Source organism: Sus scrofa, chromosome 17 (assembly GCF_000003025.6).
Source record: "Sus scrofa isolate TJ Tabasco breed Duroc chromosome 17, Sscrofa11.1, whole genome shotgun sequence".
Taxonomy (NCBI): Eukaryota; Metazoa; Chordata; class Mammalia; order Artiodactyla; family Suidae; genus Sus; species Sus scrofa.
The window spans coordinates 44,410,288-44,467,741 of record NC_010459.5 but is presented as its reverse complement, the minus strand read 5'-3'; the positions used below and the strand labels follow the sequence as shown (position 1 = coordinate 44,467,741).

Here is a 57,454-nt window from a genome sequence, read left to right as displayed (position 1 = left end):
GTGGGTTAAGGATCCAGCGTTGTCGTGAGCTGTGCTGTAGGTCGCAGATGCGGCTCAGATCTGGCGTTGCTGTGGCTCTGGCATAGGCCAGCAGCTGTAGCTCTGGTTAGACCCCTAGCTTGGGAACCTCCATATGCCTCGGGTGCGGCCCTAAAAAGACCAAAGGCAATAAAAAATTTTTTAAAATTTAAAAATAAATAAAAAATTTAAAGACATTCTATTGTGTTCCATTACTGGAGTCCAGCTTACACTAATCTAGTAGGTAACTATTTCTTTTCTAATAGGAATTAGATGGTATCATTAACATAATATTTATGGAGAGCCCTCTGTGTGCCAGGCACTGTCCCCCAGGGGTATAAGGACTAAAGAAGACAGGCATGATCCCTGCCCTCACGGAGCTTCCAGTGATATATGGTAAATATTAAATTATGTAATTTTTTTCACACTTATGGTAAGTGTTGGGGGAAGGCTTTACCACAGGAAGGTTTAATCTCATCTGAGAATGTCAGGGAAGTTTTCTCCAAAGAAACAGCATTTAACAGTTAAAGGAAGTTAACCGAGGTAAAAGGCATAAATTGCCATTGAAATGGGAGTACTTATATATTCAATATCCTATCACAATATTTGCAAGGTCCTGGACCTCCCCTAATGTCACGGTTATTCTCTAATGAAAATGTTGAGAAAATGTCAGTGTGTATTCTGAGTCCACCCAAAGATTGCCATTGATATTTGAATAATTTTAAATTCCCTGATTTTATCCTGGCCACGTTATAACATATTATTTATACTGCAACCAGAAGATTCTTTTGAAAACACTATATCTTCCTCAGGTTCAAACCCTCCAATGATTTTCCATCTGTATCTGTTAACTATTGCCTCAATAATACTGAACAGCAAACCCCCACCAAATGCCAGTAGAGTATAATCATGCCTATGAGGGGTTCTGCTGATTGGGCTGGGCTCAGCTGATCTTGGTTGGGTTCACTCAATAGATCACAGGGTCAGCTGCACATCATTTGATCCCTCAACTGGGATAACTGCATTGCCTCAGCCACTGCTCCCCGGTTCCATCCTCCAGCAGGCTGGTCAGGGCAGAGGAACAAAAATGAGTAAGCCAATCATGCAAGTGCTTCTTAAGCCTCCACCTGAATCTTGTTTGCTAACATATCGTTGGTGAAAGCAAGCGACATGGCCAAGACCAGAATCATATAGAAAGGCAGCGCTAAGTTACATGACAACAGGCAGGCATACAAGGAGGAGTGAAGAATTGGGGTCATAGCGTCTCACATAGAATAAAATCCAAGTGCCTCACCATGGCCTGCGTGATCTGGCCCTCTTGACTTCAGAGGTCATCTTCCTTTATTGATTGCTAATTTTCAGGGCTTAGTGGAGAGCCTGGCACATAATAACTGCTCAACCAATGTTTCTTCACTGAACAAACGAATGAATGAACGTCTTCTTCCCTTGGTGTGTGCTGATCAACCTGGCATTAATTTGTCTCTGAAAAATTCAACACGGTTTTCTTTACTTCTTTCTACTTTCAGTGTATATCATAAATATTATGAATTGGGCTTTATTTTCAGGTACTAATTTGATACCTACTCTGTAAAGTTCCTGGGAGGGTAATAACATGGTGGTGCCTCCTGCAGTAAACACTTTAGGATTAGAGAAGGAAGAGGACTCAGGCTGCAGACAAATCAGGAAAAGGAGAGATTAGATGTCCCCAAACCATGGTTATTGCAATACCCCTGACAGAGTGGCTGATTTAGGAGCTGGTTATCTCCTGGGATGTTCTGAGCCTGTGGTATGAATTTCAGGAGCCTTGCACAGTTGGGTGGTTTTGGTAAATCCTATACTCCAACCTGTTTGTTCTGGGAGCATGTTCAAGAGTTACTATGAATTCTAAAAGCCAAACTTTCACTTCTCACCTCTGTATGTGTTCACTCTGTGTCCCCAGCGCGTAGCTCAGGGGAGGCAGGAAATAAGTCTCTGTGGAGTGAATAAATAATCCCGGTAAAATAAATTAAGATAACAGGAATGGAAAGAATATTTTTTAAAAATGGCAGATGAGTAGTGGCAGAATTTGGGAACTGATTTGATTTGGGATAGAGAGGTGGCCAAGGAAATCAGTGAGGACCTCTGGGTCTTTGGAACCTGGGGGCCCATGAGCCAAATTTGCAGAGTTCTTCAGGAGTTGAGAACGAGATAGCCAACATCTTTAACATTCTGGCCATAATCCCAAGTCCCCTTACCATTTCTGTGCACACTAGCCTCCCTTCCAGTGGTGACATCTTTGCCAGGGGCGGGCCTTCAGGCTTTTTGACCCTGTGCATCTTCCTGGAGTCTGAGAGCTAATATTCCTTATGGCTTTGGAGGTACTTACCCCAGCTCCCTCATCCTTTGAGATAAATCTGATGCGTGTATTTTTCCAGGTCTCTCAATGTTTTCCCCCATGGAATTAATCTGCAGCTGCCCAGCATGGTAGCTGGATTAATAACTCATTTTTTATTTACTGTCTTTTCTTCCTCAGATTAACTCCCCATCTACTTGTAACCCTTGCATCTCTCAATAAAATGCTTGCACTTGAATCCTTGGCTCAGTCTACTCCAGGGGAAACCCACACTAAAACAGGCTGGGAGCAAAGCAATCCTAGTCTAAGAACTGAGCTCCAGCAAAACACCTCTTGCAACCCACACAAGAGAAATGGAGCAGCAACCCCCCCCACACACACACCTACCTCACCTAGTGTTTTCTTTTCCCACTCATCATGCATCGCATCTCTGAGGATCCCAGAGTGCCCTGAATGTGCAGCTTCACTATTTATTTCACAGGATGCAGAATCCGTGTTTGTTTTATCTCTTTCCAGACAGTTGGTTTGTTTTAATGGACTGCTCTTCCGCCTGTGCATAATTCTTCTCTAAATTAAATTCTCCTCTCAGCCCCACATAATACACACTGGGCTGTCAGCTCATTACTTTTACATCCTCCCTTGTTCTGTTTATACAAAGGTTTAATTAACTATGAACTGCTGTGTAGGCAACAGGAAAAAAAGCCCACCCCCCAGGTGGCTGTGAGACTCAAATCCGAGAGGAAAGGGAGGCCGACAGAGTGCTGTGGGAAAGGGCTGGAAGGGAGGAGAGGGCATGAAGATTTTAATCTTCTCACTACCACTTGCCGTGATCCATTAGTCACTAACTGTGTATTAAGTTTCTGCTGTGTGCTTGACATCATCTCAGGTGTGAGAGCAGTGAAGCAGAGAGATATGGGCCCTGCCCTCATGAAGTTTACAGTCTGCCAGGGGAAACAGAAGAGTGTCTTCGGTATCTATTGCTGCATCATAAATTGCTTCAAACCACGATAAACATTTATTAGGTCTCATATTTTCAATGCCAACATCTCAAATGGGATCCCATGTGGGCCAGGCACTCAGGAGAAGTGTGACTGGGCAGTTCTGGCTAAAGGTCTCTGGTGAAATTGCAGTTAGAGTCATCCGGGCTGCAGTCATCTGAAGGCTTCACTGGGTTGATGGGTCCACATCCAAGGTGGGCCATTCGCCAAGCTGGCAAGTTCCTGCTGGTTGTTTGTAGGAGGCCCCAGTTACTCTTCAGGTGGGCCTCTCCCTGGGGTGCTTAAGTACCCCTCTGGCAAGGCTGCTGGATTCCCTAAGGCGGGGCAGAGTTGTGTCCTTTATGATGTAACCTTGAGAGTCATTTGTCATTGTTTCTTCCACGTGCTATTAGTCACAGGGACCAGCATGGGTCTCCAGTGGGAGGAGACTGCACAACGCATGAGAACTAGATGAGGACCGGATTGGAGTCTGGTCTCACAATCAGGAAAGAAAGATGGCAGTAATTACACCTTGTGATCAGTGGTGTTAAGAAAATAGACTAATGTTGATGGTGACTTTCGGGGGACAGCAGGTTATATATAACGAAGGTAGTCAGGGAAGGTCTCTTTCTAGCTGTGTAAACCAACAAAATTTCCCTCCCCTTTTTTAACCCTCAGTGCATTCGTTTACAAAAGAGCAATAATCATTCTTAGCTCACAAGGCGGTGTGTGGCTCAAATGGGACCAGAAGTATGAACATTCAATTGTTATTTTAGTTTCTGTACCTAAGTGGTTACATTGCTGCTTCCAAAGGACCAATAACCTTGACTGAGAGAGGTGGGTGGTCCCTGTGCTGCCAGCTTCTGAAGGGAAGTCCTAAAAACATTTGGGCAGAGACCAGAGCTACTAGGATCCAGCTGAGCTACACAGCCAGTAAAAGAGACACTTGATTGTTCACCGGCTTCCTGCTAAGAAAACACATTTGCCGAAAAAAATATTTGTCAAGCTCTTGTGTCCTGGATGAGGCATAGTTATTGGCAGGTTTGATTCATCCCTCAGGAGAAGGAGATCTCTTTCACAAGATTCAGCCCAGTTGGTGCTGGACAGAATAAATGAATTCTACAATTCACAATTCTGGATGTGAAAGAGAGGCACAGCTGGATTTTTGTCATTTTTTCCACCCCCTGTCCTGGGCAGGAAATGAGAGTCAGAATCCATCCTGGAGCTCCCTCTGCTTTATTTTTGCCAACTGCTGTATGTTTTAAAGCTTCTTTCTCATCAGCAAAAGGAGGTACTTTGGCTATCAGCAAAGAAAAAATTATGATGATACACAATAATCAAGATGGTATGAAAAATGGACAACATTCTGCAGGACTGAAGGAAGTAAAAATTGGTTTGACCCCTCTTGGGGGCAAACTGCCAATCGTGGCAATAATTTAGAAAAAGCCTTTTTAAAGAGCATTCCCTTTGAAGGAGCAATCCCAGGCACAAACTTTATAATGATTAAATAATTAAGGATGTGTACCAACTCACAGGTATTTAATATGGAAATATTTCCATAATACAGTATTACATTTTAAAAGAATTTTCCAAGATAATATATACAATGTAATCCTACTTTTTTGGAGAAAAAAGATATAGATATGGACTTTTGATCAACACAGTGGTAAGAGCTCATATTTTGATCTCACATCAGACAATAGAGACTTTTTTGAGCTCCCATCAAAACTTTACCAAAATTGATCATGTAGTATGTCTCAAAGTCAATAAATTTCAGAGAATTGATCTCCTAAGTTCATATTCCATGATAGCAAGAGATTTCAATTTTAAATCAACAAAATGCCTACTAAAAATGAAATTATCATTTTGTGAATTAAGAAAAAAAATTTTAAGTGACCCATGGTTATAGAGGAAATTACAAGGGAAATTACAAAATATTTAGAACTGAGAAGCAATAGAAATACTGCATACCAATCTCGTAGTATCCTACAAACTAAAACAGGACATCAACCACAAGGTGCAGGCTTAATAAAGTATCAAAGAACAAAATGTGGCTTAGGCTGGGAATTGTACCTCACTATCTATTCTTCTTTTTCCTGTAAAAATAAAACCCATGGAACATGGGTGCTCAGAATGAAGAGTACCTTTCCCAACCTCTCATGTTTAGAATGGCCATTGTCGAAGTGCTGGCCAATGAACTGTAAACAGAAGTAACATGTACAGTTTTCTGATCATACCCTCAAACTGACTTCTTGACACTTTTCACCTTCCTGCTGATGGAAATATAGACATGGTGGATGTAAGTCGGCTGTGGTATAGTAAATAATTTGTCTGGTCTTTTTCCCAGGTTCCTGGCATGGAGCTTCAAAAACCCTGGGGCTTTCTTAAATGATAGGAGCATCTCTAGTATGCTAATGAAATAACTCATGGTGGGACCCTAGGAAGCTTCAGCACAGAGGCTGGTCACAGAAGGACCAAGTACATGACGGAAGAGCTGGGACTTTCAACCACCCAACTTCTGGGGAGGGGCAGAGGGCTAGATATTGAGTTTAATCATGAAGTCAATGATTTAATCAATCATACACATGTGATGAAACTCCAATAAAATCTCTGGCCACCAAAGCTAGGAGGAGCTTCCTGATTGGTGCACACCTTGACATGTTGGAAGGATGATGCACCCTGACTCCACAGGCATTGGGCATGGAAGGTCTGCATCAAGACCCTCCTAGACCTCTTCCTAGGAATATCTTTTTGAAACTATAATCATAAATATCATCTTTCAATGAGTTCTATGGATCATTCTAGCAAATTATCACCCCTGTGTGGAGTGGTGGGAACCTCCTAGACTGGTAGCCAATTTGTCAGCCAATTGGTTCACGTGGCCTGGGGACCCCTTTGCAGCTGCTATCTAAAGAGGGGAAAGTCTTGTGAAAGAATGAGCCCTTAACTTCTGGGATCTGATGTTAACTCTAGATGCTTGGCATCAGAACTATATTGTAGTACATCGAACTGGGGTGGATACAGAGTAGTGAACAACTGTACCCGTTTTCCCAGCACTGAGGGTTTTCCCAGGATATGGGACTTTCAATGCTAAAACCAAGAAAGTCCCAGGCAAACCAGAACAAATCACTCTGTGTTGTGGTGCTTCTAAAGCATAAGGATAAGGGCAACACCTTAAAGACCGGTAGAGCAGGAGTTCCCATCGTGGCTCAGTGGTTAAGGAATCCGACTAGGAGCTATGAGGTTGCAAGTTCGATCCCTGGCCTTGCTCAGTGGGTTAAGGATCTGGCGTTGCCATGAGCTGTGGTGTAGGTCACAGACATGGCTTGGATCCCGAGTTGCCGTGGCTGTGGTGTAGGCTGGCAGTACAGCTCTGATTCAACCCCTAGCCTGGGGTGCGACCCTAAAAAGCAAAAAATAAAATAAAAAAGACTGGTAAAGCAAAAAGAAAGACCCTGAGTCCTTAAGGATTTCATGGAGCAGAACCTCCTTCTTGCAGACCTGGACTGGGTACTTCTAGCGTTTTATATGAGAAATAACTGTTTGTCTGTTAAAGCCACTATTTCTGCTAGGCACATACTCACCTAATTTTGGTACCTTAAAGTGGAATGCTGAACATAACAGAGACAAACATCCATGTGACTTCAGAATACTGTCTGGGTGATGGGCAGTGTTGACTCAAAATATTGCAAGTTGGAAATTTAGTAATCCTTGTTATCCAGAGACTAAACATTTGGCAATATAGCGAGGCACTGCTTTGGGAGATAGAACACACATTCAATGAGGCTATAGTGCTAGAGGAATACATATATAATATATATAGTATGTTGGTCTGAGTTACCACTTCTTGTGGCTTTCAGCAAAATCCTAAAGAAGAGATATAAATCCAAAATAAAGATGGCCAGTGTGTTAATAGAAATGAAAGAAAATATAGCATTGCAACACACTCTGCCTGTGGTTAACAATCTAAATTGACCAGGAGCTTATTTGTTTGGGGTTTTTCAAAGTTGAAAATTGCTTCTATACCCCAAAAATACAGCTATTAGTAGTGAGAGCGCTGCAGTGCCAGACTTAGCAGGAGATAAAAACCAGGCCTCCAAATTTATTCAACACCTTCTTTTAAAAGATATTTTTGCCAGAAAATTGGAGCCAGCCTCAAGGAAATGATTAGATGAATGAAGTCTTTGTTTTAGGTGCAACTAGTTAGCTGCCACTAACTTGAAAGACAGAGTAATGAGCAAAGCACAGAAGCAAATTCAAAACAGACCCTTCAGGTGTAAAATCTTTCTTCTAAACAAAAGAGCTGACTATGGGTGTTTGACAAAGGATTGACTTGACATGTTCCAAAAGCTTTTTAGTCCAAAAGGAGAACCTGCTCTGAATGGCCAATCTCAAATGTGGCCAGGACGGATAATGAACAAGAAAGAACATTCCAAAATGGTAAGGCCAGAAGACATCAAAGATGATGAACTCAAGAGTTCCTCCAAGACAGGGAATGATCCTGGATGGGCCATGGGGTTTGGTCCATTGTTAGGGGGCATTTGCTGTTCTGTGTTTCACCTTTGCCTCCATCCAAATGGGATTTTTTATTATTTTCCAGACCCTGCTTCATCGTTGTATATTGACTATCTGAGAGGCAGATGATTTATCTTGCATTTTTTAAGTCATTGCCCCATGAAGAACGAGCTGCACACAGACCTAATGGAGAGGACTGTGCCTTACTCAGAGATCGTAGACTTTGATATGGGTTCAGTAGCTACAAGGAATCTTGGAGTTGTCTCCTTTGGTGTAGGGATGATTTGGAACATGGAAGTTTGGGTAACAAGGGGATGGACTGTGGCCGAGGCTGCTAGTTGTTCCCACTATCTGTTATCCTTTTCTCCCACAGTAACAGATCCCTTCATTTTCAGCTGGACATAGGGTTTCTCAGAATAAAAGCCAAATTTGCCAGCCTCTCTTGTGTGACCATAAGAAGAGTTCTTGCCAGTGAGAAATGACCAGAAGTGATGCACAGAACTCCTAGGTTATATCTTCAAGGGAGGGAATCCTTTCTTATCCACTTCTTCCTTCATTCCAGCTGGAACATCGTCATAGAGAGGAATTATTTTGCATCAGGTGGACAAGAGAAGTATCCTACAAAGAACAAAACAGAAGAATCGTGAGTCCTTAAGGCTTCTGTGAAGCAGTTACGATGTCAGCCTAGATCTCCTACCTCCTGCATTTTCATCATGAAAAAAACAATAAACTTTTGTCTTGTTTAAGTTATAGTTATTTTGGGTCTCTGCTCTATTCTGCTAACTCTGTAATGCTAACTAATGTAGGAAACACTGAGAATAAATGAATTATGCATTCACTTTTAAACCTAGAAGGAAAACTCAAAAAAGTAGAAATAAGCAAGTAAAAATAAGTGCAGAATTAATGAAGTAGGAAAAAGTGATTTTGACAAGAAGTTTTTGACAAAACTTGACACGAAGTTTTGACAAAGAATGGGAGAGTTTTCTGAAAGTAATAATTACGTGGATACACTTTTTACAAAGTTGATCAAGAAAAAAAAAAGAGATAAGCCACAAATAATATTCTCACTAGATGATAATTAATATACAGCAAAGGTTTTTTTTTTAATTATAAGAGATTCTTAAAAATAACTTTAGGATGACATAAAACATAGATACAAGAGGAATTTTTCTATAAAAGTATAAAATGCCAAAATTGACAGAGAAAAAAACAGAAAATATGAATATGTCAATAACTTTTTTAAAGTGAATCATTTGTCAAAATTCTTCTACAGCCTCCATAAAAAAACATACTAGGTGCAGACAGTTTTATAATCAAATTTCACCAAACCTTCAAGAAACAGACTATATAAAACAGAACATTAAAATTCTTTCAAAGAAGAGAAAAGAAAGGCGCTGGGCTATTTTTTGAGAATATATTAACCTTGATTTTAAAACCAGATATGGATAATTAACTAGTCAGCTTTATTGCCGTGACAACCCAAAAATCTCCATGGTTTACATAAACAGATTATTCCTCACTCATATACATGTGGACTACAGGTCAGCCGAGGCCATGACACAGGCTGTATCTCTGTTCCATGTGTTTTTGCATTTGGGGGCCCAGGCTAAAGGAGCACCCCCTATGTGGCACATGCTTATTTGGGAGATAGAAAAAAAGAGCCAGAGAGCTAGTAAATATTTGTAATGCCTCTTAAAAATCTCTTGGTTTAAGCTTGGCTCTGACACAGTCACTTCCACACATAGTTTCAAGATCAATCTTGACAAAAGTGAAGGTAGAATTAAATAATTCTTAACAATAATGCAACTCTCCCCAGATAGTATAAGAAAAAAATAGACCACTTATTAATATGAATATCCTAAACAAAACAGTCAATTGAATCTGACTTTTCAAAATATTAAATATCCTAATAAGTGATCATATACAGTTTATGCTGGGAATTTTTGCAAGAATGCTTAAAAGCCAGAAAATGTGGCAATGTGATCACATAGGCACAGCAAAAGGTAAAAACATACATAATCTCAATAATTACAGAAAAATGTTCAAGAAAATTCAACAGACACGCCTACAATTTTAGCAAAAGAGAAATACATTTTTTAATGCAAAATGTAAAATAATAACAATAAAGGGTATAATAAATCTTTTGTTTGTTTTTTTCTTTTTGCCATTTCTTAGGCCGCTCCCGTGGCATATGGAGGTTCCCAGGCTAGGGGTCAAATCGGAGCTGTAGCCACCGGCCTACGCCAGAGCCACAGCAACACGGGATCCGAGCCACATCTGCGACCTACACCACAGCTCAGGGCAACACCGGATCCTTAACCCACTGAGCAAGGCCAGGGATCGAACCCGCAACCTCATGGTTCCTAGTCAGATTCGTTAACCACTGCGCCACGACGGGAACTCCTGTTTATTTTGTTTTTGTTTTTAGGGCCACACCTGCAGCATATGGAAGTTTCCAGGCTAGGGGTCAAATAAGAGCTACAGCTCATGGCCTACACCACAGCCATAGCAATGCCGGATCCCTAACCCACTGAGCAAGGCCAGGAATAGAACCCATGAATACTAGTCAGATTTTTTTCCACTGCACCACAACAGGAACTCCCATAAACATTGTTCTTCATGGTTAAATTTCAAGAGAATTTTCATTAAAATTAGAAACAATACACAAACATCTATTATTCCCCCTTCTTTTTCTCAAGATCCTAGTCAATTTAATAGGTAAAAAAAAAGAAAGAAAGAAAGAAATATTTGCTACAAGGATTGGAAGAATAAAAGGCAAAATTTTCATTATCTGCCTACAATTTGATTGCTACCCTAAAAATCTCAGGAAATCTGAAAACTCCTAGAACAGATGAGATATTTTAGTTCAGTTGGTTAACCTAAATTCAAGTTTTAAAATCCCACTAGTTATCTTTATATACCAAATATAACCAAATTGGAAACTGTATAAGAGAATTTTTTTTAAAAATTGGAGTTTCCATCGTGCCTCAGTGGTTAATGAATCTGACTAGGAACCATTAGGTTTCGAGTTTGATACCTGGCCTTGCTCAGTGGGCTAAGGATCCAGCGTTGCTGTGAGCTGTGGTGTAGGTCGCAGACGTGGCTCAGATCTGGTGCTGCTGTGGCTCTGGCGTAGGCCAGCGGCTACAGCTCTGATTAGACCCCTAGCCTGGGAACCTCTATGTGCCACAGGTGCAGCCCTGGAAAAGACAAAAAAAAAAAATTACATTAAAAATAAAAATAAAAATAAAAATTGTACTCACATAAGTCAAAAATCATAAGGTACTTGGGAATAAATCTAACTGAAAAAAGTGTGACTTTATTTTAAAAATTACAAAACAGGGGTTCCCACTGTGGCTCAGTGAGTAACAAACCCAACTACTATCTATCAGTATGTGGGCTCAATCCCTGGCCTTGCTCAGTGGGCCAAAGCTCTGGAGTTGCCATGAGCTGTGGTGTAGGTTGCAGACACAACTCATATCTGGCATTGCTGTGGCTGAGGCATAGGCCAGAAGCTATAGCTCCGATTTAACCCCTAGCCTGGGAACTTCCATATGCCACAGGTGCAGCCCTAAAAAGCAAAGTAATAAAAAAAATTTTTTTAAACATACTAAAACACTTTTGAAAGCCTAAATAAATGGCAAGCTATATTATGTTTGGGAAGGGGGATATATCTAAAGGATGTTAGTTCTCGATAATTTAGAATCTCCATGTGATTCTAATTGAAATCCAAATTGGGCTTTTCATGGAACTTGTGCTAATTCCAAATTCCCATGTAAGAGCAAAAATCTAAGCATAGCCAAGGAAATTCTGAGAAAGAACAAGAAATGAGGAGAGTGCTTTACCTTAGAAGACAGGAAAGATATGGTTAAGCTATAGTAACTGGAGCCATACAGTATTGGTGCGGGTGTAAAACTGTGGTCCCCTAGAATACCCTAGAACAGAATGCATAAAAGCAGACCTACCTATGTAGATGAATGAAGTATAGGAGAGCATTACATATCTATAGAGCCATTCAACAATTTGGGAATGATTTGAATTCTGCATGAAAAAAAATATATCTTCATTTCATGCTACACACAATTTTTTAAATTTCAGGTGGATTAGAAAACTAAATGTAAAAGGTAATTTTTAGAAGAAAATGTACACTCTTTTTGAACTCATGATTGAGAAAAAATTTCTTAAGAGAGAAAATGCACAAACCATAAAGGAAAGACTGACAAATTAAAACCTTCTCTATGAAAAAGATACGATAAACAAAGAAGATTAAACAAAGTGGGTACAGCTATGTATGATACAAAGAGCCAACCACGAATTAATTCCCAGAGTATGTAAAGAACATTTACAAATCAATAAGAAAATACACTCTTCAAATATGATGACCCCTAAAGCAAAAGCTACAATAGAAGGTGCCCAAAATTGCAGGTGCTAATTTTTGACCAAGCTATTTCTTACTCTGGCACCTTTATACTCCAACACAATGAGGCTCAATTTGCTAGAAGCGATAAATGCCCACATCAATCAGAAACAGACAGAAGTTTGAGATAAGATTTGAAATGGAGTAATTTGGTGTTGCTGGAGGACAGGGTGAGATTAAAAAAAAAAAAAAACAGATACAAGAAATGAGAAAGCAGTGAGGAAAGCATGGCTAAAATAAACAACAAGTAAATTCAGACTCCAGGGAAAGATGAGAGTAGGCTTATTGACAGATGCACCTGAGGATCAATAAGTTCATCAGAAACATCTCTGCCCAAACCCAAGATGGGAAAATTAGCTTAGCAGCAGTGCCTTAAAGAAAAATTTCAGAGTTTGAGACAACAGTGAGATCAACAAGAACCAACAGCGGGAGATCACTATCAATAAGCTAAAGCCACCTTGAGCTACATATCAGAAATACAGTTCATAGGAAAGGAGGTCAAAGCTACTGTCTTCTCCTCACTAATCAGACCACGCTTGGAAATTGGTGCTCCATTCAGGCTGCCCACTATGGGGAGGACACCTAGGAAAGTTGACTTTCCCATCAGCAAATGTTAAAAGCCATCCCCACTGAGCGCATATGTATTATAAATCTACCGTTTGTTCATCAAAGTACTAGGTACTGGAATTACAATGGTGATCAGGACATGCATAGTCTCCACCTTTAGAGACTAGAGTGTGGCAGGTAGAGGCAAATGGAGAGAGTTCAACAAGGCTTCATTGGAATGTGTGCCATTTTAGGACAAGGGGAATACATAAGATGCAAAGGGAACAGAAGGAGGGGCATTGCATCGGTCAACTTTAAGTTTTGCTGTTGTAACAAGCAATCCCTAGACTCCAGTGTTTAGTTCTCAGCCTTATCAACGTCCATTAGGAGTCAACTGTGGCTCTGCTCTGCCTGCTCTTTACTTTAGGACCCAGAATGGAGAACCAGGCTCTATGCCAATCTTGTATCAGAGGGAAAAACACACTGGCAGAGCCATGCAATAATTCTTAAAGCTTCTGATCAGAAGTGACATATGTTTTTTTTCTATCACATTTAGGACAAATAGGCTTACAAAGCTAGCTCTTGTGGCAGTTAGATGGAAATAAAATCCTCTTGTAAGGGTGGATCTCCTGGGGAGAAACTCTAAAGGAGGAGTCAGTAAATATTTTGAAAAAAATAAAATCTATCAGTGTAAGAAAAAATAGAGAACATATATTCTTACATATTAATATATACTTACATACAATATAAGAAAAATGAATGCATATGCTCAGAAAAAAACACAAATGTGCACAGCAGCAATATTCATAGCCAAAAGAAAATGGAAAAAAACTGAAATGCCCATCAAGAGCAGAACAGATCAAAAATTACATTGTATTCATAATGGGCCACACAATGGAATAACATGCAGGAAAAAAAACAGAGTGAGCTACTGCCCTGAACAACATAGATGAATGTAAGGAGCCAAATACAAAACGTGACTACAGCACAACTCCATTTATATGATATTTAAAAGGAGGCAACTCTGATCTATGGTGATGAAGGTCAGAATAGCAGTTTCTTTTGAGAAGTATCTGCTAAAGGAACATGAGGGGGCCTTGGGAAGGCTGGAGCTGTTTTATAACTTGACTTGAGTGGAAGTACACATAAAACGGGTTCACTCAAGTATATGTATTTTTTCCAGCCTACGCCACAGCCCAGTCACAGCAATGCAGGACCTGAGCCACGTCTGCAACCTACACCACAGCTTGCGGCAACGCTGTATCCTTAACCCACTGAGCAAGGCCAGGGATTGAACCCGAATCCTCATGGTTGCTAGTCAGATTCATTTCCACTACGCCACAGTGGGAACTCCTGTTATCTTCCTTTTTAAGGAAGGAAAAAATCTCTACCATAGACCCCTAACCTGGAGAGATGGGTTCTCTTAGTGAAGCCTTGCCAGACAGAGTTACTTATAAACTCAGACCTAAAAAAATGAGCAGAAGTTATCCAGGTGGCTCAGAGGAACACACTGCAGGCAGAGAGATGCATCTACATGACTCCTGGGGGACCAGAAAAGTCAGGGCACAATCAAGATGCTAAAACACTTTCTAAAAGGCCAGCATGTCAGCTGCCAAGGGAAGTGCTGAGAGCCTTGACTGGAAAGGGTCAGACCCTGCAAAACTTGAGGGGAATATTAAGAATTCTGGGCCTTCGCATGAAGAGCACAGGGCACCCACTAAATGGTTTTAAACAGGGGAATGACATAGCGGTGTTTTTATTTTCGAAAGAATCACCCTGCCTACAGGAAAAATGAAGTCTAAAAGATGAAATAGAAGCTGAGGAGCCAGGTAGGAAACTGCTGCATTTATCTCAGCCAGAAGGAGTGGGGTCCAAAACAGAATAACTGTTGGTAATGGCCACATGGCTTTTTGTCTTCTTTTCTATGCCAATTACTTAATGGAGGTAAAAAGAAGGAACTGGATTCAAGAGACATTTAGAAAGAATTGATAGGACTACTGGATGTCATTTGGTGAACAGCAAACAGCTAAAGAAACCAGAGTTTATTCATTCTGGATGGAAATATGCAAAGTGCCAGCCCAAATAGGAAAGGTTGCTGTGTGGAAGAAGCACAAATACTTGGGTAAAACCAGAGTCGATGGGCAAAGTCGCAAGGAAGTGCCTTCTCCTGTCTATACTGTAACAGTCAGGCTAACAGTCATCACCACATGTAGTACCAGGAGGTACCAAGCAGAGGCTGGATGATTACCTTGCAAGGATTCTGTGGAGAGGAGCCAAGTGAAGGCTGGACCAGCTGATCTCGAAGGTCTTCCAATGAGAAAAGTACTATAAACAACAGGTAGTTCATTTATCTCCTGTGAAGCTAAGATTTCAGGTCTGGCTGCTGCTGCTGCTGCTATTTGCCACAACTTATATAATGAATTCTGTGGTCTATGCCCATAAAAATATGCCAAACCTACCTTAATTCCTGTATTTCCATGAACGTGTCGGAGTATATACTTTAATTATCTTTTTTTTATATCTTTAATATACTTTTAATTATCTTTTCCCCTGTGATTTTTGTGAACTTCGTCATCTCAGGGACCACGTCTGACATTTCCAAGAACCCACCACATGGCCAGGTGCTACTGAGCGGAGGAATGGACTTTCTCTTTACTTCTTAAGTTGCATAGTATTCCCACTGTATGGATGTATCAACATGGAACTGTCTATCCCAGCGGTTCTGAAATCAGGTAGGGAAAGTGACACCCTCTATCACAAGAAGCTGCTACATTTATCAGATCTATTGCTTTTTGGTGAGAGCTATCAATCAAAAAGGATGATCATTGCCTTTTAAACAACTCCTAGAAATCAATACACACTGGTAAACAAAAACTGAGAACTTTCTTTTCTAAAAATGTGAAGTGGGATTGAGCTCTTGGTTGGAAATGCAGGTTTTTAATATTTAACACCTCGGAGGGCAATGCAGGTCTCAGCTCCTCTGACTGACAGCTCCTAATGACAGCAATAAACCAAGGTGCCCCCATCAGCCAAGCAGATGTTCTAAGTTGACAAGGCATCCAAATACTGCCCCAGCTGCTATCACGTCTGTTTTCCAAGTGCCAAACCTTGTTTAAGGACCTGAGCTATAGTATGTGTGTGCTTTATCACCAAAGAAATAGGTACATGTACAAAAGGAACATGTAGCCCAATAAAATCAGAAAGAGGACATTATCAATGTTCAGGTGAAGGTAGATAGCTGATGGCTTCACTAAAATACTTCAAAGCCAGTTCAGAATGAACTGGAGTGAAGGGAGGTGGCCAGAAAAAAAAAAAGAGAGAGAGAGGGATGTTGTAACTAAAGTTAATTACTCCTGTTACTATGGTAGCAACCCAGAACAAGCAAAGTTAGACACACATTCAAGGTGAATCCCAAACAGGGCCATGTGCTTGGGTTCCTTCACCAAGTAGCTGGAAGCAGTTATTTAACAGGATTAAATTCCACAGTTAACCCATCTTGACTCCAAAGACAATCTTCCTCTTTGGCTCAGGGCTGAAACAGCACAAGTGTTACTTGAATCCTAACATCTCTTACCCATGTTTACACCGACCATTCTTTCAAGATGTCCAAGGAGGTGGTGTCTTTTGGGGATCCCGCAGAAGCTGATGCTCAGATAAGGATGCCAGAGCAAGTAGTTTCGTAAAGCTCAGGAAGAAATGGAACCATGCAAGAGGGGTCACTCAGTGAGCAGTAGGCATGGATGGGGGCTAATATCAGAGACAGGGCACCTACACAGAGTGGGAGGGAATGAAGACCCGAGTCTCCTTTCCCACACTCTGCTCTCCTATCATGGGCCAAAGGCAAGGAGAAGCCGGAGGGTAAGGGAGCCCAGATAGGGCAATCCATAGATTATGTAGCCTCACGTGGCACAGAGCAGAAAGGAAACGTACATGTGGCAATCCACACGCACACTGAGGTACATGGAATGATTGGCCAAATGGGACCTGCTGTATATATAGCACAGAGAACTCTACCCACTGTGCTCTGTGGTAATCTATATAGAGAAAGAATATGAAAGAGAATGATGTGTGTATAACTGCATCACTTTGTTGTACAGCAGAAATTACCACAACTTTGTAAATCAACTTTACAACGTCAGAAAATGGAAAAAAAAATCTTTTCAATTTTTTGCTTCTTTTTAGGGCCCCACGTGCAGCATATGGAAGTTTCCAGGCTAGGGGTCAAATCAGAGCTTCAGCTGCCGGCCTACACCACAGCCACAGCAACCCAGGATCCAAGCCGCAACTGCAACCTACGCCACAGTTCACAGCAAACACCAGATCCTTAACCCGGGATCAAACCCATATCCTCATAGTTACTAGTCATGTTCATCACTGCTGAGCCACAATGGGAACTCCAAAAATTTTTTTAATTAAAAAAAAAAAAGAAAGGAAATGTGCAAAATGGATTGAGAGGAGGGGTGCAGCTTGAGCCAGACATAAAAATAATCAGCATATCCAGGCTGACAGATAGGGTTGGGACAGTCTAACCAAATTTTAGTGTTTCCTTTGAAGGCCACTATCCCCCCTTTTAAAGGTTGTAAAGGAAGATGTGCTGAGAAGGACACATTTCTCAAACCCAGCTAAGACTGAGGGTCCTTACAAGCTAGAGGACAGAATTCTTAGAAGCTGACCTCTCAGCCACTGCAGCAAAGCAGAGAGCGCTTTAATTAAAAGCAGACCTTCCCATGCTGCCACCCAGCTTCAAGCAGTCCTTTGGTCTCCAGCTGCCACCCTGAGTCACAGAATATATTCCAGCCACAGAGAAACAAAGCACAGCTGCCGCTTCTTGGTACCCAGGGCCTCTTGCTATCCACCCTCCTGTCCATTTTAGGGGGAAAAAAAGAAACATCCATGAGTGACTTGAGGCTATTTAATATAGCCCCCAGATGCATTGATCATTTTCCCCATTGTCTTGACCTTTGATTTCACTCAAAAGGCATCATTAAAATAGGACCCTCTCCATATATGCCTGCAAAAGCTATGCCAGTCTGGCCCAGAACAATCTTGATCTGTCTAGTGCAAAACCCAGACACCACACAGCCTCCCAGGGTACAGAAAGGTACAGGTGGAGGTGACGGGTACAGAACGCTGTGACCATTACCCCGGCTGCTGTTTAAAGGCAGCTTCCCCAGGTGCCACCCATAATTAGCCAGTCTGCTCTGCTGAGAACCCTATCAAAAGGAACTGGACGGGGTGATTTCTGAGATTGTTGTTTCTCAGGAGTTCTGTTACCAAGAACATACAGAAAATCACATTAATCAGGGAAGGGGAACTTTGGACGGAAACGTGGCAGGAGTCACTGCAAAAGCAGGCCCCAGGGAAAAGGCCTCCCCCAGTCCCAGCAAATGAGGTAGAACCGTGTGCAACCCAACACCAGAATGCTGTCCCTTTGGCTGGTTTTTCAATCCCTGGTTTAAAAGATTTGATTTATTAAAGTTTTAAGACTTTAACCTCATAGATGAATTTCTCAGCCAACACTGATGAATTTCTCCCATCCATCATGAATATAATGTGATGCGGCTCTTGCAAAGTCCTTGTGCCTCCAACTTTGTTCAAAAGTAGGTGGAAAGGAATGAAGGGAAAATTCTCGGAATTGTGTAATCTCGGAAACTGGACATACTATACACACACACAACTAATATCCTCTAAGACCAGCCTCCTCCTATGTGGAGTAGAGGGGACTATAACAAAATTGCAGAAATATGCTGCCTTTCCTTGCTTGCTTACCATGGAAGAACTCTTATTTATCCTTCAAAACCTCATTCATACACCCTCATTCTAATCTCCTCTAAGCCTACTGTTGCACTGTTAACCCTGTGGTGATTTTTTATTCATATCTGTCCCTTCTAAACGCTGTAGAATCTCTGATTTTGTCACTCTACACTCCCAGAACCCTGGCACAGTGCCTGGCGTGTAGTAGGTGCTAAATAAATGCTTGTTGAATTAAATTGAATCAGCGGGCTTAGGTTCTAGCTCTAGCTTTTTATCCTTAAACAGCTTCTTCTCTTGACATCGCAGTTTCTTTAGGAGATCAACCATCTCCTACCCTGCTGTCAAAGTCAGCTCAGGCTGCTATAACAAAAATATCATGGCCTGGGTGACTTAAACATTTATTTCTCACGGCTCTGGAGGTTGGAGAAGTTCAAAATCAAGGTGCCTGCAGATGGAGTTTCTGGTGAAGGCTCTCCTGTCTTGTAGGTGATTGTCTTCTCATTGTTTGCTTATAGGGGCTTTCCTCAGTGCATTCATTTGGAGAGAGCAAGACCTGTCTTCCTCTTCTGACAAGGGCACCAGTCCCATCAACGGCCCCACCCTGATGCCCTCAGCTAAACCTAATTACCTCCCCAAGTCCCCATTCCCAAATACCATTGCCCCGGTGGGGGTGGGGGGCAGTCAAGGCTTCAACATATGAATTTTGAGAGCACTCAATCATTCAGCCCTTAACACCTGCCTACTTCCTAAAGCTGTTGTTAGGGTCAAAGAAGATGAGTTGGAGTAAATGTGACAATGGACTTTGGACCTCTGTTCAGGTGTGAAGGACGTTTTAAGGATAATTGCCAGAGTTCCCATTATGGCTCAGCGGGTTAAGGACCCAACATAGTATCCATGAGGATGCGGGTTTGATCCCTGGCCTCACTTAGTGGGTTAAGGATCTGGCATTGCCATAAGCTGCAGCATAGGTCACAGATGCTTGGCGCAGCATGCTGTGGCTATGGCATAGGCCAGCAGCTGCAGCTCCAATTCAGCCCCTAGCCTGGGAACTTCCATCTGCCGCCAAGTGAAGCCATTTAAGAAAAAAAAAAAAAAAAAAAAAAAAGGATAAATGCCAAGATCAATGTCTAGTCTGATGTCTCACCATCTCCTTGACCTCCATAGTCAAGGCAAACTATACCACTTCATCTATCATAAAATGCTACTCACAAAGTCAAGCAATCTTCATTGATTGATGAGGAAAAGAGAAAATTTTTCTCCTAAAAATTTGCAGTCACTCATTCCCTAGAATTCCCTAGCTTGAACCGCAGATGATGAGATTTTCATTTTGCCATAGGATGTTTCACAGAACTCTTGTCCCAAAAAATGCTATCAGGTGATCCATGAAAAAATTATAAGCATAATAGATGGACTGCAGTCCCAAAAGGTTCGAAAACACTGGGTTAAATATAGGTCAATGAGTTTCTTTCCTGCAAGATATCTCAGAGCCTTCATTATTCAGAAAGACATTGCTAATCTTCAAAAGTTGGGCTAGAGCGTGATTTCCTAGGAGTTCCCACCATGGCACAGTGAGCTGGGAATCCAACTGCAGTGGCTTGGGTTGCTACAGAGGTGCAGGTTCAATTCCTGGCCTGGCACAGAGGGCTAAAGGATCCAGTGTTGCCTCGGGTATGGCATAGGCATAGAGCTGTGGCTCAGATTCAGTCCCTAGCCTGGGAACTTCCAAATGGGTGCAGCCATAAAAAAAAATGTGGGGTTTAGTGTCCTGGTTATATCTATTTCTATCAGTAAGAGAAAAGACTAAGTATTGAATTGGGGAATGAGTGAGGGATGGATCTTTAAAAATTAATTCTATACAGAAAAAAAAAATCTCATGGACATGGAGAGCAGACTTATGGTTACCAAGGGGGTTGGGGAGGGAGTGGGATAGACTGGGAGTTAGGGTTAGTGGATGAAAACTATTGCATTTGGAGTGGATAAGCAATGAGATCTTGCTGTATAGCACAGGGAACTATATCTAGTCACCTGTGATGGAACTATATCTAGTCACCTGATGATGGAGGACAATGTGAGAAAAAGAATGTGTGTATATATATATAAGCATAATATGTATTTATACACATGCATGTATATGTATGTATATATTATAAGCATATATATAATGACTGGGTCAGTTTGTTGTACAGCAGAAATTGACAGAACATTGCAAGTCAACTACAATTAAAAAAATTGTTTTAGGAGTTCCCATGATAGCGCAGTAGTTAACGAATCTGACTAGAAACCATGAGGTTGCGAGTTTGATCCCTGGCCTCACTCAGTGGGTTAAGGATCCAGTGTTGCCATGAGCTGTGGTGTAGTCACAGACACAGCTAGGATCCCGAGTTGCTGTGGCTCTGGTGTAGGCCGGTAGCTACAGCTCCAATTAGATCCCTAGCCTGGGAACCTCCAATATGCCTCGGGTGCGGCCCTAGAAAAGGCAAAAAGACAAAAAAAAAAAAAAAAAAAAAAAAGTTTTAAAAGAAAGAAAAATTAATTCTAGTCCTAGGTAACATTTACTAAGCCACCACCATGTACCATTCGAGATTCACAAGCATCATCTCATTTAACCCTCCCAACAGCCCTGTGGGTTAGGGAGCATTCACTCTCCCACCTGTCAGCCTTACCCCCTTTCTGCCATGCTGCATCAGCATGACGTTGCCAATTATTTTTATATTTTTTTCCTGCCTATGACTATCAAAACCTTTCTTGAAGAGTAGCAGTAGTGATGATAGAACAAACTGATATAGTTATAAATTCAAGAAGAGGGAAGACCTTAAGCTGAGATCACTGAAGCATTTGCTTCCAACCATAACTGAAGAATCACACAGTTGTAAGGCCTCGGCCTCAGCCTTTTGAAGGTAGGATGGATATATTGTGTTACTGCCATTCCATTATAAAGCCAATCCTTTGTTATTTTGATGGATTGTCTATTGCTATAACTTCCTATGATTATTTTTCTTATTCCTTGGTACAGGCAAGTGACTTCTCCTTAATCGCCTATGAATAGTGAATAAATTCACCCTCTGAAAACTTTAGTGTTTTTATATGTAATTTATATTGTATAAGGAAACTAACAATGGACATTTGATCATATAAATGCAGCTCTAACACAAGTCCATTAGCCCCCTTTGCCCTAATTCCCAACAGACTTCATCCCTGATTTACATAGAAATTCTGCAGCCATTGCTCTCCTACCAGCCCCTAAAAATGGAGACTGTACAGTTGAACTTGCCCAGGGTCACACTGTCAGGAAATGCCAAAGCCTGAATTCTTCTCTTCCCTTTGCATAGCTCAACTTCTCAGGTACAAGGCAGATGAGCTATTAGCAGAGCCTGACTGTGAGGTCAAGGCCCACTCAGCCATGAGAGGATTTGGAGCAGAGACCTGCAGGGAGATTCCAACTGCCTTTCTCCTCTCCCATCCCAGTGTCAGGGGACCTTGCTGAAGGGCTCCACCGAGGCTGAGCCTGCAGCTAAAGTCCAGGGAACAGAAGCAGGTCTACCTTTATGGTCCAGGATACGCCTAACTGGCTTTAAAATGTGGGCATCTCACCCCTGCAGCAATCGCCCCTTCCTTACTCAGAATCCTGCTGTACGAAGATAGACTTCTTTCTCTACGCCTCTGCAGCAGCTGTGGGGATTTGGGGTTAAGTTTCCACATGAATCGGTGATAGTTACTTTTGAGTCATGACCTAGATACGGTGACTTTGACAGTCCAGATCGTAAAATCAGAAAGGCATTAAACATCGGGACGGAGTATTAGACACTAAAAGAAAATGCCTCTGAAGGTGCTGATTATCTTCAACAGAGCAAAACATGTGTATAGCTATTCCGCTGAAGCTACGACAAAGATGATATTTAAAAATTTCCAGAGAGCTGCCATCAGCGGGAGTTAATGGCATGCTACCTATTTTTTGTGATTTCACTAATTCAAGATGCGAAAAAAAGTCACTGATGTAATCTTTATTCAAGACCCTGTTATTGCTTTTACTTTGTAAGGGTAAAATTGTATTACTAGGGACTTTCAGAGGTTTGTAAATACCCTAGTTACCTGATCCTACTTTTCCCATGGATTTTTCAATTCTACAGTCTCCTACCATAAGGGTGTTTAGAACTATTACTTTTTGCAGTTGGAGAGAAACTAGTTAAACCTTTCTTCATGAATGGAACCATCATCAACCCAATCATCCACACCATAGACCTAGGATCCTCCTGAGAATTGCCCTGTAATTTCTTTCTTCCTCACCTCGCATTCAATCAGAACTACAGATTTACCTCCTTGACATCTAGTTGTTGACTCTGTCTCCACGCTATCATCTGCACCGTGAAGGTGTTAGCTCATCTCTCATTAGATCTTTCCTCCAGGTCCCAGCCAATCTCCTGCCCCAGAGCAGATTTCTAAAAGGCAACTTTACCATGTCACTCTCCAGCTTAATACACATCAGGGCTTCCCTTTGCCTAGAAAAGCCCATTACATGTCCGACTTAATGGGCCCCCACCTGTTCCTTCTGCTGCATCTCCCCTCACTCCCCCACACTCTCAATTTCCACCCTCCAGAAGTTCTCCTAGCTGTACCACCTCACCTCGCTACCCCCACCCTTAGTACCTTCTGTTTCCTTCTCTTGAACCCCATGCTCTCCCCCCAGGTCCCAGGAGTGGACTCCCAATGAAATAGATAGAAGTCATATTTCATAAGATTGTCAAGTGCATAATGAGCCTTCGGTTACTCACAACACAGAGCGGCCACTCAATCAGTCTTCCCTGAACCTGAGTTTCAGTAGGACTCTGAGACAATCAGGATTGGAGAAAGGAAGGGGCTAACTGGACTTGCTTCTTCATTACATGATGGAGAGAGACTACTAAACAACTCTAAGGAGAAAGCTCATTTTGTCTTTGTCATATCCGTGATTTCAAGCCCTTTGATCTCCCTTTATCAGAAACTGTTAGTTATGCCCCAATATCCATTTTCCCCTTTTACTACAGCAATAGAAAACCTGGACTCTTAGTTGGGCATTTGGCCAACTGACATAAATATTATAACTGCTAAGCTCCCTTGGACCCAGATGTGCTCATATGTGAAGATGGTTAAGTCCTGATCAACAGGATGTGCACAGAAGTGGTATATGCAACCCTTAGTTCCTGTCCATAGACGGAAGAGGCAGGCTTTGCTCCTTTTTTCTTCTCTTCCCAAAGCAGAATATGATGGTGGCAGCCGTAATGGGCCATATCAGACCATGCAGAGAGAGGCAGTGTCCTAGGAACAGAAGGACAGCAAGTATAGAGGTGTCCTGATCCCTGAGCCTAAGCAAAGAACAGAGTAGCCACACCGTTTTGGACTTTTATGTGAGATAGAGATAAACTTCTCAATTACTAAACCATTCTCATTTTGAATTTCTCCTAGAGCAGCCAAACTCTATCCCAACTAATACAATTTCAAATACATTCCCATTTGGCTTTTGATGCCACAGCTCCACATCTGTGGGGATGAAAGAGGGTCCTTCCTGCCTCATCCACTTCTCCCAAATCACTGCAGGTCAGTACCAGGGAGGTAAACCCTGGCTTTCCATCAGTAAGGCTAAAAATTATTAAAATGTCTGCAGAATTATATGCCAAAGACTTCTATTATTACCATATCACTATGTCAAAGTTGAAATGCATGTAAGATTTCTCCAGAGAGGCCATCCATAATGCATTGCAGAACTGTGTAGGTGTTTTATGAAATGTGTTTTATTCAAGCTAGGATATACAACACTAACATTATTGGGAAAAAAAATTGAGGGTCTGGTTGTCTCCTTTTAATATAGTCTTTTAACAAAAAAAGCAACGTCGTATACATATTCAATTTAATTCAAAACTGTATTTTGCCCACTATTAATCTTGGGTGTTCAATGAAGAAGAAAGATTTCCTTATTATTCTTATATTCGTTTCTGACAGTTCAATTTCTCTGACTGCTACGCCACAAACAACCTCCACTGAAAAAGCATATAGGTAATTGCTTTGATCAAAATTTCATGCCAAATCTTTTAGATTCCATGTAGATCACAGCCTCTGAATAGTGACAGGTGGTACCAGAGCCCATGGAGCCAGGCTTGAGAAAATTTCTCCATCCAAAACATGGTACCCATTGGGAATCACCTGGGAGCCTTAAAATCTACTGTGTTCCAGGTCCCCCTCCAGAGCTTCTGATCTCACTGATCAGGGATGCTGGGCATCAGCATGTGGGTGGGAGCCACTGATTGAACAGTCTGATGTGATATAAATAGAAGGGGTACAGAGCCTAGACAGATAATCCCTGGTTTGGACTGTTGTCTCTGCCAAATAGTTGTTGTGATTTTAGTTTCTTTGCTTTTTTATATAGTTTTATTGAAAGAGCCACTTACCACACAATTCTCTCATTTCAAGTGTACAATTCAATGGCTTTTACTGTATTCATGAAGTTATGCAACCATCACCACAATCAATTTTAAAACATTTCAGTATCAAAAAAAAAACTTCATTGCCTTAGCTTTCACCCTCCTCACTCTCTCCATCACTCCTCAAGCCCTAGGCATCTACTAATCTGTTTTTTGTGTCTATGCATTTGCCTACTCTGGGCATTTTCTATATATGGAATCATACAGTATGTGGTCCTTGGTGTCTGGCTTCTTTCACTTCTCTCACATCATGTTTGCCAGGTTTATCTATGTTGTAGCCTGAATCCATTAGCATGAAAAATAAAAGAAAAATTTATCCTTTTACTGGCTGAATAATATTCCACTACATGGATATACCACAGTTTGTTGAGCCATTTGTCAGTTGATGGATATTTGGATTGTTTCCATGTTTGGACTATTATCAATAACTTGTGTGGATGTGTGTTTTCATTTCCTTGGGTATTTACCTTGGACTAGAATTGCTGGCTCATATGGTAACTCGATGTGGAATTATTTGAGGAACTGCCAGACTGTTTTCCACTTCTGACAGCTATTTCCTCATCTGTAAAATGGGGTGATAAAAGCAATGTCACAGTGTTCCTCTGAAGAGTAAATTAAATAAAACATGGAAAGTATTTAGAAACATGCCCAAGCATTAATAAAATCCAGTATCTAAATCAGGTGGGAAGTTAAAAAGACTAAGACCAGAGGAAGGAAATGCTATTTGATTCAGTTATTTCCACCCAGTGGAGGAGAATTTTTCAGGGTCTACCACCCTGAAACAATTATTGTCTTCTCATTTAAGAATGATCTTTGGCTAGTTACTAAATTTTTTGAGCCTTGGGTTTTCCTTTAAGTCTGTAAAAGGGGTGTGATAAGGCTTACCTTCCATACTGACAGGTAAGGCTTAATGGAAATCACAAAATTAAGCATCTGGTACTTGACATGAAACCATCAAATTTTATTCTGACTTAGTTTCCCTTATAAGAATTAGAAAAGTGAAGGACAGAACTAGCAAAAGCTTTACCAAGTCATGAATGACAAAGCAAGAGTGAGGACGAATTCTCCAGACTTTAAGATCACTACGAAGGAGAACTGCCCCAAGCTGCTGGGCTTCCTGCCTTCATCACCCCTTCAGAGACTAACTTCTGAGTTTAGTGGCATAAGGATGGGTCCCAAGAAGGGAATCTCACTGGGCTCAATCAGAGGAGAGAGGTCAGATGGCAGCCTAGGTCGACCAACTCTCTGCCCCACTCCATAGGGCTGGTCATCCCTCCTCGTGGCAAAGAGGAGTTTAGGACTGCAGGGAGCCCTCCTTAGTGAAGCCCAAGAGAAGAATATATCTGGTTTGAAGACTGACCAGTAACCTGTTACACCAGAACTTCTCAAACTTTAAAGTGCATATGAACCACCTAGGGAGCTTGTTACAGTCCAAATTATGATTCAGCAGGTCTTGGTACAGCTCAAGATTCTGCTTTTTTTTTTTTTTAGAGCCCCACTGGTGGCATATGGAGGTTCCCAGGCTAGGGGTCGAATCAGAGCTGTAGCTGTTGGCCTATACCACAGCCACAGCAACGCAGGATCTGAGCTGTGTCTGCAGCCCACACCACAGCTCACAGCAATGCCAGATCCCTAACCCACTGAGCGAAGCCAGGGATTCAACTCATGTCCTCATGAATGCTAGTCAGATTCATTAACCACTGAGCCACAATGGGAACTTCCAAGATTCTGCTTTTTAAAAAAGCTTTCTGGTGGTGACCCTATTTTTCATTCAAAAACCACTTTTTGGCTGCCCCATGACATATGGATTTCCAGGGATCAGATTTCAACCACAGTTGCAACCCAAGCCGCAGCCATGGCAATGCCAGATCCTGAATCTACTGTGTAGGGCTGGAGATTGAACCTGTGTCCCAGTGCTCCCAAGACACCACCAATCTCATTGCACCATAGTGGGAACCCCACTTTTTTTTTTTTTTTTTTTTTGGCCATGACTATAGCTTGCAGAAATTCCCAGGCCAGGGCCAGTGATCAAACCCAAGGCACAGCAGTGACCACACCAAGTCCTTAACCACTAGGCCACCATGGAATTACAAAGACCACATTTTTGAGAAGCAAGATATTAGATACTCCCTGTTTTTTTTTTCTTTTCTTTCTACTCAAATAAAAAAGACCCAGGAGTTCCCGTCGTGGCGCAGTGGTTAACGAATCCGACTAGGAACTATGAGGTTGCGGGTTCGATCCCTGCCCTTGCTCAGTGGGTTAACGATCCGGCGTTGCCGTGAGCTGTGGTGTAGGTTGCAGACGCGGCTCGGATCCCGCGTTGCTGTGGCTCTGATGTAGGCCGGTGGCTACAGCTCCGATTCAACCCCTAGCCTGGGAATCTCCATATGCCGCGGGAGCGGCCCAAGAAATAGCAACAATAACAACAACAACAACAACAACAACAACAAAAAAGACAAAAGACAAAAAAAAAAAAAAAAAAAAAAGACCCAGCTGTGCAAGTGCTAGGAAGCAAAAAGACACGGACAGATTTAAAGAGAAGCAGGAAGCTGGCTGGAGCTCTAGTATCTGCTCTTGGCCCCAAAACAGTGGCAGGATATACCAATGTCAATATCCTTTTTTTTTTTTTTTTTTGTCTTTTGTCTTTTTAGGGCTGCACCCATGGCACGTGGAGGTTTCCAGGCTAGGGGTCCAATCAGAGCTACAGCTGCCGGCCTACATACACCACAGCCACAGCAACGCCAGATCCTTAACCCACTGAGCGAGGCCAGGGATCAAACCCGCAACTTCATGGTTCCTAGTAGGATTCTTTTCCGCTGTGCCATGATGGAAACTCCAATGTCAACATCTTTGTTTGGATGTTGTCACTAGAGTTTTGTAAGATGTTGCTGCTGTATTATTCCTTCAACTCTGTATCTGTGCTATTTCTTACATGCGAATGCAAATCTGTATCTCAAAATTTAAAATTTTATTTTTAAAAATCCACAATAAAAAAGTGAATGACTCTAATGAGATGGTGACCAATACTTTGGTAATTAAGTTTTCAATACTATGCTTTCAACAACAAAAAAAAAAGGACTCAGTCAAGTTGTTGGTAAACAGATCATTAAAAGTAGTTTTTGATGATTAAAAAAAAAAAACATGAGAAAGAAAACTGTGATTCAGAATTGTACTCAAGTAAAATCAACATTAGGTGTAATAGAAAGAAATAGGTTTTTTTAAGTACTTAGATTTAAAAGTATGTCACACTTATTTACAGTCAGAAACATAAAAGTCTGTACAGTTCCCGTTGTGGCTCAGTGGTTAATGAACCCGACTAGTTACCATGAGGTTGTGGGTTTGTTCCTTGGCCTCGCTCAATGGGTTAAGGATCCAGTGTTGCAGTGAGCTGTGGTGTAGGCTGGCAGCTACAGCTCCGATTTGACCCCTAGCCTGGGAAACTCCATATGCCCTGGGTGCGGACCTCAAAAGACAAAAAAAAAAAAGTCTGTACATAATCATAGCAAATGCATTTGTTTCTAAATTTTGTAACATGGTCACTTAAAGGAAAATCAGAGGAGAAGGCAGGAAATCAGAAGAAATTTTTAAATAGATTAAAGGAAGTGTAGATGGAGGCAACACAAAAGAGAGCCATAGAAATAGGATAGAAAAGCGGGTGAGAGAGGCTTAGAAGTCTCCCAGGTGAGGTCTCAATACCCTGTGAAACTCTGATTTATAGAAATAAAATGATAGATTTGGAGGCTGTTAACACTGGAAAGTCTCTTAGACAGTTGTAAATGTTTAATGACCTGCTTGGGAGGCGATGATGGGAAGCCCTGATTGATAGCATTTGCCACTTTCCATGGTATAAATATCCCCACCACCACTACCCCCAGGGCCAGTTTCAGACCATGCACATAACATCACTGAACAGAGAGTTGAAAAGACACATTCAGCTCTCGTGTGTCAGTACAAACCAGCTCCAAGATACTGATGCCTTCAGACATCACTTTCTCCTACCTCATCACTTCACAGATGATACCCCTAAAGTCAAAGAGGAAATGTGCCTTGTCCATATTTGCAGAGTCTACAAGTGGTAGAGCCGAAAGGAAAACCCAGGAAATTTAAACTTCAAGTATTTAGGCTAATTCTTTTCCAACACATTCGCCCCCTTCATTTTTATTATTAACCTTGGTTTGAAAATATGAACATTTCACATTTCCAGACTCCCTTGTAGCTAGGGTGTGGCCATGTACATTCTGAAGCAATAAGATGGAAATCAATTCCTATTTTTCTTTTCTTTTTTTTTTTTTTTTTTTTTTTTTTTTTTTTTTTTTTTTTTTTTTGGCCACATGGTAGTTCCTAAGTCAAGGATCAAACCCATGCCACAGCAGTGACAATGCCAGATCCTTAACCCACTGCACTCCAAGAGAACTCCCATATTTTCCTAATAAAAAGGCTATGAGAAGCTGGTACACAGCTCTACCTTTTCCCCCTCTTCTTGACATCTTGCTACCCAGAGGGTAAAAATCTCATAACAAAGATAGTAGACCAAGCTATTAGATGGTGTTTAGATTCTCAGCCACCTCTCTGAGCAGCTGCACCAGCTCTGGACTTCTTGTGTGAGAGAAATGAACCCTGGCTTGGTTAAACCACTGTAGTCAGGCTTCTGTTAGAGGCAACCAACTGCAGTCCCAGCTGCTCTACAGCTCCTCTGTGGTCAGATGGACAACAAATTAGAAATGTCTTCTGAGTTTTATGGCTAAAATAAAGATTTGCTTCCCTGTGGAATTCTGTAGTTTTGTGTATGTGTAAGGAAGTGATTTACATTTTAACAACTCATTTTGGAAACTTAGAAGCATCAGTTCTTTTGACAATCGACAGCTGTCTGATTGCCTTACATTCATTCCTAGAGAGACTGGACCTACTATATTTAGCTGGAATCAGTGTATTCCATAGCTTTTGAGAAAAAAAAAAACAACAACAATAAAAAATCAGATTCTAGTTTGGATGGTCCTCTTAACTATGCTTCATCTTAAGAATCCAGAAACTGATTCTACTACAATTCCTACAATTTCTACACTCCAGGCGGATTCTACTACAACACGACCAGAAACTAGTGCCTGTTTTGAGTAAAACTGACCAGGCATTTTGATGTGTCTTAGACAAGGTGCATCTTCCTGGTTGGTTCCACAAAGGCCCTAGGGCCTGGCATCTGAAGCTTAAAACATTCATCAGATCCTTACTAATTACATCATGTGGCCTGAATGAGAAAAGATATCAAGTTCAGTTTCTAAAAGCTCCACAATCTTTTTTTTTAATTTTAAATTTAAAATTAAACCTTCTGAACAGGGAAGCCTAAAATAATAAGGACAGTCCACAATAACTAAAGTTTAAAAAAAAAGAAACACATACTCAGAGCAAGAATTTTAAGTTGGGAGTTTAGCTCTCCTGCTCTTTGAAAAATATAAAATGGCGCAATTTTTCTGCACTGCAATTTGGCAACAAATACCAAAATTTTTGCCTACCCGTTGCCCTCAGCAATCTGCTTCTATGAATTTATCGTGGATGAGCATAAGAACCTAACAGCACAGCTCACAAGAGGGAAAAATTAGAAAACAATCCAAATGTCCAACAATAGGGATTAAATAAATTATAGTATGCTCATATAACTGGGGGCATTAAAAAATGATCTCAATACTGTGTAATAACATATATGGGAAAAGAATCTGAAAAGGAATGGATATACGTGTATATACAGCTGATTCACTTTGCTGTACAACTGAAACTAACGCAACTTTGTAAGTCAATTATACTCCAATAAATTTTTTAAAAAAAGAAAGGAATGAATGAAAAAAAAAAAATGACCTGCTAGGAGATTGCTTACCAACATGGGAAAACAGTCATAGTAAGTAAAACAGCAAAAAAATATGAACCCATTGTATAAAAGTGTTATGAAAAGACATACACAAAGAAATGGATTTTTTAATAGATCATTTTTGTTTTCTTTGTGCTTGTATTTTTAAGTAAATACATATGACTTTTAGAGGAAGGAGTTTTTTTGGTTTTTTGGGGTTTTTTTTTAACTGCTGCTGCTGCCACCACTTCTCGTTCCCAAGTAAATTATCCTTAATAGCCTTTCATACCTCATCAGAGAGACTGGCAGGAAGAAAGCTCATCAAATGTAAGGATGGCAAGTTGCTGAGAGGAATGGCAGACACACCGGATAGCAGGGGATGGCGACCAAGAATAGACCAAATCAAATGTCACAGGTCTAAGGACAAATTCCTGCTTGGGAGACAGAGAGAGCCTGTCTGCCTGGCTCCAGGATGGGCAAGCTCAGCTTCAAACCTTCATGAATGAGTGGAAACCTCCCTCCAAAGCCAGGCTGCATTTAGAAAAATTACATTAACTGCATTTTAAGAAGGACATGAACCAACCAGGATGTCCTAAGAAAAAGGGCCAGGATTGAGGGACAGTTGGAAGATGTATATAGAGAGAGACAACAGAAGGAATACAGAGTTTTATAACTTAGACAGCAGAGGACAAATGAGGGGTAAAGTAGGGGACTTGAAGAGTCAACCTCAACATCTGAAGGACTGTCACTCAGAAGACACTTGATCTAGAATACAAAACTCCACCTAATGGGTGGAAGTTCCACGAAGACCAATTTTGGTAGAAAATAAGGTGGAATTTTTTAAAATAAAACTACCCATCAATGGGACGGGCTGCCTAATAATGCAGTGCATTCTCCATCACCGAAGACATCCAAGCAAAGAATGGGTAACTGTTACCTTGTAATAGAATTTCTACATTCTACGAAAATGCAGACTAAACTAGAAATACCTCTATGTTTCCTCCTAGCTCAAAAATGTTAAGATTCTAAAGTATGCAGTCCCATGGGAAATAGCAGCAAGTCCCCACTCATCAATTCATGCCCCAAATTCCCTAATTAGAGATTAATTCCTTTGGCTTCATCTTCTTTTGATAGCAAAATACCACTTGATATTAAAAACTATAAATTGTTCCCAGTTACAATCACCTCCGTGTGAATGAGTCTATGTTGTCCTTCCCCAAGGAGGGGTTTCTGTGGTAGTTAACAAGAAGGATAATATGGTCCTGAGCTATAAAAGCACCCATATTTGGGAGTCACTGAGAGGGAGAGGAAAAGGATGCTCCAAGGACCAAGTTCACAACCTTGTATATCAACAGACCAACTTGGGTCTTGAAATTCTGTTTTAATTTCCACCCCCATGGTCCAGTGCATGTTCCCATTACTCTGTTTCTTTAATCCAAGGGTGGCTAATGAGCGCCAGACCAGGCTCTCTCCACCGACACACGAGGTGGAGAGCGCCCACTCCACAATCGCCAACCAGCTGTGCCGCTGAAATTAACTTGCTCAGCTGGCCCTCCAAATAAAGCCATTTAAAGAGTGCAATGTACCATAGAAAGCAATTTGTTTCCTTAAGATTTAGTGCCCCACGTGAAGATTGATTTTGATTTGAAAGACAGAAGCTACTGCAAGGTGAATAATTTTAAGTTTAACATATTCCTCCTCTCAAGGAGCCAAATGCATTAAAATTAGGTGCAAAGTGCTTCTAATTTGTCAATCACTCCTTGGATAATTCTGTTCCTGCATTACCAGGGAAATTGCCCAAGAGACCTGGCTTTTGGCTCCTTTCATCTTCACTATTCTTTTAACTTGATCATGACTGCAGTAGGCAAATATGACTCTACAGCTGGGACCTGGGCGGCGGGGGGCGTCCAGGGTAAAGACAGCCCCAAACCTATATTAAATTTGTCAGGAGGTCGGAGGTGTAACAGGCCTCCCAAGTTCTGTCACATGTCAGGTTGTAGGACAGAGCACTCAATGAGACAGCCAATGTGGATCCTTCCAGGATCTTTCGAGCGCTTGCTTCTTCCTTTCCTCCACTGGCAAGCACTCACCACCGAATGCTTGCTTTGTGTTCAACCCAAGGGGCTGGGCTTGGGCCCTTGGCAGACTGTGCCTTGAGGGACTCAAACATCAGAAAAACACGAAAACTACCATTTCTCCAGGGAGCGCTGCATTGTGTTATGTTGTGTTGGAGGCAAGCAGAGGACACTCTGAGACCACTGAGGAGGGTCCCTCTCCCAGATTGAGAGGGTCACACAAAGCCTTCGGGGAAAGGGAATAAGATCTTGAAGAGTGAAAAGTGAGCCAGACCCTCCAGCTGGCACAGGATACTTCAAGAAGGAAGAATGGGTATCAAGAGCAGGTGGAATTACACTCAGCATTTTGGGAGTAGTTCTACAATACCAGGCATCGTGCTAAGCATCTTAGAGGTATTTCCTCATTCGATCCTCATCGTGGTACTAAGCAGTGGATTCCAGTACAAGGCAGGGACTATCATTACTCCTATTGTACAGATGAAGAAACTGAGGCACCGAAAGATTAGATCATATGCACAAGGTAGCCCAGCTAAGTGGAAAGTCAGGATTCAAACCCAGTCAATCCATTACAAAGTCTGTGTAAATGCATTGCTTTCCAGAAGACATGGATTGGTGGGGAAGCTTGCAGCTGGAGAGGAGAGAAGTGGTTCCAGGTGGTGGTCAAAGCACAGGCAGATCTATAGATTGGGTGGTTCTTGGAATCAGTGAGATCACGTGTGAAAAGCTCCCAGCACAGGACTGAATGCCTAGTAAGCACTCAGTAAACATTAGCGGTGATGTGGAGGAGGAGTGCTTGTGGGAAAGCGGGGGGAAACAGAGGCAGGTATTTCAGCAAGTCAGGGAGGGTCTCATGAATCATGCAAGGTCTGGACATGATTACGAAGGCAGCAAGGATTCCCTCTAGGTAAGGAAGCGACATGCTAACGGGTTGGGTGCAGAAAGGTGATCACATGAAAGGTAGGTTTGCAAGAGCAGAATCAGAAGGCTCTTGTGCCCCAGGGGAGAAACATTAGAGCTGGCAGACCTAGAGCAGAGAGGGAAGGAGATGCTTTTCAAAGGCTATTGAGGAGGGAAAACAGACGTAGCAAGAGATGGCAAATGGCAAGGAAGGGAAACGTGCCTGCCTTGGGGGATTAGGTGAATAGTAGGGCCATTCAGGACAGGAAGTGTGAGGAAGGGCACATGGATGCCACTGGGATGTAAGAGAGAAGTGGCCATGGAATGTGCATGTGGGAAGGTCCAACAGACCTTTGGAAACATACAGAATCAAGTCTGACTGTCTGGCATGAAATAAAATGAAAGTCCCCATTCATCCCTGGCTCTGACCAGTATTCAGGGTGCCCCAGACTAAAGGGAACATAAAGGGAACACAACCTCGTCCGCTTCACTGCTTTAGTCCTGGACTGCTTGCCCTGACCCACTCTGCCTGCCACAGTACAACCCATTTCCAATCTTGCCAAATTCTGGCCACTTGATCTACACCCCATCTTCCAGCAACAGGCTTTCCTTCCTCTCTTTCTAACCTTCAGATTCACTCTCTGATCTTTTCACCTCAGGACCCCCTTGAAAAATCCCTATAGCCTTCCCACCCAGCATCAACCCTCATGGCCTCTGGGAGTCTTGTCCTAGTGCTTCCATAGGAACCTGAAAAGAATGGAGTAAGATGGAGTGGAGTGGGGCGTGAGGCCGTTGGAGTCTGATTCCTTACCTGGAGGCAATAAGCCCTTAAATGGACCACTGGTGCCCAGAGCATGTTCAGTGCACATCTTCCATAAAGCCAATGTCTTCAATCTCTTGCGGTAATCATGGCCCAAGCTTGAGCATCACACTTGCTGGACCTAGATTTGGAAATTGTCATGGTTTCTGGAGGGAAGATGTGCAAAGGGAGAAAGTGAACTGATCTTTGCTGGTGGCTCCACCTGCTGCCTGTGCTGGGCACGAGGTAAGCTGGAGCTGCCAAAGGTGTGCATCCTCTGCCTTCTCCATGCTGTTCCAACTCATGCCCACTTCAGGCTTTTTTCCACCTTCCATATCCCAGTAGCTACAATGTCTCTCTCTGGATCCAGCAGGTGGTACTAAGGCTACCATACTGGTTATGACTTTACTAAGGCCCCACGATGCTAAGCACCTAGGTACCCCATTTAGTACCACAGTGTCCCAACCAAGCCAATGCTGGCAATCGACTGCTGCTTGTGAGTGGGGCTTGGACAACATTCCTTCATTTCCAAGACTCTACTTGTCCAAGCCTCTTGCATACTGGCCTTGTTTGGGTTGAAGAGGAGAGTTTTCAGTTGGCACAGGGAGAAGAGATGGGCAAAGGTGGGTTAGGTATGAGCCAGAGGCTCTACAGAGAGAAGGATCAAGGTGAGAAGACACAAGAGATGTTTCCACTGAAGACATCATGAGACTGCACATGGACAGGGCATCTTTGAGACCCAAACAACAAAGTGTAGCACAGAGACTGGAAGAGGATCACTCTGCCCATGTCCTACACACAAACGTGCACTTCGAGGCAGTGGGGGAGGAAAGGGGAGAGGTCCAGCACCACCTGCTCCAGTGCACAAGGACAAAGTTCGAGCTTGGCTGGCCCTGAGAACCACACTGACCATGTCTAATCTGGGGACATGTCATAATCCTAGCAGGATTCTACAAGGGACTGCCTTCCTGCAATGGACAAGGTGTGACTATGTACCCATAGGTCAGAGAACCTGGAGATGTGGTTACAAATATAGTCAACATCCAATGAGCAAAGGAATGAATAAACTCCATTTTATGTTTGATATTCAGTCTTTCAGGCTATTGAAGTAGGCTCCTCTCAAGAGTTAGTGAGTTCTCTAGTCTTGGAAACATCCAAGCAGAGAGAAGCTGGGCAAGCAGAGCTGAAACAGAGAAACCAAGCCATAAATGAGTTGTTCCAGCTCTAAGACTATGTCCTTCCGTGGTTTGTCCAAGGTAGAGAAGCTAGAAAATGACAGAGCTGGGAACCCAGGTCTACTTCGGCCAGGCCCAGTGCCCTGATATCCTGGTGACAGGGAACAGATTGCTGTCAGGATGGTTCTGTGACCATCCCCCAGCACACACACATTCTCCCAGAGAAGGACGAGCTCTGTGCAGCCAGCACCCCGCCACACCCAAGGCTTACTTCCCACACCACCTGATAACCACTCTGTCTTGAACACTAACTCTACTGGCTTGTGTTCCAGAAATACTGCAAATTATCACAGGTTGATAAAAGGAAGGGAAATTGGTCAAAATGAACTGGCCAACAATCTGCTCTCTTTCTCTGTGAAAAGCAAGAAAAAGCAATTAAGAACAAGGAGACTGGGCCAGCCTACAAATGGGCCCAGCTAGTGCCTTGTTAGAGACAACTGCACATGAACAGGAACAAAGCTCTTGATATCACCCGCCAATGACCAAGGCCCCCAGCCCAGCCCATAACCAAGCCTGAGAAGGCTTTGCACCCAGGTGGAGCTCTTGTCCCCGAACTGCTGGGTCATTTTCCAATTTATACAGTCATGAGATGTCACTGAGGTCATCTTCCCAGCTATCTATTCTGGTGGTAGCTTTGCAAGAAGAAATTTTATCACTCCTGGCAGGAAAGTCCGTGCTCCAAGCAAGGTGGAAAATGACAAGCAGGCACATTTGCAGCAAAGACACCTGAGTGGGTTCACTGGCAACGGTGATGCTCAGGCACGTCCCTTGATAAAAATCTCATCTTCCTTTAACCATCCAGGAAATAGCACCTTTAAGATCAGGGAGGCTCATTTAGAGGGGAAGTTAGAGGGGACCTGAGAGGGACTGTCTCAGCTCTCAGCTGTGCTCCAGCTGATGCCTCTAATTTAGACTGTAGCTCTGCAGAGTGTCATAAAGAGGTGTTTATGATCACCTACAGGGCATCCGAAGAGGTGTGTGAGCAGGGACTAGACTGGGGGCCGGGATTCTGGAAGCAGAGAAGGTGGAAAGTGGAGGTAGTGGGAACACTGAGGTGCATTAGGGGCCTTTGGCAAAGAGGCCAAGCGCCCCAGAGAGTCTGTGCAAGCTAGTGATTGCTAACGAGGTCACTTCTGAGACTGGAATTGATAACTGTTCCCTCAGAGAAAATAGTCACAATCAAAAAGAAAGGAGCAAACAGGGAGTCCCCCTTGTGGCTCAGCAGTAATGAACCCAACTAGTATCTATGAGGACAGGAGTTCGATCCCTGGCCTTGCTCAGTGGGTTAAGAATCCAGCATTGCTTAGTATATTAGATTCCAGATATAAGTGATGTATATGGAATCTAATATACAGCACAAATGAACCTTTCCACAGAAAAGAAAATCACGGACTTGGAGAATAGACTTGTGGTTGCCAAGGGGGAGGGGGAGGGAATGGGATGGATTGGGAGCTTGGGGTTAATAGATGCAGACTATTGCCTTTGGAATGGATAAGCAATGAGATCCTGCTGTGTAGCACTGGGAACTATGTCTAGTCACTTATGATGAAATACGATAATGTGAGAAAAAAGAATCTATACATGTATGTGCAATTGGGTCACCATGCTGTATAGCAGAAAATTGACAAAACACTGTAAACCAGCTATGATGGAAAAAAATAAAAATCATTATATATAAAAAAAAAATCCATGTTAAAAAAAAAAAAGACTCCAGCATTGCCATGAGCTGTGGTATAGGTCACAGATGTGGCTCAGATTCCATGCTGTGGCATATGGAAATTCCCTAGCCTGGAATTTCCATATGCTGTGGGTGCATTCCTAAAAAAGAAAAAAAAAAAGAGCAAACAGGACATCCATGAATGGAGTCCAGCCAATGGCTGGAGGCCCAGAATCAAAGACCCTCCCCAGGAAGGAGCCTTAGCTGAGTCAGTTCTGAGCCCTGCCATGTGGCTGAAGTTTAGAGAGACACTCAGATCCAGAAAGGAACTAGGATGCAGAAGAGAAACTGAGGCAGGTACCCATGCTATAGGTGATGGGAGATGGCAGCTCAGGAGATGACAACAGTGTCTGGCAGAAAGTGAGTGATTAACAGTGTTGCTCAAATCAGAATCTATCATGTATTATATACTTTTTTATTAAGACATAAAAGTCACAAGTCTTATGGGTCCATGAAATTTTATCTATGCATACACCCATGTACTCAGGTCAAGATACATACATGTCTAAATATAGAATGCTGCCCTAGAAACTTTCTCATGCCCATTCCCAATCACAAAGGAACCACTATACTGATTTCTATACCATAGATTAATTTTCTTTCCTTGTTTCTGAATTTCACTTAAATGGCATCAGACAGTATCTTCTCACCGGTCCTAGCTTCTTTCATTCAACAGAATATCTTAATATCCATCCATGTTACTTCATGTAATGGCAGTTCACTCTTTGTCATTACTGTGTAATATTCCAATGCATGAATACTTTACAATTGATATATCCATTCTATGTTGATAGACATTTGGGTTGTTTTCTAGTTCCTGGCTATTGTGAATCAAGCTGCTATGAACATACTCATACTCATCTTTGCCACCAGTGTTTGGTGGACATACATACTCATTTCTCTCAGGTAGGTACCCAGGGCTGGAATTGTGGGCTCAAGAAGTAAGCAAGTGCTTAGCTTTAACGATATGGTTTTGCTGTTGTACTTCCTTTGTAGCCGTGTCTATTCAACATGATTCTATCCTCTGTTGTGTGAACTGATCCTTTAATCATTCTAGAATATTCCTGTCTCTGGTAAATTTTTTTTATCCTGAAGTCTACTTTATCCTGTATAAAATATAACATCTCTCAACCTGGCCAAAAAAAAAAAAAAATCCACTTGTCATTGGTGACAGTTATTAGGGAAATGCACTCTCACACACTGTGGCGGAGATACAGGATAACATACCATTTGAGATGCCAATTTTGTAGTATCTACTGAAAAATGTACATACACGCCCATTGACCCTGTGATTTGAATTACAGGAATCTATCCCTCAAAAAAAATAATTACACACGTGCAAAAAACAGCTGAACATGCAAGGATGCTGATTGCAGCATTGTTCATAACAGTGAAAAATAGAAACAACCTAAATTGCCATCAATAAGGAAATGACTCAATTGACTATGTTGTATCATATTGCAGAAAAGCAACGCAGCAAGTAAAATAATGAGTCCAGTTTATGTCCATGACCGTGAATAGATGTCCAAGATCATTTGAGAAGAAAACTCAAGTTGAAGAATGATAAACATATATATCATATACAAATATCAATATAAATGGTAGGATACTATTTCTAAACTACAAAGCAGTATTATACTTTTAACATTGTGTGTGTGTGTGTGTGTGTGTGTGTGTGTGTGTATGTTTATAGTGACTACATATAGAAAAATAAATATCAAATTCGGGGTAGGAATTGGGGTAAGGGTCCTGAGATTAAGCTGGAAGGCCAAAGAGAATTTTGCCCTGATCTATACTGTTCTATTTTTAAAGAAGAAGGCTTTTTATGAATTACTGCTGTAATTAAAAGTAGTAAATACCAATGTTGATTTCTTAGACAAATATACCATGGTAATGTAAGATGTTAGCACATTAGGGGAAACTGGGTGACAAGTATACAGGAACTAGAAAGTTATTATCGCCACAACTTTTCTGCAAATCTAAGATGATGTCAAAATAAGAAGTTTGTTTAGAAAAACTCAGGAAGGTAATGGACTGAAATACCAAAAAAAAAGTGTAAATAAATTATAAGATATTTGTATTATAGATTACTACATAGTCATAAAATATAAATCAATAAAATAATACTCCACTATGGAATGATCTGCAAGACATATAATCAAGAGAAAAAAAAAATCAGATCTCAGAATAACGCATAAGGTACAATTTCAGTTCTGTGAAAAATTAAATAGACTCGGATTGAATTTTGTTATGCCCGATACATAAACATATAGAAAAAGGCATGAGAGTCCATATTCTAAAAGGAGGATAAGCAAACTTCTGTAAGGGCCAGATAGCAAATATTTTCTGCTTTGTGGGCCATGCTGTCTTTGTCACAACAATTGAGCTCTGCCCCTGTAGCATGAAAGCAGCCATAGACAATGTGTAATTGAGAGAATGTGGCTATATTCCAATGAAACTTTATTTGCATAAACAATCTGCACAATAGATTTGGCCCCTGGGCCATAGTTTGCCCACTCTTGTCCTAAACTATTAGCAGAGTAAGGAGGGAACTATTTATTGCTAAAATAGTTTACAGAAAAAGTATTCATGTATTTTTTATTAAAGTATAGTTGATTTACAATATTGTGCCAATTTCTGCTATACAGCAAAGTGACTGAGTCATACAAATATACACATTCTTTTTCTCATACTATCTTTCAACATGGTCTATCCCAAGAGACTGGATATAGTTCCCTGTGCCGTACAATAGGACCTCATTGCTTATCCACTCTAAATGTAATAGTGTGTATTTGTATTTTTTAAATTATTAATAAACAGAGTGTCCTAACCCAGTGCCTGGCATAAAGAAGTCTTCAATAAATTTTGCCTCCAATCCCCTTCTCTGTCCAGCACCATCCTGCAGCTGAATTCCCCAGATGCCTTCATGGTTAACTGCCAAACTGTTACAATTACTTGATTCATGCAACTCAGGGTGCCTTTCAGTTTTGAGATTATGAACTAGCTTCCCATGGAGGGAACAAGAAAACAGCAGGTGCCACAGCTTGGCACTAAAATGACCTCTGGCTCCCTCACCTACTTCCACTTTGCAGAAAGCCCATCCAGGTACAGGAATCTTCCAGAAATCCCCAGGCCCTCTCAGGGAGAACAGCTCAGGAGTGAGCTAATTGGCAACCAGGCTGAGTGAATGACAGTTATGTTCAGGAGTGATTTGCAAATCGCATTCTCCTGGAGCTTATTAGGGGGCTCATTAACAGTACAACAGTACATTACTTTCTGAAATTCTGATCTAAGCAGAAAATTAAAATTATTTGCTAAATGACCTAATAAAATTCAATAAAATGTGCTGAGAAAATGAAAACCGCAATAGATCATCCTGCCGAATTTGGCTAAAAATAATCTCTCTTTCCTGTCATTGAGAGGCAGCGCTGTGTCCTTTGTGCAGCCCTGGGCAGACCTCGTACATGAGTCAGAGACTCAGTGATTCCACCTGCTGAATGTCTCACAAAGAGGATCGAAATGGATGCCAACAGGGGGCTAATGACACAGGGACCGTATTCCAGGCTAAAAGCTCCACCTCCATGTCCACCCCCTAAACCTCCTTGCTCAGGCCTCACCCATCATGTTGCTTCAACCACTTCAGCCACCATCTAACTCATCTCTGACTCACCACTCCAACAAGGTCTCCACAACTTCTGCCAGAAAGCTCCTTCCAAAATGCAAGACTATGGCACACTAATTAGAACATTTTCAGAAGCACCCCACTGCCCAAAGATCCAAACTCTTTAGCAGTGATTCTCAAAGGGCAGCCCCTAAGACCAGCGACATCACCAGGACATTTGTTAGAAAGGTCAGTTTCCACCATAAACAGAACAAAAAGATACCTACGGACTGCAAATGATGTGAATGACAAGGGCTTAATTTGCAAAATATACAAACAGCTCCCACAACTCAATATCAAAAAAAACAAATGACCCAATCAAAAAAATGGGTGGAACGTTTGCAGAACATGGATGGACCTAGAGATTATCATACTACGTGAAGTTAGTCAGACAGTGAAAGACAAACATCATGTGAAATCACCTATATGTAGAATCTTATAAAAAGGATACAATTGAATTTATTTGTGGAACAGAAACAGACTCACAGACTTTGAAAACAAACTTATGGTTACCAAAGGGGACAGGTTGAGGAGAGTGGGAGAGTGGACTGCAGGTTTAGGATCAACATATGCACACTGTGGTATATGGAATGACTGGCCAACAGGGACCTGCTCTATAGCACAGAGAATCTATCCAATATTCTGTGATAATCTATGTGGGAAAAGAATCTGAAAGAGAATGGATGTGTATACATGTATAACTTTGAATCACTTTGTTGTACAGCAGAAATTATCACAACATTGTAAGCAACTATACTTCAGTAAAACTTTGAACAATGAAAACAAAAACAAAAAAGATAGTTACCCCCCCAAAAAAAAAACAAAAAACAAAAAAAACGGGCAGAAGACCTAAATAGACACTTCTCCAAAAAAGACATACAAATGGCCAACAGGCACATGAGAAGATCCTCCACGTTATTAGAAATCACTCACACCAGTCAGAATGGCCATCATTAAAAAGTCTACAAATAACAAATGCTGGAGAGGGTGTGGAGAAAAGGGAACCCTCCTACACTGTTGGTGGGAATGTAAGCTGGTACAACCACTATGGAAAACAGCATGGATGTTCCTTTACAAACTAAAAATCGTGTTACCATACGATCCAGAAATCCCACTCCTGGGCATAAATCCTGAAAAGACTAAAATTAATTCAAAAAGACACATGCTCCCTAATAGTCATAGCAGCACTATTTACAATAGCCAAGACATGGAAGCAACCTAAATGTCCATCGATAGATGAAGGATAAAGATGTGGTACAAAAACAATGAAATATTCTTCAGCCATAAAAAAGAATGAAATAATGTCATTTGCAATAACTTGGATGGACCTAAAGATTATCGTACTAAGTGAAATAAGTCAAAGACAAATATTATATCACTTACATATGGAATCTAAAAAATAATGCATGTGAACATATGTACAAAACAGACTCACAGACATAAAAAACTTAGGGTTACCAAAGGAAAAAGTCGGGGAAGGATTAATTATGAGTATGGGATTAACAGATACATACTACTATATATAAAATAGATAAATATTTACTGTGTGGCATAGGGAACTATATTCAATATCTTGTAATAACCTACAATGGAAAAGAATCTGAAATTTACAGGTATATATATGACTGAATCACTTTGCTCTACACCTGAAACTAACACAATATTACAAATAAACTATACTCCAATTTAAAAAAATAAAAATAAATTCAAGTTTCCAGGCCCCACTCAGACCTACTAAATCAGAAACTCTCAAGGGCTCAGCAATCTGAGTTTTTTTTATTAAGGTATAGTTGATTTACAATGTTTTTTCAATTTCTGCTGTACAGCAAAGTGACCCAATCACACACAGTTCTCTGTGCTATATAGTAGGGCACCATCGCCCATCCATTCCAAATATAAGAGTTCACATCCCAAAACCCCAAACTTCTACTTTTAAAATCAGCGTTCATGCTGATGAGTGCTCAAGTTTGAGAAGCACTGCTCTATAGCCTGGCACAAAACAAATTTTGCAGCCTGGCCTTGTTCTTCCTGATTTCCTCCCCCCACCACCCACCCACCCCTCCTTCCATCTGTACCCAACCACATAGCCCTCTACCCCATCTAAAGGGATTTGCAGGTTTGCACGGACTGTTCCATCTGATGGGAAGGCCTTCCCCATTAGCTTGGCGAGGACCTCATCCTTCAAAGTTCTGGCATTGAAATGTCCATTTATTTTCCCATTGGAAAGGCTGAACTTCTCCCATCTTTGCATCATTCTCCAAGTTAGCTGTTCAGCTGGTCAGAAGAGCAGCCTTTCCTAGGAGCCCCAGGGAAGTCATTTTCAGCAGTTCCCACTGAGACTTCCATTTCCTTACCATCTGTCTAGAGACTGGCTGCCCGGCTCGACTGTGAGGAACTGGGGAGTGGGAATGGGGTCAAAACAGGATCTTCTCATTACCTCGTATGGCACCTGGGAGGGAGTTAGTGCTTACAAAACCCTTGCATTGCAAAGAATCTTATCAACTTGAGCGTATGGGGAAAGCCTCTCAGAATCACTCCAATTCACAAACACATTTGCTTCTACATGCTCCCATAGAGACAAAGATATTCAAAACAGCAAGCCCCCTCTCCCCTCCAGCGGAAGGGTAGCAGCAGTTCAGCTGCAAGCATTGCATGCAAATGATCAAACTCACACATGTTTTTAGCATAAGCCTAGCGGTTCACTTAGCTGGAAAAGATGTGGGTACAGAGGTGTTGCCAAGTGGTATAGCCAGGATTTGCAGCAGCCAGAAGAGGCTCAAATGTTCAATAGCATCCCTTCAGGGTGTGTGAAAAACAGGTGATATATTTATCAACATAAGACACATCTGCACTCATTGAGCCTAATGAGAATTAAAATCAACTCTAACTGGAAACATCTAAACCCATTAATTCCTTAATCTCTTTTAAAAACAGCTCTCCTGAGTGACTTATTATGGAGCATGATAATGGGAGAAAAAAGTGTATACATGTATGTGTAACTGGGTCACCATGCTGTACAGTAGAAAAAAAAATTGTATTGGGGAAACAACAATTAAATAAATAAATAATTTTTTTAAAAAAGCTCTCCTGGAGAACATATTTGAGCCATGAACCTCCAAATCTTTGAATCAGTACCAGCCCCAAATTCTCAAACATGGTACCCCAAGAAGTGACAACAGGGGAAGCCATGAGGCCCTAACACCAGTCTGAAAACTGAAGAAGCTTTAGAAGCTTCTTGACCTTCCCCACGAAGCCTGAGACCTCCCTGGCTACATCCTTGACAAATTGTGGGTCAACAGTAGGAGCACAAGCCTTGAGGCAGGAGATGGATGGGCTCCAGGAGAGACAACTGCAACTAGCCTGGTATTTACACTTCCTGAGGCAGGAGACAGGTGGACTCTAAGATAGACATTTACAACCAGCCACCTGTCTATACTACAAGATAGAAATAATAACAGGCACAGACAACTAACTGGTACTTGTCTTCTGTGAACTTGTTAAACAATGGTGATGACAGGATTCAGAAGAGGGGCTGAGCTCTGCTTGGGCAGAACAAAGAGGTCATGTCCTCCCCATCCTCAGGATCAGGGAGACCCCAACTGCACATGGGCAGAGAGACCCCTCTGAGTCAGAAAGGGAGGGGGTTCCAGGCCATAATAAGTCTGGATCACCTTCCTGCCATGTTCTGCTTAGGAATCCACCTTGGCCAAAAGATGCACATGCAGATCAGGGGAGGGCCCTAGATCTGGTCAGGCGTGAAAGATAAAATAAGTTAATTGGCCAAAGAAGACAAAGACCCAGAAGAACTGTCCTATATAAGCAATTTAAATCACCTCTCTGGAGCACACCTCATTCAAGGGGATGCTGGCACCCTCACATCTCCCTTGGGTGTGTTTCACTGCTTTACTTCTGCCTTGGCTAAATAAACTAATACTCTGTATTTCTGTGCTCTCCTACATGTTGCACTGTTTTTAAGAAAAATTTTATACCTGTTTTTACAATCTTTGCCTCCTTGAAACATTCTTGCTTTCAATGGGGGCAAGAATCAGGGCAATTCTACTTCTAGCCTCTAGCTGGTCTGGTGGCTAGGATTCCTGGTTTTCATCCAGGCTGCCCAGGTTCAATTCCTGAGCAGAAAATTAGGATCCCGCTTCAAGCCATCACCCACTGCTGCCTCTCCGAAATCAGCCTCACCACCCTCCAAAGAGTAACTCAAGGTTGCATTGGGCACCAAATATCCTAAAATGTTGCACCTTAAAGATATTTAAGGAAACACCTTAAATATCACTTAACCCAGTGGTTATGGACAGATTCCCTGAGCTACTGTCCAAGAGCTCAGAAAGACCAAAGAAAATCAGATAACTGCCAAAAGTAGGGCTAACCACGCTATTGTTTAATGACACATTATATTTCTGGAGGAGAAAAGTAATCTCGCAAAACCTGATGTCCACAAAAGGAAAGTTGATGGAAGGGGGCCCATTGTGCTGAAAAGATGATCACCAACACAATCTAGTTTAACTTGTCTCCTTTCAGCAATGAGGGCCAGAGAGAGTAGGTGACTTGCCCAACACCCACAGCTACAGGGAGTAGCGAATAGCAAGAACTTGGGTCTCCTATCTCCTAGCCTGGGGCTTTTTCAACAGTATACCAGCTGTCATTCATAACATCAGTGAGCCCAAGGAGAGCAGGTCTCAAAACGTGGCCCCTGGACAAGCAGCGGCCCCTGGGAACTTATTAGAAACTCACATTTTGGGACCTATCCCAGACTTGCTGAATCAGAAATTCTGGGGCTGCGACTCAATAATTTGTGTTTTTAGCAAGTCCTCCAGGCAATTTTGACACACTGAAGAGTCTGAGAACCACTGCCAGAAGGAAACAATATTTTCATCCCCAGATGTTTTTCTCAATCTAGCTGGGAAGGGAACACCTTGTCCCAGCATTAGATTAAATAATAAATCATAGCTAGAGGTCACCTTGGAAGCTCAGTCCTAACTAACCCCTACACACAAGTCCCTCTATTCCATCCCTGAAAGAGGATTATCCATCTTTGGCAGGTTGTCCCCAGCACTAGAAACTCCTCATCCTTTAAAATGCCCTTATCTTTATTGTAAAGCTCTTGGGTTAGAAGTGTCCTCCTTATAGTCAACAAAGATCTGCTGCCTTAACCTCTATCCCCCACCTCTCTGAACCCTGCACCCTCCAGGCGGCCACGCCAGCTCTGCAAATATTACCTTCACTGAGGCCTCCAAGATGATTTTTCTATGGCTTCCCCAGTGCCTCAGGAGAGCAATCACTGGTAAAAGGTGTTGAGTCTGTGCCCAAATAATGTCCCTTTCTTTGGGGGGTGGAGGAGGATCTTGAAAGTAAGGTCAAGTGGAAGAAAAGAGGGAGGGAAGGAAGAAAGAAAAAAAGGGAAAGAAAAAAAAAGGAAGGAAGGAAAGGAAGGAAGATGGAAATGCTTTTTCAATACTTACTTAGTATTTGGCATTTAATCCACAAAACAGCACTGTGAGATAGATATTATTCTCCACCACTTGACAGATTAAGGAAGAAATGTTTCACGAGGTTAAGTAAATTGGCAGTGGAGATGCTCAGCATTGCCTGCCCGCTCAGGAGTTCCTCCCCTCATCACGGCAAGACCACCAGCAGCTGCTTCCCACTTAGCAGCCTAATGGTTTAACCATCCCACTGAAGGAGAACACCACTTAGTCTGTTCGCCAAGATCCTAGGAATGTTTCCTATTGGTCTAGCTTAGGTCACATGCTCATGCCTGAACACAATGGCCAGGTGAGGATAATGCTTTGATTCGCTAGGCCAGGATCATGTGCCCTTCCTTGGTCCAGGTGGTGGGGTCAGCCCCAGTTAAATGAGGGAGGAAGGGGTGCTGTTAGCAGCGGGGGAGGGAAGGAACACAAGAGCAACAGAAAGAAAAAGATTTCCACTATCCTTGGGGACATAACACAATGAATGTCTCCTTCTTCTGCCTGGTTAAGCTCATTCTGTTTAAAAAGTCATCTGTGTGTATAAGCATTCTTCATTGAATTATTAAAGTATAATAATAAGGGTTAAGAATAAGCCAGAAAGGGAAGGTCTTGAGCAGTGGGATGCTGCAACCAGCAGCCTGACTGCTCCATTCCCTCCACTGAGGTGAGTTAGGACACATCTCTCCACAAGGAAGGTCAGCCTTTGTGCTCTTTCCCACTAGTTCTTCCCATGTACCTAATCACCCTTTGAAACTCATTTTTTTAATTTCTCAGATATTTCCAAGATCCTTCACTCGTTCAAGGTCATTCACTTGTTCCCAGGATGCTCAACATCAGTTCAACTACGGCCTCCAGCCCAGCCAATATTTCACAGGAGGGGCCAGTGATGCAATTTTCCAGCTCAAATGCACAGCCTAGAATACATTTTACAGAAACTACCAGTCCCACCCCAATACCAATTACTCATATCTAGTTACATATATTTAAAACGTAATTCACAACCTAGAAATGTAAAAACCACACAGTTCTTAGTATTGTGAACACATTTTTACTTTCAATGGTGATCATGTTTAATCTAATCTAAAAACACCCTCTGGACCTGAATAAAAAACAATTTTATAATTCTGGATTCATTCTTAGGTTTTTTTTAAAAAAAAAAAAAATTCCTGGCATGTTTGTGCTCTGGATCTGGCATTTCAGAGCTTCATAACAGATTGACAACTAAAACCCTTAGAGGAGACTTCTGTTTAATATTTCCTTCCACTAAAATCAGAAGCTCTTTACATTCCTACTTAAAATACAGATGAGAAGGCACTGAATTCCTTCTCAAGACTCCCTCTCATCCCCTTTGCCTCACATTTTCTTTGGGCAAATTCAGAGAAGAAGAAACAAAGGAGAATGCATCGTAATCATTCATTCAACAAAAAAATATTTGTTTGGAGTAGCCTCTGTGTATTAAGCACTGCACTGGGTTTTGTTTTGTTTGTTTGTTTTTTTCTTGTCTTTTGGCTTTTTAGGGCCGCAACTGCAGCATATGGAGGTTCCCAGGCTAGGGGTCGAATCAGAGCTGCAGCTACCAGCCTATACCACAGCCACAGAAATACAGGATCCAAGGTGCATCTGCAACCTACACCACAGCTCATGGCAACACTGGATCCTTAACCCACTGAGCGAGGCCAGGGATCGAACCCAAGTCCTCATGGATACTAGTCGGGTTCATTAACCACTGAGCCATGACAGGAACTCCAGCGCTGGGTTCTCAGTGAATGATAGTGAGCAAAACAAATTTCCTCTGGCTTCATGAGGTTTATGGTCAAGTATAGGGGTCAGCAAACTGTCTACAGATCAGATGTGACTCACCTCTGTTTTTTGTACAGCCTACAAGCTGAGAATAGTTTTTGAACTTTTAAATTGTTGAAAACATCAGAAGAAGAATATTTCATAACATATGAAAATTATATGAAATTCTGGAGTTCCTGTCATGACTCAGCAGTTAATGAACCCAACTAGCATCCATGAGGACATGGGTTCGATCCTTGGCCTCACTCAGTGGGTTCAGGATCCTATGTTGCCATGAGCTGTGGTATAGGTTGCAGATGCACCTTGGATCCTGTATTGCTGTGGCTGTGGTATAGGCTGGTAGCTGCAGCTCTGATTCGACCCCTAGCACGGGAACCTCCATGTACCTCGGGTGCGGACTAAAAATCATTTAAAAAAAAAAAAAGAAAGAAAAAGAAAGAAAGAAAATTATACGAAATTCAAATTTCAATGTCTATCAATAAAGCTTTATTGGAACAGAGTCATACCCACTCACTTACACATTGCCTGGACTGCTTTCATGCAGAACTGAAGCGTTACAGCAGAGATGACATGGCTGGTAAAGACTAAAATACTCATTGATTGGCCCTTTGGAAAAAACATCTGCTGACCCCATGGTCTAGTGACAAATAGGAGAGGAGGTGAGAAGAGCATGGCCACCCTCCCACTGTGGAATGACATCAGTCTCCCAGCTAACAGGTGGGGATACCATCCTCTCCTCTTATTTTTGCATTGAGAGGTCCCATAACACTCATCTCCATCATTTCCAGTCAAGGATTTACTAGCTTCTACTTTTCAGGTTTAACCTGACTTCACCCTTTGATAGCTTTTTTGTTTGTTTATTTTTGGTTGGTTGGTTGTTCTTTTTTTTTTTTTTTTTTTTGGTTGTTTTTTTTTGGGGTTTTTTTTTTTTTTTGCTATTGGGTTTTATGGGTTATTTGCATAGCTTGTATATTAATCCCTTATCACATATATGTTTTACAACTACTTTCTCGCATTCCACAAGTTGCCTTTTCCTTTTGTTGATTGTTGCTTTTGCTGTGCTGAAGCTTTCTAGTTTGAGGTAGTTCAAGGTATTAATTTCTGCTTTTGTCGCTTGTGCTTTTGGTGTCGTATCCAAAACATCATTGCCAAGACCAGTGTCAAGGAGTTTTTCCTCTGTTTTCTTCTAGGAGATTTATAGTTTTAGGTCTTATGTTTAAATCTAATCCTTTTTTTTTTTTTCTTTTTTCCTTTTTTGGCTGTACCGACAGCATGTGGAAGTTCCTGAGCCAGGGATCAAATCTGAGCCACAGCTGCAACCTACACCACAGGTGCAGCAACACCAGATCATTTAACCCAATGTGCTGGGCCAGGGATCAAACCAGGAACACCACAGAGAAAAGCCAGCGGGAACTCCAAGTCTAATCCATCTTGAGTTAATCTTGAGTTAATTTTTGCCTGGCTTCACCATTTGAACACCTCTTCTTCCTCCATATCCACATATATCCATTTCGTCCTTCCAGACCTAACTAAGGGCCACCTATTTCTGGAAGTATTTGATCAGGATTTCAACAACCTGGTGAACTTTGAACAACTCCAGAGGGCACCACTCACATGGAGTTCAGTACACGTGGACAACTTCCTTCTCTGAAATTCCTTGACATTGGTAATGAGGCCATTTAGCACTTACTTGCTACCTGTTTCCTGCCTTCTTAAGAGAGGAGGTTCTGGCAACTTCCCTTACCTATTGGTATGTCATCCACAAATGCACAGAGCAGATGCAGTTTCTTGGTTTACTAGTCACATGGATGAGCAAGAGTGAAGTCTGGGGTAAGCACTCATCCTAGAGGTGGAAGAATTCTATCCATGCTCCAGTCTTGCCTCCTAGTAGTTGTGTAACATTCTCCCAGCCTGTTTCCATAGCTCTGAAATGACTCCTATTGCCCTGGCTTGTCAGGATTATTTAAGAAGCAGTGGTTCAGAGTTCCTGTTGTGGCTCAGTGGTAACAAACCTGATTAGTATCCATGAGGACGTGGTTTTGATCCCTGGCCCCACTCAGTGGGTTAAGGATCTGGCATCGCCATGAGCTGTGGCATAGGTCACAGATGTGGCCTGGATGTGGTATTGCTGTGGCTGTGGTGTAGGCTGGCAGCTTCAGTTATGATTCAACCCCCTAGCCTGGGAAATTTCATATGCCACACATGCAGCCCTAAAAAGAAAAAAAAATTAATTCTAATTAAAAAAAGAAGCAATGGTTCTCAATCCCGAGTACCTGTCAAAACACAGATGGTGGGACCCTATCGCCAGAATTTCTAATTCACTTGTTCTGAGGTATAAGGCCTGAGAATTTGCATTTGCTGATGCTGTTGGTCCAAGGGCCTTGCTTTAAAAACTGGAGTTCCCTGGTGGCACAGCAGGTTAAGGATCCAGCAGCAGCTTTGGTCACTGCTATGGCAAAGGTTTGATCCCTGGCCTAGGAACCTAAAAAAAGAGAAAACAAAATAAAACAAAAACCCGCACTGTTTTAGATAATGCAGTGAAGAACACACAGAGGACACATTAGGAGTCCCTTGTAAAGAGATGATTGTGATGATGACAATGACAGCGACGATGAGGAAGAGGATGACACAGCGTTTCTAGAACTTAAATTTTACATCTTATGCAAATTTTCTCTCAAAATAATTTCATTCAAACATTGGGAATATGGTATGCTTTCTGCATAACCACATGAAAAAAAGTTGACATACTTAATTTTGGCACAGGAGTCAGGAACAATTTTACCAGCAAAAAATATGCATGCAGGTTTCTGCTCTCAAAAATAAGAATACATGAGTTGCAATTTTTCAGGTGATCACATTTATCAATATTTGTGTTGGGTTTTCCTCTCCATAAATTGTCTAAGAAATTATTTCCAACCACAAAGGCAGAAGTAAAAAAATAACAATACACAAAATCCTCCTTTAAAAATCACATTTTAAAATTTCTCATTAATATTTATTGTTCTTTCATTCCTGGCTCAGCTTAAAGAAAATTTATGGGAGGAAAACTCAAAATTGAGAAAGTTCTATCTGAGACCTCGATGTTACTGATGAGTTGGGAAAAAGCCACTGTGATATAAATTTGGCATTGAAAGAATTTGAATTGTTCAGGGAATTCAGAGTTCCCTATGGGTGTAGTATGGGAACACCAGCATAGGCAGCTACGCCAAGCCAGTATTGCCAGGGATTGAATGGAACCCACATCCTTATGGATACTATTTGGATTCATTTCTGCCGAGCCATGACCAGAACTCCAGAAAGTTTTTTAAATGAAAAACTGTCACAAGATTATTTTCCATTGACTAAGCCCCACTGTGTGTCTGATAGATGATATTACTTTAAGGTATCTGCTCTCTTCTTCACATAACTCTACCACGTATTGGTTATACGTTCCATGTTGATGGGAATACAACCTACTTGGTAAGGTTGATTACAGATTAAATGAGATAATGCATGTCAGGTGCTTAACTCAACCAAGCACACAGCAAAGCACTTGATAAATGCCTGTTGTGGTTCTGATGGATTCCAAAGATTTGAGAAGGATTTACTCTTATTTGTACAAACAAGGGAAGGTCCCAAAGTTCAGCCCTATAATAAGAGCATATATTGGATGGCTCCTATTTGCCACTCAAAATTGATCAAGTTCTATCTGAGACCTCGATGTTACTGATGAGTTGGGAAAAAGCCACTGTGATATAATTTTGGTGTTGAAAGAATTTGAATTGTTCAGGGCATTCAGAGTTTCCTGTGGGTGTAGTTTGGGACCACCAGCATAGGCAGCTATACCAACTCTCCACCCTCTCCCCTCACCCCTTTGGTGACCTCCATGGTTCTATCAAGAGGCTCCCTTGCCCTCTGGCTACTGGTTGGATTTGGCCAACGGGGAGCACCTGCAAGAATTGGGAGGGAGGGATACTGGTGAGGAAAGGGCGTTTCTTTCCCAGGTCCCTCTGTAGAGAGAGCTGAAACTGGTGGTGGTGTTCAGCTGAAGTTCATACCTACCGCCAGACAACCCTCTCTTCCCAACCCTCTTGGTCTCCAGGTACAGTCTCCAATCCCATCCTCTTTCTTCCTCCCAACGCACCCCCCCCCCCAATCTCCTCTCCCTTTCTGACCCCAGGATATTGCCTATTCTTTCTGAATTCTCTACACTTTGCCCACACCTTTGGAATGTTTTTCTTAAACTCCCTTCAAATTACCCAGTTAGAGTGTGCCATTGGTCCACTAAGACCTGACTGATACTGAACACAGAATTTCTCAAAATGTTGCTGCCAACAGAATCCATAGTGTCCCCATAATTTTCTTATGATGGAAGTCCCATCATGGCTCAGTGAGTTAAGGACCCAACATTGTCTCTGAGCAGATGTGGGTTCCATCTCTGGCCTTGCTCAGTGGGTTAAGGATCCAGTATTGCTGTGAGATATGGCATAAGTCACAGATGTGACTCGGATCTGGTGTTGCTGTATCTGTGGCATAGTCCTGCGGCTGCAGCTCCAATTTGACCCATAGCCCAGGAACCTCCATGTTCCACAGATGCAGCCATTTAAAAAAAAAAAATTCATGGGAGTACTAGGCCAACACAAATACTGAATTGTTTATGTAATTGTCCAAAAAATTTAGTAAGATTTTATGTCCTGACAGAACAAAGTTAGCAGCTAATTTTTCAAAATAATGCACAGAAATTGATAGGAAAATACTATTTTTTACTTCAGTCTCAAATAACTGTACTTAGTAATGGAACATGCATACCTGCTGAACACAGCACAACTTCTCAAGCCTTGGAAACCAGACTGGACACCACCGCCTTCACAGCCAGCTCCTAACACTCTCTATCTGGTTTTTATCACAGCAACTGAAAACCCAGCTTTGCAGAGATATACTGTCATCAAAAGGAAGGCAGCATGATCTAATGTTGAAACTGTGGATTACCCTGAGCTGGCAGTCACCGTAATGTCCAGAGGGGGTCAAGCTGTCCTCAAAATATTTAAAACGTCCAGGGGCACGCACACGCACACATACCTCCACTGGCACCACATCATCTTGGCACACAGTTTCTGAACCATGGTCATAGCATTGCTCATACTCTCTTGGAGTCTGTTCTGCTTTTTGAGGAGGAAAGAAAGAGGGAGGGTGGTGGTGGCCAGCTTGACAGGAACTGAATCTGGGAATATGTCTGGTGGGGGGCAGGGCGGGAGGTTGCAAATAGCTGGATTAGGGTCATCGGTATAAAGGAGCTACTTCATGATGGACCAGCCATTGAATGTGGCTTCTCATCATCCTCCTACATCTGACCTTGGCTCCCAAAACTTGGGCGTAACCCCTGCCTCACCTCTGGGGCCAGTAAGGTCCAATCTCTCTCTCTCTCTCTCCTTCCATCTCCCTCCCTTTCTCCCACCCTCCCTTTCTCTCTATCTCTCCCTCCCTCTCTCTCCCTCACCCTCTCTCTCTCTCCCCCTCCCACTCCCTCTCTCTGCAGAGAGGGCTGAAATGGCTGCATCCACATCTTTCCCCTACATCTTCTGTCTCTATGAGAAAAACCAAGCAATGATTTGGCTCTCGTATCCACCGTTCTGAACTTTAGTTTCCTCTTGGTCTCTTATCTCCTGTGCTCAAAGCCAATGTCTATTACCTCTTTGCCGCCAACATGGCCAGAGATGAAAGATTCTGTCATTATTTTCCCTACATAACAAATCACAAAGCTGCTTTATCCCATTCCTTGATTGCCTCTGTTTCAAGACTCATTGTTTCTAACTAGCAGAGGCACATATGAATTTCCTCTTTATGTCTTCTCTCTTCCATTCCCCACAAACGCTCAGCCGTTTATTCATGTTTATCAACACAAACATCGGTAACACTTCGGAATAATCGGCTCCGCTATGATAGCTCATTTATTATTCATTGCAATAACCTTCAACTCACTCCACATCCATAAAGCGGAAAGGGAACCAGCTCAGCCCTCCCACATGCGGGCTTAGTGTGCGCGCCCAGGGCTGCCAAGGGAAACCCTCTGTCCACAGCACGGGCAGGATTCCTGGTCTGTGCCTCTAGATGCTTTGGGAAAGCAGATGAACTCAATTAGGTGATGCGGGGCTCTGACAAACCTCTCCGTTGATTCCCCTGCTGTTTCCTAACCATGAGGATGAAAAGGGGGAGAGGGGGCGGGAGAGGGGAGAAGGGAGGGCATCAGCCTGAGTTCCAACCCCAGCTCTGCTCTTCACTAGCAGGTGACTGTAACCAAATGACATGATCTTTCCGAATCTTAGTTTCTTCATCTACAAAATGTCCCTATTGCTACCTACCCCTGAGGCTTGATCTCCAAGGCTTGTTACAATGATTACATGAACTATGTGAACTGCGCCAGGCTTGCACATAGTATGCACATTACTATCATTCAAGCACCTGCTTCCACCCACATACTGCATCCAACTTGCAGGCTTCACAGTGATGGGTAGACGCAGCCAAGCAGTTGTGCACGTGAACTTTCAAGCCAGACACAGAGTTTATTGGGACGTTTCCTCACTACCTGGGTCAGGGACCTTGCACCAGTTACTTAAACCTCTCGAAGCCACTCTAAAAGGAGGCTGAGAATAGCCCCCGTGTGTAGAGTTTGTTATGGGGATTAAGTGTCTTAGTGCCCTGGAGCACACTACATACCTGGCAAACACTCAATGAGCTGTTTTACAGCCATTGTTAACATTTGCCAAAATCCCAGGCCACTGCTGGTCTGGTTGTAAAAATGGGTAATGACTTCACACCGGGGGTATCACTCTTGCTTTGACTATATGCACTACCAAGGGCTATTTAAGCCCTCAAGGTCTCCTCTGTATTGAGAGCATCCAGGAGTTACACCTGGCCACTCAGCTATCTCCTACCTCAAGCTGTACGGTAAGTCTGCTGCAGAGACATCCAAGGCTGGCAAAGCCACTGACACTGACCTCTGCCCTTGGCTTAGAAGCCACATAGTGGCAGAGGCAGAGGCTATGAAAGGTACCCACAGGCTAAAGCCACCAGCATAATACTTTCCACACATGGCGGGGACTCCTGTGCCCTGACCACCTGGACACACAATGATACACGGGCACCTGAGAGCCTCAGCCTTTGCTCCTAGCATCTCCCAGAGTTTAAGTGAGGCTTCCTCTGAAGGGCAGCTTACCTGCCCTCTATTTACTCCTCCACTCCCACCTCTTTAGGTTTTGCCAACTCCCTGCTAATGTGCCCCCCCCCAAAAAATGGGTATCCATATAAGCAGCACAGACCACCAGGGTGAGGCACTGGAGAATGCAGAGGGGAAAGAGAACTTGAGACCAGGACTAAGTGGGTCACCACAGAAGGACAGGTGCGGACCCCCTGTAGGAGGCTCAGGCCCTGCTCTGGCCAGCCTTGGTGGGCTAGGCCAAGGATGCCTGACACCTCACAGACCACTCCCATGATAAGGTTGCTCAAAGCTATAAGGTGTTTATAGAAAGAAAGAAGGAAGGAAGGAGGGTTAGGGAGGGAGGAAGAGAAAAAGAAAAAGAAGGAAGAATGGAAGGAAGGAAGAAGGAAGCAGGGAGAGGAGGAGGGAGGATTAGGGTTAGGGCTAGGGAGGGAGGGAGGAAGAGAAAAAGAAAGAAGGAAGGAAGGAGAGAGAGAGAGAGGAAGGGGGAAGAGAAAAAGAGAAAGAGAAGGGAGGGAGGAACGGCAGCTTCCTCAGTGCCTCTGGGAGATGTGAGGAGGGTGAGTATTGGTTCTCCATTGCTGCATAACAAGTTACCTGAACATTCAGCATCTCAAAATAACAAAAACATACTACCTCACAGTTGCTGTGGGTCAGGAGTCAGGACATGGCGTAGCTGGGTCCTCTCACAAGGCTGCAACCAAGCTGTCCACCAGGTCACAGTCTCATCTGAAGGCTCGAGTGCAGGAGGAGCCACTTCCACACTCACTCCCCTGGTCTTCGGCAGGATTCACTTCCTTACTGGCCACTGGCTGAAGGCTCTCCTCAGTTCCTTGAACCTGGGCCTTTCCATGGGATGGGACACGGTAGCTGGCCTCCCTCAGAGCAAGCAAGAGAAAGCAAACCCCAGAGACAAAAGCTGCATTTTAAAAAAAAAAAAAAAAAAGCATGCATGATGCTGGGATTCTTCTTTTATCTTTCCCACATGTAACAGGTGATAATATTCCCTACTCCACAGAGTTTGTGTGAGAAATAAACAAGGTAGTTTAAGAGAGGAGCTGAGCACAGCATAGGTGCCCAGTTATGATTAACTCAGTTCCCTCTACCCTAGACATGGAGGCCTGGCCGGTGAGTCCAACTCCAGGAAAAAGAGCTGGTTGCCATCAACCCTAAAGACTTCTATTGCCCTGTGGCCCAGTCTTAAAGTGTAACCTCGGAAGGGGGCCCCACCACTTTTGCCACATTCTATTTGTTAGAAGTGAGTAGGTCGGTAGGTCAGGCCCCCACTCAGCAGAAGGGAATTACACAAGGGCACAACTCCAGGAGGCAGGCACCTTGGGCGCCTCCCACCAGCATGAGCTACCCAGATGCCAGAAAGTGGCTTTCCCTAGGTGCCCTATGAAAGAAAAGCAAAATCATGCAGAGAGGAATTCCTGTTGTGGCTCAGCAGGTTAAGAACCCAACATAATGTCCATGAGGAGGGGGGTTTGATCCCTGGCCTCACTCAGTGGGTTAAGGATCTGGTATTGCTGCAAGCTGTGGTGTTGGTGGCGGATCTAGCGTTGCCGTGGCTATGGCGTAGGCCAGCAGCTGCAGCTCTGATTCAACCCCTAGCCTGGGAACTTCCACATGCCACAGGTGTGGCCCTAAAATTTTAAATAAAAAATCACGCAGACAGCACACCTGACAGTTTTTTGGTGGGAGCAGAAGTGACCTCTCAGAGTTTTCAAAGTCCCCATAACATA

At 42.4% G+C, this 57,454-nt stretch overlaps 1 long non-coding RNA gene across 1 annotated transcript; it reads right to left on the bottom strand.

The window, feature by feature from the left end:
* Nucleotides 2,749–46,957, bottom strand: LOC106508477. Its single transcript, XR_002339968.1, has 4 exons — nucleotides 46,706–46,957; nucleotides 34,631–34,760; nucleotides 6,912–8,460; nucleotides 2,749–4,627 (listed from the first exon to the last, which is right to left on the bottom strand). It is a non-coding gene; the product is annotated as an uncharacterized LOC106508477 (long non-coding RNA).